This window comes from Hylobates moloch, unplaced genomic scaffold (genome assembly GCF_009828535.3).
Source record: "Hylobates moloch isolate HMO894 unplaced genomic scaffold, HMol_V3 SCAFFOLD_3, whole genome shotgun sequence".
Classification (NCBI taxonomy): Eukaryota; Metazoa; Chordata; class Mammalia; order Primates; family Hylobatidae; genus Hylobates; species Hylobates moloch.
This window is the reverse complement of record NW_026652278.1, coordinates 153,637,952-153,710,040: the sequence shown is the minus strand read 5'-3', so window position 1 is coordinate 153,710,040 and position 72,089 is coordinate 153,637,952. Positions and strand designations below refer to the sequence as shown.

Below are 72,089 nucleotides of genomic sequence, written 5' to 3'. Positions count from 1 at the left end.
ACTGCAACCTCTGCCTCCCAGGTTCAAAGGATTCTCTCACCTCAGCCTCCCAAGTAGCTGGGATTACAGGCACCTGCCACCATGTCCAGCTAGTTCTTGTATTTTTGTAGAGACAGGGTTTCAACATGTTGGCCAGGCTAGTCTCAAACTCCTGACCTCAGGTGATCTGCTCACCTCAGCCTCCCAAACTGCTGGGATTACAGGTGTGAGCCACCGCGCCTGGCCTCTTCCTTCTTAAAACAACAACAAAATTTTACTTCAACCTAATGCCCTGTCTATTACCCTTCACAACCAAACTTCTTAACTGCTTGTGCCACTCCATTGTCTCCAGTTCTCTATCGTATGGTTATTTTCCTCCATCAGTCATATGGCTTTCACTCACACAACTACACTGGATTGCTTTTGTCAATTTCAGTGGCACCTCCTTATTGCTAAATACAATAGATGTGGCTCAGTTCTTCTAATTAAATTTCAGCAGCTGTGCACAGTGTAGACCAATCGTTCCTGAAGCTCTCTTTTACCTGGACTCAACTGACCTTACCTTGATTTCCTTGACAGCACAGTTCTCTGTTGCTGCTTTTGTTCAATGTTCATTTTTTAAATATAATTTTTAATTTTTTGAAATACAGATGGGGGTCTCACTATGTTGCCCAGCCTGGTCTCAAACTCCCGGGCTTATGCAATTCTACTGCCTTGGCCTCCCAAAGTGCTGGAATTACATGTGGGAGCCACCACACCCAGCCTCCATGTCCATTTTTAAAATATTGCCATTCCTAAGGGTTTATCCTCGGCCCTCTTTCGTTTTGGCTCTAAACGTCCTCTTTTGTCATCTCATCCTTTCTTTCTTTTTTTTTGAGACAGAGTTTCACTTGTTGCCCAGGCTGGAATGCAATGGTGCAATCTTGGCTCACTGCAACCTCCGCCTCTTGGGTTCAAGCAATTCTCCTGCCTCAGCCTCCCAAGTAGCTGGGATTACAGGTGCCGGCCAACATGGCCAGATAATTTTTTTGTATATTCAGTAGGATGGTGCTTCACCATGTTGGCCAGGCTGTTCTTGAACTCCTGACCTCAGGTGATCCACCCACCTTGGTCTCCCAAAGTGCTGGGATTACAGGCATGAGCCACCGTGCCCAGCCCATCTGATCGTTTCTAATGGTTTTAGTTGACATCTATAGGCTGATGCCTGCCTAACCTAAATCTCTAGCCCAGATCACTCTTCCTGAGCTCCAGAAGCATATATCCAACTGCCTCCTATTTATCTCTTCTTGATTTTCTCACCAGTAACCAAATTCAACAGGTCCAAAACTGAAGTCATTTCCACCCTTCTCAAAAGTATTCCTCTTCTTTTGATTTTTTTCTTCATGACTGACACCATCAATGGCTCCTGTCAGATACCTGAATATCCTTTTACTTCCCTTTTACCCATCCCTCCTCCATCCAACCAATGGTACTCATCCCAGTAGATCAGCCACCACTTTCTTGCATTTGCACTTTGGCCATAGACTGCTATCTGATTTCCCTGAACACATTGTTGTATTTCCTGCCACACCCCGCCCATAGCCTACTACCCCATGCACACACATGCAAAATCTACTCATCAGAGTAAATCCAGAGAGATCTTTCTATATTAAATGTATTTACTTCAGGCCGGGTGTGGTGGCTCATGCCTGTAATTACAGCACTTTGGGAGGCTGAGGCAGAAGGATTACTTGAGGTCAGGAGTTCGAGACCAGTCTGGCCAACACGGCAAAACCCCGTCTCTACTAAAAATACAAAAATTAGCCAGACATGGTGGTGCATGCCTGTAATCCCAGTTACTTGGGAGGCTGAGGCAGGAGAAGTGCTTGAACCTGGGGGGTGGAGGTTGCAGTGAGCTGAGATCACATCATTGCACTCCAGCCTGGGTGACAGAGAGCCAGACTCCATCTGAAAAAAATAGAAATTAAAAATAAATAAATTCGCTTCAGTGACTACCCATCACTTATAGGATAAAATCTCAGGTTACAACTTGACAAGGCCCTTCCTGACTACATACTTACCTCTCAAAATTCATTTCTAATCTCTCCTCAACCTTCCTTTCAAACCTTCCTCCTTCACTCCTTTTGTCTTGCTGCCTTCCCAATTATACACAATCTCACTCACCCTGGCATGGAAATCAAACATGTATTTGTTGAAGTTAGACTAACTGGCTGTTCTGCCACTCACTTATATGTGAGACCTATGTAACTTCTCTGAGCCTCAGTTTCTTATCTGTAAAATAAGAATAGTAATAGCATCTACTTCATAAAGAATAAACTGAAATAGTCTGGGTGTGGTGGCTCATGCCTGTAATCCCAGCACTTTGGGAGGCTGGGGTGGGTGGATCCCTTGAGGTCAGAAGTTTCAGACCAGCCTGGACAACATGGTGAAACCCCATCTCTACTAAAAATACCAAACAAAGTTAGCCGAGTGTGGTGGTGCGCACCTGTAATCCCAGCTACTTGGGTGGCTGAGGTATGGAAATCACTTGAACCTGGGAAGTGAAGGCTGCAGTGAGCCAAGATCGAGCCACTGCACTCCGGCCTGGGTGATGAAGTAAGAGTAAGACTCTGTCTCAAAAAAAAAAAAAAAGCTAAAATGAGGTCTTTAGGGTGGGTCCTAACCCAATATAACTGGCATCCTTATAAGAAGAGAGTATTTGTGCCCAGACATTTGCACACACAGAAGATCATGTGAAGACAGAAGATGCTATCTGTAAACCAGGAAAAGAACAAGAAGAAATCAACTCTGCCATCCCCTTGATCTCAAACTTCCAGCTTTTAGAACTGTAGAAAAATCCATTTCTGTTGTGTAAGCCACCCAGTCTTTGGTAGTTTCTTACGGCAACCCTAGCAAACGAACATACCAATACACTAGAAGATGTCTAGCATGATGCCTCGCAAACAAGAGCAACTCAAAAACCCTTGATTCATGAAAGTGAATCATCCCATGTTCCTCCAATACCATAAGGAAATGTCCTAATGAATTGGAGCAACACTAACTAACTAAGCCTTCTTTCCCCAACTAAAGATACTGCAGAAATGTGAGATTAAACCAAAATCTAAATATAGACACCATGTTTCAAATGCTTGCAAATCATTTCCCTTTCCTTCCCCTTTTAGAAACAGATGGCAGGAAATCTTAAAAGTTGTTTCATAAATAGCTGAAGCAAAATTAGAACATTTACAATACCTATATTCTACTTTGCTTCTGGTTGATTTCATCACTGTTATTGTGTTCATAGGAGTAGGTACTTGAAAAGGTCATCGGAATTACTAGGGATACCTGTAACCAGGTGTTAGATACCCTCAAGTTTGTCAGGTGCCCAAATTTAGCATGAAAACAGTAGAGGAGAAGGAAATATTCCGATAATCAGACAGATTCTCTTGAGGAAACAAGTTTCACTCCCTCCTTAACCTTCTGTTCATAGGCCGAAGCAAACCTGAAGCAGAGAACCAAATGAAATGATTCCTTCACAATGTAGGTAGGAATTGAGCACAGAATTCTCAGATGTAGCAGTGAAAGGTAGCTCAGAAAATTATTTATTTTTCATATTGGCGAAGCTTAAAATGTTATAGTACTACAAAAACAAAGCAATAACTTTCATTTCAAAAAAAAAAAGAGAAATTATCCTCCTATCTCTATTATGCTGTTATGTAAGCATGTAAAGTTCATTTAATCTCTTTCCTTGGAGCAAAAAACGAAACTCCCTAAAATCTGCAGACTCACTGAATATGATATATGCTGAAAAATTAGAAGAATGAACTGACTCAAACTCTGCAATGAAACAGTTTTATTGTTGCTTCCCATTTATTTTAAAATTTCCAGTGATCTAACATTTCTATAAAGGCAATATTGAAGAAAATTGTTTCAAAAAGTGTGAATGTATAACATCAATTTTTTTGACAACACAGCAATCTTATTCGAGTTTCCCAATCTTGTAATTTTAAAATAATTTCAGAAAACAGAAAAATTATTTCCCACCAGAAACATCTGCTTTCTTGTTGTTGTTGTTGTTTTTGAAACAGAGTCTCACTCTGTCACCCAGGCTGGAGTGCAATGGTGTGATCTCAGCTCATTGCAACCTCCACCTCCCAGGTTCAGGCAATTCTCCTGCGTCAGCCTCCCGAGTAGCTGGGATTACAGGCGCCCACCACCATGCCTGGCTAATTTTTGTATTTTTTGGCAGAGATGGGATTTCGCCATTTGGCCGGGCTGATCTCGAACTCCTGACCTAAAGTGATCCACCATCCTTGGCCTCCCAAACTGCTGGGATTACAGGCGTGAGCCACTGCTTAATGAGATAACCTTTATAAAGCAGCAGCATAATATCTGATATACAGTGGGCATGTAGGTATTTAATAAATATTAATATCCTTTCCCTGCTCTCCTTCTTGAGAAAGAGAAAATAAAGGCACCTAGAATGTCTCTTTTCAAACTCACAGTTAAAGAATTTTGGTTACGCAATGTGGCTTCACTCTCCTATTCCCTGCCCAAAGAGGATTGTATACAGGTATACAGCAAAAGCTTAATGTTGCACTCAAAGATCTGGCATTAGGGAGGAGAAGAAGGAGGAGGAGCACGATGATGATGATGATAGTTGAGGTACATTAGTCCAGGTCTCATATCTTAAATTCAGTTTTTGGATATTTAGATATATCAATCTCCTAGCACAATGCCTGAAACATACTAAGTGCTATTCAAATAATACCTCACTTCGCTTCTTTCGTATTCGCTATAAAGCCTTTTCCAATATGTCACTAAAAGGAAACATGAACATCTATCTCCAAGTGCTTAGCCAGAAACACGAAATATTTGTCCTATTTGATGAGAAAAGATGATACTGAGTCTGCAGTCTCCCTCTGACAAACAGCTGAAGCAAAAAAAGAGAAACAGCGCTACCCAGTGGGAAGTCTGAGAACTGCACCTCTGAATGCAAGCACGGTTTGGGGGACCTCACAATCAAGCTGTTCAGCTAGTATGAGGTAACTCAGCTCCTAAGGCTTCTAGACAGTTTGCAGTCCCCAAAAGCATAGGGACGGGCATTGCATCCTGCCCAAACCTCATTGCTTACTCTAGGGAGCAGCTGCTAGAGTGGTGCAGGGGATGTGGTGTGGAGCAGAGGAGAAGGAAGGGGCAATGAGATGGAGAAAGTCTCAAGCCACAGAATACTTTCTCCTAGGGAGATCTCTGAGCTTGTTTGAAAAAAACATTTTGATAGTCTGCTTGGAGAAAAGGGTATAGGTCGTCCAGGGCCTGCTCAGGTAACAACAGATATAAGCATTAGCCAGACATGGTAGCACATGCCTGTATTCCCAGCTACTTGGGAGACTGAGGCGGGAAGATCACTTGAACCCAGGAGTTTAAGACCACACTAGGCAACACAGTGAGACTCCCTATAAAAAAATGTAAAAATCAGCCATGCATGGTGGTGTATGCCTGTAGTCCAAGCTGCTCAGGAGACTGAGGTAGGAGGATGACTTGAGCCCAAGAAGTCAAGGTTGCAGTGAGCCGAGATCACTCCAGTCTGGGCAACAGAGTGAGACACTCTCTCTCTCTTTAAAAAAAAAAAAAAAGTTAAGCCACCAGGAAAGAAGAAGGCCCAAGTTCTCAGAAAATCCTGCAGAATCTACAAACACCTGGTGTAAACTGTTTCCTGTGGAAATCAGGGAAGGGAGGAGGGCAAGAAGATCACAGCTATCATCTGGGTTCCTTCTGAAAGCCTCACCTCCATAGCTGCCCCTCTCTTCCTGTCCTGTGAGGTGGCAGGTGACAGTAATGAGTGACACACTACTTCTTCAGGCTCTCTGACTAACCCCAGCTTCAACACCTCCCTGTCTCTATGTTCCGTAACTATGTTATTGACCAAAGGCCCTCAAATTCAAGCATCTGACTGTCCAGAGGCACAGAAGCAGAGTTGTAAGACAGGTGTGAGAATTATCCTCCCAAAATTAGAAAAAGAAAAAACTAAAAGAGAGAGAGAGAATTATCCTCCCATCTTGGAGAAAAATGAATTGAAGCATCGTTATATGATTTGCCAAAACAACACCCTGAATTTAGCATTGGTGCCATCTGAGCCTCTGCCAAGGAAAAACATCTAATCAGAGTGATTGAGCAAGGTGCTTTTCGCCTGCTATGATGCCGCTGAACTTAATCAAAAAGCACTTATCAAGTATTTAATTACATGCAGTGCTGTGATGGATACCCACAGAGAGAACTGTGTGTGCCTGATCTCTTCTCTTCTGTAGTTTACAATACAGAAGTGGGAGGGTTGGAGACAGGAAGGAAGGTAAAATTTCATGAGTTCCTAGAGTAAGCGACTTAATCCTTACCATCACCTTTTGAGATAAGTCTCATTTTGTCCATTGTACAGATAAGGAAAGTGAGGCTCATAGGAGTAAGTTACAGGAGCTGGGACTCAAGCTAAGTTTTCTGACTCCACGCTGTTTCCCTGATACCACATCGTCTCTGGGAGAAAGAGAGGCCATTATGGGCAAATGTGCTCAGAATAAAAGGACCCCCTAAAATAATAAGTGATGTCCAAGCATTTAGAGGTGGAAAGTAGGGATAGCTATATCATATAATTTGGGATCAAAGAAAGTATGTTCTGTAGACATTCTGAAAAGGATTTAAATTTTTTTGTTGTTCTTTTTAAGAGATGAGATCTCACTATGTTGCCCACTCTGGTCTCAAACTCCTGGCCTCAAGTGATTGTCCTGCTTCAGACTCTCAAAGTGCTTGGCCTCTCAAAGCGCTGGGATTAACAGGTGTGATCCATTGCATCTAGCTTAAAAAGGACTTTTTTATTCAGACCCTAAAATTTGGGGTGAAAACATTTTGTTTTGCTTATTATCTCAGGCTTGAGGTATACCATCAAGTAGTGGCCTGAGAAGCTGTTTTTCTCTCTTCCTTCTAGACGATTTACGAAATTCAGAGATTGCTATTGGGATTGAATGCTTGTACCCTGGATGGGGAATCATCCACAGACCCAGGGGTGTTGTAGGAGTAAAGTGGCAAGGCTCTGACAAGAACCAGAGCAAACCTGCTCAAATATGAATCCACTGCTATTGGTGGTCTGGTAACATGACAAGAGCCCGTCACCCACGTGGCCACGTGCTCACCTCTTGGAATCAGCGTGCCACTCACTGTCAGCATGGATGTTTGAGGATGTGGCTAGTCCTCCCCTACCTTGCCTTGGGCATGCTGTACTATTCATTTTCCTACCAGCCCTGCTGGTGTTTCACACAGATCCTCCTGTGGACATCTTGATCTAATTCATGAAGACCATGAGTGCTGGCCCTTCACTGCCCCTCAGCCTTCTCCTCACTGTTCCTCCACACCTCTTCTTTCCATCTGTCTCTTTCTGTCTCTCTCTCTCTCCTATTTATGTATTTATTTTAGAGACAAGGTCTTGCTCTGTCGCCTAGGCTGTAGTGTGGTGACACAATCATAACTCATTGCAACTTTAAACTCCTAGGCTCAAGAGATCCTCCCATCTCAGCCTCCCAAGTAGCTAGGACTACATTAACAGCCACCACATCTGACTAATTTTAAAAAATGTTTTGTAGAGACAGAGTCTCACTATGTTGACAAGGCTGGTCTCAAACTCCTGGCCTCAAGCAGTCCCCTTGCCTTGGCCTCCCAAAGCATTGTGATTACAAGTGTGAGTCACTGCATCTGGCCATATCTCTCTTTCTAAACTATCCTTGCTTTGTTTGATTTCACTTCCTACCTTCCATTAGTATCTTATTTTTACACCTTTTCCCTTGTTTTTCTTTGAGTCCAATTCAACACCATTCGTTGTGTGTTCAATGCTGGGCTGTGTGTGTTGGGTTACACCTTAGAGTATCTACAGTTTGGTTGAGGGGAATGAGACAAAATGATGAAAGTCTTGGTGATTGCAGGAAATAATTATTATTAGGGGCCAGACAGAAAAAATGTTGCAAACTAGGATTTAAATAGATGAGAAAAACTCTTAAAGTTTTAAAGGTCTTCTTTTAGACCATGTAAACTCTGAATCTCTAGCTTAAACATTGTTGATTTCTCATTAAAAGATAAACATCAGTTAAAAATGTATAACGTATGAGAAAAAATACTTTCTTATTTTGATACGGAGTTTCACTTGTGTTGCCCAGGCTGGAGTACAATGGCATGATCTCAGCTCACTGCATCCTCTGCCTCCCGGGTTCAAGCAATTCTCCTGCCTCAGCCTCCTGAGTAGCTGGAATTACAGGTGCCCGCCACCACCTCTGGCTAATTTTATAATTTTAGTAGAGACGGGGTTTCACCAGGTTGGTCAGGCTGTTCTCAAACTCCCGACCTCAGGTGATCCGCCCACCTCAGCCTCCCAAAGTGCTGGGATTACAGGTGTGAGCCACCATGCCTGACTGAAAAAATGCTTTCAAAGAATTTATGATTGTTACTTCACTAGTCAGTTTCTCCAGAGGAACAGAACTAATAGGCTACATATATATGAAAGGGAGTTCATTAGGAAGAAGTTGACTCACATGATCACAAGGCAAAGTCCCACATTAGGCCACCTGCGAGCTGGGGAAGAAAGCAGCCAGCAGTGGCTCAGTCTGGGTCTGAAAGCCTCAAAAGTAGAGAAGCCAACAGTGCAGGCTTCAGTCTGTGGCCAGAGGCCTGAGAGTCCCTGGCAAACCACTGGTGTAAATCCAGGAGTCCAAAGGCTAAAAAACTGCAGTCTGATGTCCAAGGGCAGGTAGCAACCAGCACAGAAGACAGATGAAAACCAGAAGACTCAGCAAGCCAGCTTATTCCATCTTGTTCCACCTGCTTTGTTCTAGTCGTGCCAGCAGCGGATTGGATGGAGCCCACCCACACTGAGGGTTGGTCTTCCCCTCCCAGGCCACTGACTCAAATGTTAAGCTCCTCTGGCAACAGCCTCACAGACACACCCAGAAACAATACTTTACCAGCTATCTAGGCATCCTTCAATCCAATCCACTTAACACCTAATATTAACCATCACAAGTCCACCCCTTGTCAACTTGAACCCACACACAGCTCCTGAAATCATACTTAGTCTCCAAATACAGACAATAATAACATTGTAATTATGCCTAACGTAATACAGCTATCCTTTGTACAACTGGAAGCATGCTAATGCTTAACCTAAATGCTATTATATAAAGTTAACAACACTTAAATGCTGATATGAAGTCAATAAGTCTTACGTAACATGATAAAGGAAAAAGAAAGGAAATAAAATGAAGATATTTCCTTTGTACAAGTGTATATATGCACAAACATGTTCTTAACAAAATAAGGAGGAAGCCAGGCATGGTGGCTCACAGCTATAATCCCAGTAATTTGGGAGGCCGGGGCGGGTGGTTCAACTGAGGTCGGGAGTTTGAGACCAGCCTGACGAACATGAGGAAATTCTGTCTCTACTAAAAATATAAAATTAGCCAGGTGTAGTGGCGCATGCCTGTAATCCCAGCTACTCTGGAGACTGAGGCAGGAGAATCTCTTGAACCAGGGAGGCAGAGGTTTCAATGAGCTGAGATCGCACCATTGCACTCCAGCCTGGGCAAAAAGAGCAAAACTTTCTCTCTAAATAAATACATAAATAAGGAGGAAATATGACAATTACAGTCCCTGTTTCTGCAGCTGGTCACGTGGTTGTAGCTGGTATTGATGACTACCTTCTTCTACTGCCCATCATGTATTCCCTTTGTCTTCAGCAAGCACCTGGGCTGGTTGTGTTTTCTTACCTGGTGGAGTGACCCAAACTTTCATTCCTGAAGGGTCTGGGCCATTTGTAGTTCTGCCTTGATTGGGTTGTTGTAGTTTTCCATTGACCTTCATCATGAGAGGTGACAGCGTGCTGGCAGTCCTCACAGCCCTCGCTCGCTCTCCGTGCCTCCTCTGCCTGGGCTTCTACTTTGGTGGCACTTGAGGAGCCCTTCAGCCCACCGCTGCACTGTGGGAGCCCCTTTCTGGGTTGGCCAAGGCCGGAGCCCGCTCCCTCAGCTTGCAGGGAAGTGTGGAGGGAGAGGGGCGAGCGGGGGCGGCACTTGCGGGCCAGCTGGAGTTCCGGGTGGGCGTGGGCTTGGCAGGCCCCGCACTCGGCCCCAGGCAATGAGGGGCTTAACACCCAGGCCAGCAGCTGCAGATGGTGATTGGGTCCCCCAGCAGTGCCAGCCCACCGGCGCTGCGCTCGATTTCTTGCCGGGCCTTAGCTGCCTTCCCGTGGGGCAGGGCTCGGGACCTGCAGCCCACCATGCCTGAGCCTCCCCAACACTGTGGGCTCCTGTGCAGCCTGAGCCTCCCCAATGAGCACCGCCCTCTGCTCCACAGCGCCCAGTCCCATCCACCACCCAAGGGCTGAGGAGTGTGGGCCACCGCACGGGACTGGCAGGCAGCTCCACCTGCAGCCCCGCGGGATCCACTAGGTGAAGCCAGCTGGGCTCCTGAGTCTGGTGGGGACGTGGAGAACCTTTATGTCTAGCTCAGGGATTGTAAATACACCAATCGGCACTCTGTATCTAGCTCAAGGTTTATAAACACACCAATCAGCACCCTGTGTTTAGCTCAGGGTTTGTGAGTGCACGAATCCACACTCTATCTAGCTACTCTGGTGGGGCCTTGGAGAACCTTTGTGTCGACGCTCTGTATCTAGCTAATCTGGTGGGGAAGTGGAGAACCTTTGTGTCTAGCTCAGGGATTGTAAACACACCAATCAGCACCCTGTCAAAACAGACCACTCAGCTCTACCAATCAGCAGGATGTGGGTGGGGCCAGATAAGAGAATAAAAGCAGGCTGCCCGAGCCAGCAGTGGCAGCCCACTCAGGTCCCCTTCCACACCGTGGAAGCTTTGTTCTTTCACTCTTTGCAATAAATCTGCTACTGCTCACTCTTTGGGTCCACACTGCTTTTATGAGCTGTAACACTAACCGCAAAGGTCTGCAGCTTCACTCCTGAAGCCAGCGAGACCACGAGCCCACTGGGAGGAAGGAACAACTCCAGACACGCCGCCTTAAGAGCTGTAACACTCACTGAGAAGGTCTGCAGCTTCACTCCTGAGCCAGCGAGACCACGAACCCATCAGAAGAAAGAAACTCCGAACACATCCGAACATCAGAAGCAACAAACTCCAGACGCGCCACCTTAAGAGCTGTAACACTCACGGCGAGGGTCCGCGGCTTCATTCTTGAAGTCAGTGAGACCAAGAACCCACCAATTCCGGACACAATCACAGAGCATGGTAATACCAAGAGACACTCTAAGGAATCTCCTATATTCCATGCATACTCTTCCTTACCTCCACTGTGGAGTAGTAGACTGATTTCCTTTTGATAGTTGGGGTCGATCACCTGGACAATCAACACTGTAACTCTGTACAACACTGTAACTCTGTAGAACACTGTAACTCCCTTCTTAGTCTGTTGACTTAGAGGCAGGAGGAGCCTGAAGTGGCCAGGTGGCAATCTTGACTTCCTGTATAACAGAATCATTGTTGTGTCTCCTGGTGGCAGTGTTCCTCCCTCTGGACCTAAGACCTCCAGGCCAGCAGAATGTAATGTCACAGGAACAGGAAGCAAAAATTTTGCTAGTGGGTCACTAGTGGTGATAGTTAGTGGTGCCACTTCCCCAGTTACTTTCAAGTGCTTGGAGAAAGGTTACCGTTAGGACAAAAGGGGGAGTCGGCATTTTGCAGCTGCCTGTGAGTGTGTGGACCGGCATGGTTTCTGATGAACAAGTTCGGCCAGTCTCCCTGAGCCACGACCTGCTCAAGGCCGAGGAAACCTTCACTCTCCAACTCCACTTTGTCTGGGGTCCCTGAGGATTCCGCTCCATATTCCTGTTTATGTTCATTTAATTTATTTCTTCTGTTACAAATCCCCAAGTTTGATTATATATATGTAAAATTCAAAAATTGGGTGAACACAGTGGCTCACGCCTGTAATCCCAGCACTTTGGAGGCTGAGGCAGACGGATCACATGAGATGAGGAGTTTGAGACTATTCTGGCCAACATGGTGAAACCTCGTCTCTATTAAAAGTACAAAAATTAGCCAGGTGTGGTGGTGCGTGCCTGTAGTCCCAGCTGCTTGGGAGACTGAGGCAGGAGGATCACCTGAGCCCAGAAGGTGAAGGTTGCAGTGAGCCGAGATCATATCACTGCACTCCAGCCTGGGCAACAGAGCAAGACTCTATCTAAAAAATAAAAAAATTAAAAAATACCAAGTGTCAGGCACATGGTCTATGGGGTGGATTTTTGTCTTTTTATTTTGTTTTATTTTATTTTCTTTGGCTTCTTTCCAATGACATGTAGAGAGGCATCTTAATCTTTTAAATATATGTTCTATTTATATTTTTGGTTACTTATATCTCAAAGAAATTTTTCTACTAACTTCCCAAAGCATTCTTCTTTTTCAAAGTATTTTTAATTGTAAAATAATGTACCTATTCTAGAAAAATACCTCTCCATACGCACCAAGAGGGGTAAGTGTATACAAGGAAGGAAGTAAAAGTGCATTCATTTATAGCATTTATTGTAATATCAAGTGGCTGAGCAGCCTAAATATCCATTATTTGAGGACTGATTTAACAATAGTATTCATAATTTAATCACTATTCAACAGTTTTAAAAAATGAGGTGGCTCTATATACATTAGCAAAAAACCAGCTCTACAATATAGGAAAAAATAAGGTTGGGCATGGTGGCTCATGCCCATAATCCTAGCACTTTGGGAGGTTGAGACAGGAAGATCCCTGGAGCCCAGAAGTTGGAGATCAGCCTGGAAAACTTGGTGAAACCTTGGTGCACTCCTGTAGTCTCAGCGACTCAGGAGGCTGAGGTGGGAGGACTGTTTGAGCCTGGCAGCTTAAGGCTACAGTGAGCCAAGATCATGCCACTGAACTCCAGCCTGGGTGACAGAGCAAGCCCTTGTCTAAAAAAAAAAAAAAAATATATATATACATGTATATATATATATATATGTGTGTGTGTGTGTGTGTGTATAAAAACAGCTATGATATAATTTTATTCATGAAAAAATGTATGTGTAATAGAAAAATCAAATATTTTAACATGAAACTATATGCTATAAAAGTATATAGAAAAAAGTCTGGAGGAATACACACACCAAACTGCTTACTGTGTAATCGTGATTTATGTGTATAATTAAAATTTTTAAAATAAAGTTTGAAAAGTCACACATGGTAACAATCTCAGAGTGCAGAAAAATTTAAACTGGAATGAAAATATTTTTCTACATTTTCAGTCCTACTCAGTAGAGATAACCTTTAATGGTTTTTACATATTCTTGCAGAAAATTTTCACAAGTATACAAAAGCAAATATATATAATCACAAATTAATTTTTTAACTTAGCTATATCTTTTTGCAGCACATATAAATCACCGGATATAAATCTATTCATGTGTTTTCTGTTGTTTTTGTTGTTGTTAAGACAAAGTCTCACTCTGTCGCCCAGCTGGAGTGTAGTGGCACGATCTTGACTCATTACAGCCTCTGCCTCCAGGGTTCAAGTGATTCTCATGCCTCAGCCTCCCAAGTAGCTGGGATTACAGGTGTGTGCCACCATGCCCAGGTAGTTTTTGTATTTTTAGTAGAGATGGGGTTTCACCATATTAGCCAGGCTGGTTTCGAACTCCTGACCTCAGGTGATACACACACCTCGGCCTCCCAAAGTGTTAGGATTACAGGCGTGAGCCACTGTGCCTGGCCTATTCCTGGTTTTTTTTTTTTTTAATTCGTATGCTCTTTAATGACAAGCTTCATTGTTACTATATATATATGTAGGTCTAAAATATACATATGAATTATATATAATATTATGTATAATTATATAATATATATTATATAGTATGTAACTTTTTGAGACAGGATCTTACTCTGTCACTCAGGCTGGAGTGCAGTGGTGTAATCATAGCTTATTAGTTTCCATCTGCTGGACTCAAGCAATCCTCCCACTTCAGCCTCCTGAGTAGCTGGGACTACAGGTGTGTACCACCATGCCTGGCTAATTTAAAAAAATTTTTTGTAGATAAATACCTTTTTATAAATTTTTTATTTTTTGATGAGGGTCTATGTTGACCAGGCTGGTCTTGAACTCCTGGCCTCAAGTAATCCTCCTGCCTCTGAAAATGCTGGGATTACACGTGTGAGGCACTGTGCCTGGCCTTTTAATTTTAATTAAGTCCTATTTACTTATTTTTTTTTTTTTTGGTCTGTTCTTTTGGTGTCATATTTAAAAAACTATTGCCAAATCCAAGGTCATGCAGATTTGTCCTTATATTTTCTGCTAACAGCTTTACAGTTTTAGCTCTTAAATTTAGATATCTAATCCAATTTGACTCCTTTTTGTATAAAGTATAAGGATAGGGTCCACCCCTTGGCGGCTCCAGGTGCGACTGTGGGACCTCGGACCGCGGAGGGCCGGGGCCGGGGCCGGGGCCGGGGCCGGGGCCAGGGCGCCATGGCCGAGTCCCAGCTGAACTGCTTGGACGAGGCGCACGTGAACGAAAAGGTTACCTAGGCGCAGGCCGCCTTCTACTACTGCGAGCGGCGGCGGGCCGCGCTGGAGGCGCCAATGGGCGGCGGCGAGCAGGCCTACCGCGAGCGGCTCAAGGAGGAGCAGCTGCGGGACTTCCTCTCCAGCCCGGAGCGCCAGGCCCTGCGGGCCGCCTGGAGCCCCTACGAGGGCGCCGTCCCCGCCGCCAACGCCCGGAGCAAGAGCAAGGCCAAGGCCAAGGCCCCCGCGCCCGCGCCTGCTGAGTTCGGCGAGTCCCTGGCCTACTGGCCCGACCGGTCCGACACCGAGGTGCCTCCTCTGGGCCTGGGCTGGAGGGACACTGGTTTCTACCGCGGCGTGAGCCGGGTCGCGCTCTTCACTCACCCCCACAAGGACGAGAAGGCGCCGCACCTCAAGCAGGTGGTCAGGCAGATGATCCAACAGGCCCAGAAGGCTGGAGTGAAGCTGCATGGCTCGGCTCGCTGTAGACTCCCTGCCTCGGACTCCCGTGATTCTCCTGCCTCGGCCTGCCGGGTGGCTGGGATTGCGGGCGCGCACCACCACGCCTGGCTGGTTTTGGTATTTTTGGTGGAGGCGAGGTTTCGCCATGTTGGCCAGGCTGGTCTCCAACTCCTGGCCTCGAGTGGTCTACCCGCCTCGGCCTCCCGAGATGCTGGGACTGCAGACGGAGTCTCGCTCACTCCGTGCTCGGTGTTGCCCCGGCTGGAGTGCGGTGGCGTGGTCTCCGCTCGCTGCAGCCTCTGCCTCCCAGCCGCCTGCCTTGTCCTCCCAGTGTGCTAGGATTGCAGCCTCTGCCCGGCCGCCGCCCTATCTGGGAGGTGGGGAGCGTCTCTGCCTGGCCGCCCATGGTCTGGGATATGAGGAGCACCTCTGCCCGGCCGCCCACTCTGGGAGGTGAGGAGCGCCTCTGCCCGGCCGCCACCCCGTCTAGGAAGTGAGGGGCGTCTCTGCCTGGCCACCCCCTCTGGGAAGTGAGGAGCGCCTCTGCCCGGCCACCCCGTCTGGGAAGTAAAGAGCGCCTCTGCCCGGCCGCCCCGTCTGGGATGTGAGGAGCGCCTCTGGCCAGCCGCCCATCATCTGGGAAGTGAGGTGCGCCTCTGCCCGGCCACCCCGTCTGGGATCTAAGGAGCGCCTCTGCCCAGCCGCCCATCATCTGGGATGTGAGGAGCGCCTCTGCCCGGCCGTCACCCCGTCTAGGAAGTGAGAGCGCCTCTGCCCGGCCGCCCCATCTGGGAAGTGAGGAGCGCCTCTGCCCGGCCGCCGCCCCTTCTGGAAAGTGAGGAGCGTCTCTGCCCGGCCGCCCCGTCTGGGATGTGAGGAGCACTTCTGCCTGGCCGCCCAACGTCTGGGATGTGAGGAGCGCCTCTGCCCGGCCGCCACCCCGTCTGGGAAGTGAGGAGCGCCTTTGCCCAGCTGCCCATCGTCTGGGATGTGAGGAGTGCCTCTGCCCAGCTGCCCCATCTAGGAAGTGAGGAGCACCTCTGCCCGGCCGCCCCGTCTGGGAAGTGAGGAGCGTCTCTGCCCAGCCGGCCATCGTCTGGAAAGTGAGGAGCGCCTCTGCCCAGCCACCCCGTCTGTGATGTGGGGAGCGCCTCTGCCCGGCTGCCCCGTCTGGGAGGTCTACCATGGAGGCCAGACACAGTGTGGGGGCTGGACGTGGTGGCTCACGCCTGTAGTCCCAGCACTCTGGGAGGCCGAGGCGGGTTGATCACTTGAGGCTAGGAGTTCGAGACCAGCTTGGCCAACATGGCGAAACATATGAAAAATACAACAAACCAACCAACCCAGCAACAACAAAACAGGTCTACCCTGGAGTCATACTCTAATTTTTTCTATTTTCCTCCCTTTCTGATCCTTTATCCCACTTTCTTTTTCTTCCTCTTCCTTCTTCTCCTTCTTTGTCAAAGACATAGAGCATTGAGTTATTATCATTGATCCATACAAAGTCCCTCTCTCATTTATTTTCTTTCATTCCCACCCCCCCATTTCTATTCCCGGTCTTCCCATGTGCAACCTTCCTAATATGTTTGATATGCATCTTTTTGTTTGTATGTATTTTTAGAAAATGTTTATTGTTTTATGTGCAAAAAAAGAAAAAAATTAATAAAAAAAAAGAAAAAATAAATAAAATGCCCTTTAGTAGAAAAAAAAAAAAAGGATAGGGTCCAACTTCATTCTTTTGCCTGTGAATCTCCAGTTTTATCAGCACCATTTCTTTTTTTTCCTTTTTCTTTTTCCTTTCTTTTCCTTTCCTGTCCTTTCCTTTCCTCTCTTTCTGTCTTTCTCTCTTTCTTTCTGCTTTTCTTTCTTTCTTTTTTTGATGGATTCTAGCTCTGTTGCCCAGGCTGGAGTGCAGTGGTGTGATCTCAGCTAACTGCAGCCTCCGTCTCCTGGGTTCAAGCAATTCTCGTGCCTCAGCCTCCTGAGTAGCTGGGACTACAGGCATGCACCACCATGCCCAGCTAATTTTTGTATATATTTTTTAGTAGAGATGGGGTTTCACTATGTTGGCCAGGCTGGTCTCGAACTCCTGACCTCAGGTGATCCACCTGCCTTGGCTTCTCAAAGTGCTGGGATTACAGTCATGAGCCACCATGCCCAGTCCTACTTTGTGAAGATTATTCTTTCTCCACTGAATGATCTTTGTATCCTTGTTGAAAATCAATTGACCACAGATGAGTGGTTTTATTTCTGTGATTGGTTTTATTGTTCTATATGTCTATCTTTACACCAGTACCATACTGTTTTGCTTACTGTAGCTTTGTAGTATGTTTTGAAATCAGGAAGTAGGAGTCTTCCAAGTTTTCTGTTGATTATATATCCTGAAACTTTTCTGAATTGATTTATTAGCTGTAATAGTTTTTTCATGAATTATTTCAGGTTTTTTATTTTCTTAATTTTTAATTTTTATTTTTTTGAAAAGGAGTCTCTCTCTGTTGTCCAGGTTGGAGTGCAGTGAACAATCTTGGCTTACTGCATCCTCCGCCTCTGCCTCCTGGATTCAAACAATTCTCATGCCTCAGCCTCCTGAGCAGCTGGAATGACAGGCATGTGCCACCATATCTCGCTGATTTTTGTATTTTTAGTAGAGACGGGGTTATGCCATGTTGCCCAGACTGGTTTCAAATTCCTGGCCTCAAGCAATCCACCCTCCTCAGCCTCTCAAAGTGCTGGGATTACAGGTGTGAGCCAATGTGCCCAGCCAGAGTTTTTTAGATTTAACATTATGTCTTCTATGAGCAGAAATAGTTTCACATCTTCCTTTCTATTTTGTTTCCTCTGGTCCTTGATGTAGAACTTTCTTTTTAATTTGAATACCATTTATTTCTTTTTCTTGCTTAATTTGTCTGGCTCTGTAAACTTTCATAGCATATATTTGCCTATGAAAATAGTTGGGTTTTGCATTATATTTGTATTCTTTTTTCATAGATAAAATTATAGCATAGCTATTATTTTGCAACCTGCTTTTGTAACATATTATATTAAAGGCCTATTTATTTTGCCAATGTATGTAGATCTACCTTATTTTTCAAATGGTTGAATAGTCTTCTAAGTTTAGATATAGTTTTTTTATTTATTCCTTAAATAATGGATATTTATGTTGCTTTTAGTTATTTGTCATTTGTATTTTAACTTTATGTTTTCTTTTTTCTTATGCAAAAGTTGCAAACTTTTTATGTAGTAAAATTTCTTGAACCTTTTTCTTTATTGTTTTGTATGGGGGTAATGCATGGAAAGTATTGTAAGACCACATTAAAATATTTTTTCTAGAAATTCTGTTGGTTTGATTTCTTCTTTTTTTTTTTTTTTGAGATGGAGTCTCGCTCTGTCACCCAGGCTGGAGTGCAGTGGCACAATCTCGGCTCACTGCAAGCTCCGCCTCCCGTGTTCATGCCATTCTCCTGCCTCAGCCTCTCCGAGTAGCTGGGACTACAGGCACCCGTCACCACACCCGGCTAATTTTTTGTATTTTTAGTAGAGACGAGGTTTCACTGTGGTCTCGATCTCCTGACCTCGTGATCTGCCCACCTCAGCCTCCCAAAGTGCTGGGATTACAAGCGTGAGCCATTTAGAGACAGGGTCTTGCTCTGTCACCCAGGCTGGAGTGCAGTAGTGCAATCATTGCTCACTGCAGCCTTGAATTCCAGGGCTCCAGTGATCCTCCTGCCTCAGCCTCCCAAGTGTTGGCATTGCAAGCATGAGCCATCACAGCCAACTACTTATTTTTTATGTTTTAGTCTGAATCATTAGTAATTAATTTTGGTTTAAGAAATGAGGAGTAGGCTGGGTGCGATGGCTCATGCCTGTAATCCCAGCATTTTGGGAGGCCAAGGTGGGCGGATCACTTGAGGTTAGGAGTTTGAGACCAGCCTGGCCAACATGGTGAAACCCGTCTCTACTAAAAATACAAAAATTAGCTAGGCGTGATGGTGCGCAGCTGTAACCCCAGCTACTCTGGAGGCTGAGGCAGGAGAATCGGTTGAATCCGGGAGGCGGAGGTTGCAGTGAGCCAAGATTGCACCACTGCACTCCAGCCTGGGTGACAAAGCGAGACTCTGTCTCAAAAAAAAAAGAAAAAGAAAAAAATAAAGAAAAAGAAATGGGGACTGATTCAGCTTTATTTTCTTCCAAGTGGCTGGTGGGTTTTCTCAAAATCATTATTAAATTATCCATCAGGCCGGGCACGGTGGCTCACACCTGTAATCCCAGCCCTTTGGGAGACCGAGGCAGGCAGATCACCTAAGGTCAGGTTTGAGGTCAGCCTGGCCATCGTGGTGAAACTCCATCTCTACTAAAAATACAAAAAAATTAGTTGGGCATGGTGACAGGTGCCCATAGTCCCAGCGACTTGGAAGGATGAGGCAGGAGAATCGCTTGAACCTGGCAGGTGGAGGTTGTAGTGAGACGAGATCCTGCCACTGCACTCCAGCAACAAAGTGAGACTCCATCTCAAAATAAATAAATAAATAATCCATCAACTGGGGATTACTTTTAAAAGAAATATAAAAGTCAAGTTGGAAAGGAACTAGGCCCCTTTGAATCCTAGAAGGGTTATACAAAGACTCAGACTCAGGAGAGTGAGCTTCCTGAAAGAGGGTAAAAGCCTTGTATAGTTTGGAACTGAATCAGAGCCAGATTAGGGAGCTACTGCTCAGCTCAGTGTGGAGAATCAAAATAATTATTTTATAAGTTATTTGGGGATACACAGAATTATGAATTGTATTGTAAAAGAAAAGTTTTACTTCTTAACTATCTAGATCTTAATTAAAAGAGATATCACTACAAAGCACTTAAAGCCCCATCTTCTGATTATTTCTGAAATAAGGAGGTCCTCCCATGAGAATGCTGCCGACTGTTTGGACTGGATGCCTAAGCCTGGTACTTGGCATTAAAGAAGAATCAGGAGTGAGTGGAGATTAGACAAGGTCAGCTCTATAATCACTAAGTAGTACCCTTGAGTTTCATGAAGGTTACAAAATTGATTTTCACCCTTTCAGTGTGTGTTTTCTAAAACCTTTCAGAGAAATTGTGGTTTTGGTCTGAAACTTCACATATTTGGTGTCTATCCAAACATAAATTACTTTTGGGATTTTTAGCAAACTTTTTTTCTGCTCCTGAATGAGTCAGTGAAACAAACAAACAAAACTCTGCCTTCAAAAATAAGTGTGTTTTTAAATGCCAGGATTTGAGATCATAAGAACTTTAGGAGAAAACAAACAATAATGAGAGGGCAAGTACTGGATATCAAGCCTGAAACTTTACAAGCCCTGAGACCTCTAACAGAGTCCATTATCACTCAAATGTGAAATGTTTCGTTACAACTGGACTCTATTTGTGGTACAGGTGCTTTGAAAGATACAAACATTTATGAAACAAATAAATGGAAACTGGAATGCTTCCAATTGCTTACAATATCCTTAAATTTCTTTCTAGAAAAAAAAAATTTTCTAGACAAAAGTACATAAACTAAATATAATTTGATACGCTAAAATAACTATTGACCTGCTTTTTTTGTCTGTTCATTGAAAGGGAATTTTTCAATGGCATCTCTCTAAGTACCTAAGAGAGATTTAGCTACAAAACATTATCCAAAGCAGAATTTTGGATATCTTCATTTCTGACAATGGTATAGGGCAGCCTAAGAGAACTGTAGAGATATTTAGCTACGATCAACTTGTTCTAAAATTTTATTTAAAAGGCAAGTTAAGGAAAAAAAAAAGTATGGGAGGTGGTGAATACATTAATTAGCTTGATTCAATCATTCTGCAATGTATCCATATACCAAAACATTATGCTGAACATCATAAATATATATAACTTCTATTTATTGATTAAAAATAAATTTAGGCTGAGCACAGTGGCTCATGCCTATAATCCCAGCACTTTGGGAGACTGAGGTGGGAGGACTGCTTGAGCCCAGGAGATCAAGACCAGCCTTGGCAACATAGTGAGACCCCATCTTTATTCAATAAATAAATAAATAAATCCATTCAAAAGCAGATTAAAATCAATATTAGTAAAGAGATCCTGCTTTAAAATTAACAAAAAATCAATTAAGTACCTATTGTTTGTATGACATGTTACGTTATGCTAGGCTGAATAATAGAAGTCATAGTGAATAAAGGACAGATTTTGATGTTGAAAAAAATCAATGAGATATTATTAACATTTTAATATTTGCGATCAGGAATGAGCATGGTGCCTAGAACAATGCTGATGGTGAAAACACTTACAGGAAAGATGGGGCTTCAGTCCAGAATCTTCTAATGGTGAACTGTTTGGTAGCATAGAGGTGGAAAGGTGTGATACCTTTCCTCCCCATCACAGGGTCGTGGCTGACACTCCTATAACAAAAGCCAGATTAACAAGAGAAAAGCATAACAGATTTATTTATTTATTTATTTATTTAAGATGGAGGCTCGCTCTGTCGCCCAGGCTGGAGTGCAGTGGCGCGATCTCGGCTCACTGCAACCTCTGCCTCCTGGGTTCAAGAAATTCTGCCTCAGCCTCCTGTGTAGCTGGGATTACAGGTGATCTAATGACAATAGACTGAGTAGGGATAAGAATTTACAAGCATCTACTTTAATGCTTAGTACCAGGGTCAGCAAGGCCTGTTTGTTCAAAAGTCATAGAGAAACTTTGCTTTCGAGGCCTGCCAATGTGTCCTTCACTTCAAGTACTCAGCATAAAAAAGCACTATACTTGTGATATTATCCTCTTCTTTTTGTTGTTGTTGTTGTTGTTGTTGTTGTTATTGAGACAGGGTCTTGCTCTGTCACCCAGGCTGGAGTGCAGTGGCATGATCTCGGCTCACTGCAACCTCTGCCTCCCAGGTTCAAGCAATTCTTGTGCCTCAGCCTCCTGAGTGGCTGAAACTACAGGCACGCACCACCACACCTGGTTAATTTTTGTATTTTTGATAGAGATGGGGTTTCACCGTTTTGGCCAGGCTAGTTGCATTTTTAAACTTTTAAATCTGAAAAGAGTCTTGCTCTGTTGCCCAGGCTGGAGTGCAGTGGTGCAATCTCCGCTCCTGGGTTCAAACCATTCTCCTGCCTCAGCCTCCCAAGTAGCTGGGATTACAGGCGCATGCCACCATGCCTGGCTAATTTTTGTATTTTTAGTAGAAATGGGGTTTCGTCATGTTGGCCAGGCTGGTCTCGAACTCTTGATGTCAGGTGATTCGCCCGCCTTGGCCCCCCAAAGTGCTGGGATTACAGGCGTGAGCCACTGCGCCTAGCCGATATTATCTTCTGAGCCCCAACACTAGGAAAACAGCTTCTCTCCTCCTTTCCTTACTCCTCATAAGTAAATAAATGCAAGAATCTTCACCAAAAGATCTTTAGTCATACAAAAATGAAGTGTCAGATACTTTATAAATATAACTTATTTACACGGCTATGCTTATATAAATTGCCTTAGCAGTCATTAGAGCATTATATGGGCTGAGATTTTAATACTATTTCCCTGTGCGGACTAAGTTTTAATTCCTGTATATTATCTATGCCTGAAGTACTATACAAATACATTGCAGGGGTACATTTTGGACAGAGTTCCACAGAATCCTATTCCTGTACCTAAACCATTGTTTCTGCATATATTGCCTGAGAAAGAATATGGATGACTTTTAGTGGCAATTATATACTTTCCTTTCACTTTTCACCTGGACACACTAAACATGAAATAGCACCTATTCTTGCAAGACAAGGTCTAAACCAAATGGTAAGATAAGATGGATCTTGTTCCCCTTCTTCCTTCTGTAGAGTCACCCATGATTTTTCAGAGAACATCCTTTTCTCCCACTCATCATTTTTCCCGGTAGTCAAGGTCTCCTACTGAATTGCACCTCTCCCTCTGACAACCTCACTCTCCAGCTCCACCAGTCTCCTTCTATTAAACCTTGTAAAGTTCAGAATTCTATTTCCTGATACCATTTCTTTCTTCTGGTTTATACCAGGTAATCACAGATTATTCCTACCCTAAAGTGTAAGCAAGCTCTTTAGCCTATCTTTTCCCTTTTGACTTTATTTAAAAAATTTTTCAAACTGCAGAAGAAAAAAATTGCTGGCCGGGAGTGGTGGCTCATGCCTGTAATCCCAGCACTTTTGAAGGTAGAGGTGGGCAGATCACTTGAGGTCAGGAGTTTGAGACCAGCCTGGCCAACATGGTGGAACCTCGCCTTTACTAAAAATACGAAAATTAGCCAGGTGTGGTGGCGGGTGCCTGCAATCCCAGCTACTCCAGAGGCTGAGGCAGGAGAATTGCTTGAACCTGGGAGGTGGAGGTTGCAGTGAGCTGAGACCATGCCACTGCACTCCAGCCTGGGCCACAAAGCAAGACTCTGTCTCAAAAGAAAAAAAAATGCTGAACTACTTGCATAACGTATTTTTAATACATTATTAAAACAATGGGTCTGGCATGGTGGCTCTTGCCTGTAATCCCAGCACTTTGGGAAGCCAAGGCAGGAGAATCACTTGAGACCAAGAGTTCAAGACCAGCCTATAGTGAGACCCTGTCTTTACAAACAAAAATGATTACGTATGTTAATAATGCCTTAATAAATCTGATTTAGACAAAAAATGACTAACATTTGCTTAGTGCTTTGTAGAGACAACACTGTATAAAGAGCATTACATGCATTATTTTATTTAATGGAAAATCTCTGGCTGGGCACAGTGGCTCATGCCTGTAATCCCAGCACTTTGGGAGGCCAAGGTGGGCAGATCACTTGAGGTCAGGAGTTCAAGACCAGCCTGGCCAACATGGTGAAACCCTGTCTCTACTAAAAATACAAAAATTAGCTAGGCATGGTGGCAGGTGCCTGTAATCCCAGCTACTTGAGAGGCTGAGGCAGGAGAATGACTTGAATCCGGGAGGCAGAGGTTGCAGTGAGCCGAGATCACGTCATTGCACACCAGCCTGAGCGACAAGAGTGAAACTCCATCTCAAAACAAAACAAAACAAAAGGAAAGAAAATTTCTGTAAAAGGGGGACTAAAAGTTCCCCACTTCAGCCTCCCAAGTAGCTGCTACTACAGGTGCACGTCACCACATCTAGCTAATGTTCTAATCTTTTGTAGAGACAGAGACTCACCATGTTGCCCAGGCTAGTCCCGTACTCCAGGCACCAAACAATCCTCCTGCCTTGGCCTCCCAACATGCTAAGGGCCATAGGCATGAGCCACCTTGCCCAGTCAGCTCCTAAGAACTTAAGCAAAGTGCCCAATATCACATGCTTAGTAAGATGCAGAATTCAAACCTCCATGACTAATTCTGGAGCCCTGGTCTTAACCAGTGTGCTTTTCCTGTGAAAGTACATCTTGGCCAGGTGCAGTGGCTCACGCCTGTAGTTCCCATACTTTGGGAGATTGAGGTGGGAGGGTGGCTTGAGACCAGGAGTTTTGAGACCAGCATGGGCAACATAACAAAGTCCGATCTTTACAAAAAGAAAATCTTAAAAATTAGCCTGGCATGGTTGTGTGAACATATAGTCCCAGATGCTTGGGAGGCTGAAGAGGGAGGATTGTTTGAGCCCAGGAGGTTGAGGCTGCAGTAAGCTATGATAGCGCCCCTGTACTCCAGCCTGGGTAACAGAGTGAGATCCTGTCTCAAAAACAACAACAGAGAAGCATGTCTTGACATAATAATGAAATGAAATGTGTGAACCTTGACTGGATTCTAGTTAGTGAAAAAGAAAAGGCAGCAGCTGGGCCAGGCACAGTGGTGCATGCCTGTTATCCAAGCTACTTGGGAGGCTGAGGTGGGAGGATTGCTTGAACTCAGGAGTGGGAATCCAGCCTGGGCAACATAGCAAGACTCCATCTCAAAAACAACAAAACAAAATAAAACAAAAAAAAGCAGCTAAAAAAGACGTTTTGGAACTTAGAAAATTTTTGCCATAGATTGGTTATTAGTAAACATGGAATTACTATTAGTTGTAATATTGATATTGTGGTTATGAAAGAAAATATAAAATATCCTTATTTTAGGCAACAAAGTATCTAGGAATGAAGCTTCATATTGTCTTCAATTTACTTTCAAGTGGTTCAGTTAAAAAATGTGTATGAACACACACACCCACACACAGAGCAACCATGACAAAAAATGAACAACTAATGAATCAAGTATGAGGGGTACATGGATGTTCACGGTATTAATCTTTCAGCATTTCTGTAGACTTGAAAATTTTCAAAATAAAATGCAGAGAAGAAAGTTTGCATGTCTAGAAAAGGCTTGTGATAAATAATTCATAGAATCTCAGGATTACGAGACCAGTCTGGGCAACATAGTGAGACCTTGTCTCTACGAGAAAAAAAAAAGAAAAAGGAAAAAGATCACGTGGAGTCTTACACCATCTCTTCCTTCACTAACATTTGAGTAGTTTTATCTCACACATCCTAAACTGGATCACACTATACTCAGTGTACAAATAAGCATAAAATGTATGAAAGTGGGCAAGACGCGGTGGCTAAACTTGTAATCCAGCACTTTGGGAGGCCGAGGCGGGCGAGTCACCTGACCTCAGGAGTTCCAGACCAGCCTGGCCAACATAGCTAAACCCTCTCTCTCTAAAAATACAAAAATAGCCAGGCGTGGTGGCACGTGCCTGTAATCCTAGCTACTCAGGGGGCTGAGGCAGGAGAATGGCTTGAACCCGGGAGCCGAGATTGCACCACTGCATTCCAGCCTGGGCGACACAGCGAGACTCCGTCTCTGCCGCCCCACCAAAAAAATGTATGAGTGTATACATTCTAATTAATATCAAAGTTCTCTCCGGGAGCTGGTAACAGAAAATTTCTTTCCTTGTTTGCTTACATTTTTACAATCATGAACTTTTTAGAAAATGTCATTGAAGTTTTCTCTTTTTGAAATTCAATTTTTAAAAGAAACAAGGGCCCAGTGGCTCACGCCTGTAATCTCAGTACTTTGAGAGGCTGAGGTGGGAGAACTGGCCAAGAGGCCAAGAGTTCGAGGCTGCAGTGAGCCGCGGTCGTGCTAGGGCACTCCAGCATGGGCGACAGAGCGAGACTCTGTCTTAATAAACAAACGCCGTAAGCATTCCGAACTGCTTTGTTTCCCACTGGAGAAATCTGTAAATATGTCATGGAAATTGGAATCTTTATTCTGCTCCTGTCCCTCTGCTGGTGGAGTAGGATTTTACCGCTGGTTCTACCTAGGCGTAGAGCTGTGTCTGCAAACAACTAGGCAAGACCGAAAAAAGTTAATGTTCTTAAAATATGCAAGTGGAGCCCGAAAATAGTTAAATTCTTGGACTAGGAAGGCATCCTTTAATGCTCAAATCTCTGGGTAAGAGCGCACCGAGCGGCTGCGGCCAGAAGCCTCAGGAACCGAGGTGGTTCAGGCGGTAGCCACCGCCCACAGTCCAGGTCTTCTGGGCCGGCACGCCCCCCCACCATCTCAGCCAATCGGAGCTAAGGGGGCGGGGATCGGGCCAGCCGGAGGCGGGGCGGACGCAGGAGGGGGTGTGTCTGGGGAGGGGCCTGGCAGGTCCCAGAAGGTGGCGAGTTTCGCGGCCAGAGGCTTACCAGGTCCAGGTGGAGAGGTCGGGCTGGCCGGGGCTTCGGCCTCCGGCGTCGGGAAATGGCGGCGGGGGGCAGGATGGAGGACGTGAGTGCATGGAGGCGGCGGGCGGTTGGCCCCGGAATCCCCTTTTTCTTGTGCCGGGGCGCACGGGGCGGAGACTCAGAGAGGGAAGCCGCCCTTGGCGACTGCGGCCGCGGCCGAAGGGGGCGCCGCCTGTGCCGGGGAGGCCTGGGCGCGCGGCTATGGGAGGGCGCCAGGCGGCCGTGGGATCCGCGACACGTTGGCTCCGGGCTAGTTTTCCCAGTGGAGGCTGGGGTGGGCTCTTGGGCGGTGGGCGCACGGCCCCCGGGGGTCCCAGGCTGGCGCCCAGCTCACGTGCGGAATATGTCTTTGATCCCGGAACTGGCAGCTTCACGTGATGCACGCCTGGCCTGACAGCCCTTCCTCCCCGCGAGTCTCCGGGAGCTGGGCCGATGGGTTCCGCTCGGACGTCCCAGGGGCACAGGGGGCGAAATCTCCCTTCCTAGTGAGGTCCCTTGCCTTGGCTCTAGAGGCTGCGGACTTGGAGTGACAGCGACGCTTGGGCCGGGCGCCAGCGTCCCGCAGACCTGTCGCTATCATCGCCTGCAAACCCACACGAGAGAAAAAGTGTCATGTGCTGTTTTGAATCTAGCATGGTAGGAATGCAAAGGTTTTTAAATCTTTGATAGATTCAAACCAGATTACCAAAAAATACCAGTGGTCTAGTTTACAGCGTGTATAGTACAGAATGGTAGCATAATTACAAAAATCTTATTTCTTTGCTTCAGTATCGTAAGGTGTTTTTAGGGGAAACATGCATGTATGCTGAGAATTAACTGGATTTTCCATTGGAAAATAATAAAATTTTTTGCTCTTGAGAAATGCAAAGTTGACAGTTCCATTAAAGCACTAATTTGGGTTAATAAATTAGTGGGAATATTACTGTGATCCTATCACTGAATGAACTGCATCAGGAAAAGGAAGAGAAACATGAAACAGTTCCAGCATTATGGTAGCTTAGATTCTTGTGCAGTGACCATAGTTAAATAATCTTGATGAAATAAAGACCAAACAATTTCTAATGAAACTAAAATGTTCTATTTTTTCCAGTTGAGAAAATGGAAAATTAACTGTAAGACCTGTAAGTAGATTTGAGACTCATATATATTTAAAGCAAAATTCATTGTTTCTGAGTTTTTAAGGCTGAGCTTCATGAGCTGACAATGTATGGAAAAAAACGAATATGTAAGAGGAAAATGAGAGACTCTTAGAAAAACACATGCAGTAAGTGCTTCTTGGTTGATGCTAAGCTGCTCTAGGGTTCTTGGATCTGTAGCTTTTAGCTTTAGGATGCATATAGTACTAGAAATCTGCTTCCTCAAACACTGGAGACTGAGGATGGTCTGAGAGGCTCATGCCTGTAATTCCAGCACTTTGGGAGGCCACGGCAGGCAGATCACCTGAGGTCAGGAGTTTGAGACCAGCCTGGCCAACATGGCAAAACCCCGTCTCCACTAAAAATACAAAAATTAGCCAGGTGGGGTGGTGGGGGCCTGTAATCCCAGATACTGGGGAGGCAGGAGAATCGCTTGAACCCAGAAGGCAGAGGTTGCAGTGAGCCAAGATCGCATCACTGCACTCCAGCCGGGGCAACAGAGCGACAGAGCGAGACTCCGTCTCAAAAATAAAAATAAATAAAAATTAATTAGAGATTAATGTTTTGCTACCAACCACATATTGGAGTCACTTTAGATCTGAGTAAGTTGCCTGCTTTTGGTATTTTGTAGACATGATTTCTAGCCTTCAGGAAAAAGCTAAAAATTTTGGACCATGCCTTAGTTACAGACACTTAAATGAATTGAGTCAAAGACTTTGTGTTAGTAAGGATTCGTTGTTTGCAGGCAGTGAAACCAACTCTGGCTAATTTAAGAAAAGGATTTATTTGAAAGGCTATAGGGTGAGTATATGCCAAGGCCTCTGAAAGGACCCAAACAAGGACATCTCAAGGCATAGAAGTGACAGGAGTCTTTTCAGGGTCTACCCTGGAATGAATCTGCCTAAACCATGATCTTCTTTTTTCTGTGATGGAGTTTCACCCATGTTGCCCAGGTTAGAGAGCAATGGTGCGATCTCAGCTCACTGCAGCCTCCGCCTCCTGGGTTCAAGTGATTCTCCTGCCTCAGCCTCCCAAGTAGCTGAGATTACAGGCATGCACCACCACACGTGGCTAATTTTGTATTTTTAGTAGAGACGGGGTTTCTCCATTTTGGTCAGGCTGGTCTCAGGTGATCTGCCTGCCTTGGCCTCCCAAAGTGCTGGGATTACAGGCGTGAGCCACCGTGCCCGGCCTCATGATCTTTCTTTTACTGCTCATGGAAAAAGTTGGGTTCACCCAACTGTTTTTTTGTTCCATGACCACTCCTAGACCAGAGGAGGAGGAAGGATGTTGAAGGATGTTTCCACTAAGACTTAATGCAGAAGTAAACAGTGTGTCCTCGGCTGGGCGCGGTGGCTCACGCTTGTAATCCCAGCACTTTGGGAGGCCGAGGCGGGCGGATCACGAGGTCAGGAGATCGAGACCACAGTGAAACCCCGTCTCTACTAAAAATATAAAAAAATTAGCCGGGCGTGGTGGTGGGCGCCTGTAATCCCAGCTACTCGGAGAGGCTGAGGCAGGAGAATGGCGTGAACCCGGGAGGCGGAGCTTGCAGTGAGCAGAGATCGCGCCACTGCACTCCAGCCTGGGTGACAGAGCGAGACTCCGTCTCAAAAAAAAAAAAACAAAAAAAAACAAAAAAAAAAACAGCGTGTCCTCAAAGGAAATAGAGTTATTGTCACAGAAGAGGGAAGAGATACCATGTGGGCAAAAACAACAGACATCTTCTACAGGTGGTAATGTAGTTAATAATGGAAATGAAAAAATCATTTGGATTCAGGAGTCCTCTTCCCCTCACCCTTCACTTGCAGACGGTGAGTTAATAGAATGACTGGGTGCTGTTTGTATGGTTATGCTGCATATTTCCTATAGGACTCATTGGAAAGTAAATACTCCTAAGTGACATAGAGAATAACCATATTTTATAGTCCCCAATTCCTTCAGTGTAGTTAGGAAAAACAAAAGATACACCCATGAAAAGGAAAACAATAGAAGGCAGCGTAAGAAATATTCCGAGTGAATATTATGGGCAATAAGTTTTTTTTTTTTTTTTTTTTTTTTTGAGACGGAGTCTTTCTCTGTCCCCCAGGCTGGAGTGCAGTGGCACGATCTCGGCTCACCGCAACCTCCACCTCCTGGGTTCACGCCATTCTCCTGCCTCAGCCTCCCGAGTAGCTGGGAATACAGGCGGCCGCCAACACACCCGGCTAATTTTTTGTGTTTTTAGTAGAGACGGGGTTTCACCGTGTTAGCCAGGATGGTCTCGATCTCCTGACCTCGTGATCCGCCCGCCTCAGCCTCCCAAAGTGCTGGGATTACAGGCTTGAGCCACCGCGCCCGGCTTAGGGCAATAAGTTTTATAGGAGTTTAAAGCAGAAGGAAAACACTTAACAAGGCCAGTTTTATAGAGAACATAAACTTGGTTAGGACCTTGAAAGATGCATAGAATTCTGAAAAAGGTAGGAGAGGATATTTGTAGGGCTCTATAGAAAGCTCATTTAGATGAGAGAAGAAGGTGCATGAAAGTGACATAGTAGGAGATAAAGTAGATTATTGTCTTATAGTGAAGGTTTCAATACTAGCTTTGTTTAAATGTCCCAGGTCTGGCCAGGTGCGGTGGCTCACACCTGTAATCCCAGCACTTTGGGAGGCTGAGGTGGGCGGATCACCTGAGGTCAGGAGTTTGAGACCAGCCTGGCCAACATGGCGAAACCCGGTATCTACTAAAAATACAAAAATTACCCAGGCGTAGTGGCACGTGCCTGTAATCCCAGCCTGTCGGGAGGCTGAGGCAGGAGAATTGCTTGAACCTGGGAGGCAGAGGTAGCAGTGAGCCAAGATCACACCATTGCACTCCAGCCTGGGCAACAAAAGCGAAATTCTGTCTCAAAAGTAAATAAATAAATAAATAAATAAATAAATAAAAATTTCCCAGGTCTGAAGCATACAAGAAGTTGAGCAGTCTTTCATTCTCTCAACACGCATATTGAACACCTTAGCACCTACTATGTATCAAGTGTTAAAAACACAAAGGACATAATATAAAAGAGTCTCTGCCCTTGTAAAGCACATTTTATTCTGACAATTTCAATGCCATGTGCTTAGTATGGTAGGTTATAATACAGATGTGAGAGAGTTCAGTAGGGACTTCCATTCCCAGCCAACATGGAGTAACTGGGAATAGATTTACCATTCTGCCTGAAACAAGCAAGAAACTAGATATAACATATGATACAACACTTTGTGAGATACCGGACATCAGACAACGAAGGGTAGCAATCTCAGATATGGGAAACATGCTGTGAACCCTATCACTGCGCTGGCTTACTGCCTTGAAAGAGTGTGCAGGCTGTGACAAGGAAGGGGAAGCCAGGCAGAGCCCAGTGGACTTCTGAGTTGAGGAGATGGAGTTGAGGGTCTAGGAGATCGAGGTAACTAGAGTTCACAAGACAGAGCACCCAGAGAGGAGAGAGCTACAAAGAGAGAGAACTCTGAAGATCTGCAGGGGGAGCCCCCCGGCCCTGCCCCCACCAGGCATCCAGTAGAGTGCTAATCAGGGCATGAGGAAGCTCTTGGAGGCCTCATAAAGAACCACCTAAAAGGATTGCAAGGAACAGTTTCTCCATACAGGGCCAAGAATACTGCCTATTTCGCCCGCGAGCCAGATATAACCCTCATAATTCACAGAGCGTGTAGGTAGAGTACTCAGAAAGGTCTTGCCTCAGTAGTGGAGTATAATTAGCCTTAGATGAAGCCCACCTAATTTCTTAACAGCAAGACTGTTTCCAAGTAACTTCACTGCACTCCAGAACAAAGTTCACGAATATAGGAATACAGAAAATGGCCGGTTGTGGTGGCTCAACGCCTGCAATCCCAGCACTTTGGGAGGCCGAGGCGAGCGGATCACGAGGTGAGGAGATCGAGATCATCCTGGCTAACACGGTGAAACCCCGTCTCTACTAAAAATACAAAAAAGTAGCCGGGTGTGGTGGCGGGTGCCTGTAGTCCCAGCAACTCGGGAGGCTGAGGCAGGAGAATGGCTTGAACCTGGGAGGCAGAGCTTGCAATGAGCCGAGATCGCACCACTGCACTCCAGCCTGGGCGACAGAGCAAGATGCCGTCTCCAGAAAAAAAAAAAAAGAAAGGAATACAAAAAATGTCCAGCATCCACAGAAGTAAAATTTGCAATATCTGGCATCCAGTAAAAAATGACAAGGCACGCCAAGAGGCAGGAAAGTGTGAGCTGTACTGAGTCCACTGAAACTGATTCAGACATGACATACGCTAGAAATAGCATGCGGACATTAAACATTATTATAAATGTCTTCTATAGCCGGGCGCGGTGGCTCACGCCTGTAATCCTAGCACTTTGGGAGGCCAAGGCAGGCGGATCACGAGGTCAGGAGATCAAGACCATCCTGGCTAACACGATGAAACCCCGTCTCTACTAAAAATACAAAAAATTAGCCTGGCGTGGTGGCCGGCGCCTGTAGTCCCAGCTACGTGGGCGGCTGAGGCAGGAGAATGGCGTGAACCCGGGGGGAGGAGCCTGCAGTGAGCCGAGATGGCGCCACTGCACTCCAGCCTGGGTGAAAGAGCGAGACTCCGTCTCAAAAAAAAAAAAGTCTTCTATATATTTAGAAGTTAAACAGAGACATGGAAGAGACATAGTAGACCCAGCTCAAACTTGTATAGATGAAAACTACAGTGTCAGATTAAGAGTACAGTAGGAACAGTGCTGGGGCTGGGAATGCTAAAAAGCCATCACAGAGAAGGTGGTTTTGCTGGCACAAGCATTTTGACAGGTGGGGAAGAATAAGTAGAGCTGGTGTAGACATGGAAAGTGTTTCATGAAAGATGGGTATCATAAGCAGACAGCACCAAGAGGGAGGGAAATGGTGAGAGGCAAATCCTTGGCCAGGCGAGGTGGCTCATGCCTCTAATCCCAGCACTTTGGGAGGCCAAGGTGGGTGGATTGCTTGAGTTCAGGAGTTCAAGACCAGCCTGGGCAACATGGTGAAATCCCGTCTCTACTAAAAATACAAAAATTAGCCGAGCATAATGGAGTGTGCCTGTGGTCCCAGCTACTCGTGAGGCTGAGGTAGGAGGATCTCTTGAGCCTGGAGAGGGAGGCACAGAGGCTGCAGTGAGCCGAGATCGTGCCACCGTTCTCCAGCCTAGGTGACAGAGTGAGTTAAAAAAAAAAAAAAGGTTGGGCACAGTGGCTAAAACCTGTAATCCCAGCACTTTGGGGGGCCGAGGAGGGTGGATCACTTGAGGTCAGGAGTTTGAGACCAGCATGACCAACATGATGAAACCCCGTCTCTATTAAAAATACAAAAACCATCTGGACAAGGTGTCGGGCTCTTGTAATTCCAGCTACATGGGAGGCTGAGGGAGGAGAATTGTTTGAACCCAGGAGGCGGAGGTTGCAGTGAGCTGAGATCATGCCGTTGCACTCCAGCCTGGGGGGCAGAGCAAGACTCTGTCTCAAAAAAAAAGAAAAAAAAAAGAGAGAGAGAAAAAAAATCCTGAGAAGTAACTTGGGGACAGATTGTAAAGCAATAGACTAAGAATTTGGACTTTGTCCTGAGGATTTGGGGATTGTATTAGGATTATCCAGAGGGACAGAACCAATAGGATATATGTATATATAAAAAGGGAGTTTATTAGGGAGAATTAGCTCACAAGATTACACAGTGAAGTCCCGTGATAGGCCACCTGCAAGCTGGAGAAAGGGAAGGCGGTAGTGGCTCAGTCCAAGTCCAAAAGCCTCAAAACCAGGGCAGCCAACAGCACAGCCTTCAGTCAGTAGCCGAAGGCCTGAGAGCCCCAGGGAAGCTGCTGGTGCAGGTTTCAGAGTCCAAAGGCCGAAGAATCTGGAGTCTGATGTCCAAAGGCAGGAAGAAAGGAAGCAAGCATCTGACGCAGGAAAGAGAGAGCCAGAAAACTCAGCAAGCTGCATATACCCCTATTCTGTGCTTTGTTCTGGCTGCATTGGCAACTGACTGGATGGTGCTCACCCATATTGAGGGTGGGTCTTCCTCTCCCAATCCACTGACTCAAATGTTCTGCTCCTCACAGACAATACTTTACCGTCCATTTGACACCTGATATTGACCATCACAGGGAGCTACCCAAAGTTTTTGAGGAGAGAAACATGAATGTTTGTCTTGGAAGAATTCTGACAGCAGTGAAAGAGATTGCCAAAACCAGGAGACTGGAAGCTTCTAGTAAAAAGCCATAAGAAATGGGAGGGCCTGGACTAAGATAGCGAGAATAGAGAGGAAATAACAGGTTTAGGAGTTAGAATGGTAATGATTTTTTCTCTTTTTATCATGCCCCAGCACTGAGTGGATAGAATGGTAATGATTATAGGGGTAGTGTCTTTGGTTGGGTTGCTATAATAAAATACAAATGGAGTAATTTACAAATAGAAATGTATTGCCCACAGTTCTAGAGGACAGAAGTCCAAGATTAAGGCAGCCACGGATTCAGGAAACCCAAGATCAAGGTACCAAGAGCCCTGGGGAGGGGTTGCTCTCTGCTTCAAAGATGGAGCCTTCTTGCTGCATCCTCATGTGGTGGAAGGTGGAAGGGAGCTCATTCAAGCCTCTTTTATAAGGGCACTGATCTCATTTATGAGGGGGGAACCCTCATGGCTTAATTACTTCCCAAAGGAAAGCAGGGAACTATTGGGGGACACCAACATTTAGACCATAGCAGGGTGCAAGTCAAAAGTAAGAGTTAATAAAAAGGCCAAGCGTGGTGGCTCACACCCGTAATCCTAGCACATTGGAAGTCCACTTGGGAAGATTGCTTGAGGCTAAGAGTTCAAAACCAACCTGGCCAACATAGTGAGACCCTGTTGATTTTTATTTTAAAATTTAAAAAATATTAAAACGAGAAGAGTTAATAAAGAAATAATAGTGGCTAATACTTATTGGCTAATACTTATTGAGTGTTCTCTGTGTGTCAGGCAGTGTTATGAGGACTTGCATGTGTAGTGACTCATTTAGTATTCCTGACAGAGCTACGAAGTAGGTGCTATTATTAGTCTCCTTTTTAGATGTGGAAACTGAGGCATGAGAGGTGAAGTAACTTGCTCTCAGCTAGAAAGCAATAGGACTTGTGCTTGAATCCAGGCAGTTTGCCCTTAGGAGCCTGCCCTTAACCACAGCTCTTACTGCCTTTCGTCACAGTTGATCCCCCGTATGTCCCGATAATCTCTTCTGATTAGCTCAGGTCTTTGATGATGCCCATAATTGAGTTAGAAAATACTGCAGAAACAGGTTTGGGGCACTCATTCATTCATCTAGCAAATGTTTGCTGAGTGACAATCATGAGATAGTGTTGAGTGCTGGGATTACAAAGACAAGAGGTGTAAAGTTAATGGGTCCAATGACGTCTAGTGGGGAAGAGACAAGTAAGAGACCATCACAGGATAGTTTGATAGAAGAGGCAAGCACAAAATGCTTTGAAAAACATGGAGGGTGGCACCATCCAGATTAGGGATATCCAGAAAGGCCATGTGGTGGGAATTGCACCTTCTGAGCATGAAAGAATGCACAGACATTAGCTAAAGGAAGAGCAGATCTCAAGGCTCCAACATCTGCTGACTGAGAATGAGCTAGAGGCAGAGGGGTCTTGAAGAGAACAGGAGTAATCCGAATCGTACCATGAGTTATGGTAAACCAAACAGGAAGCAATCTAGGCATTGAATAAAAGAGTTGGCCAGGCGCAGTGGCTCATGCCTGTAATCCCAGCACTTTGGGAGGCCGAGGCAGGCGGATCACCTGAGGTCGGGAGTTCGAGACCAGTTTGGCTAACGTGGCAAAACCCCATCTCTACTAAAAATACAAAAATTAGCTGGGCATGATGGCGCGTGCCTTTAATCCTAGCTACTCAGGAGGCTGAGACAGGAGCATCGCTTGAACCCAGGAGGCAGAAGTTGCAAAGAGCCGAGATCGAGCCACTGCACTCCAGCCTGGGTGACAGAGCAAGACTCCATCTCAAAAACAAACAAACAAAACAACAACAACAAAAACAGTTGCAGAGCAGTGTTGAATACCTGCTACTGGAAATTGAGGAGCCCACTCCAGAGCTAGGTTACACCCCAGATTACTGTCCTTATCTTTGTAATCTTAGCACTCAACAGCCATCCCTTACATCATTTGTCCTACTCCCTACTTCTTCCAAAATAAAGAGCTCTCATTCTGTGTAGCCATATCCTATTCATGAATCCTTCATTTCCGTCTCATTGTAGTGCAATTAGCTGACCTAAATTTTTTGGCATTGTCTTCTGTGCTTTTCATTTGCTGACTTATTAACCATATTGCTTCCCATGAACCATATTCTTTTTTTCTTTTTTTTAACATGTGATGAGAACACTTAAGATCTACACTCTTAGCAAATTAAAAGTATATACAATGCAATATATATCCATATTTTTGAGACGAAGTCTCGCTCTGTCGCCCAGGCTGGAGTGCAATGGCACGATCTCGGCTCACTGCAACCTCCGCCTCCCGGGTCCAAGCGATTCTCTTCTTCTGCCTCAGCCTCCCAAGTAGCTGGAATTACAGCTTGCGGCCAAGAGTTCAAGACTAGCCTGGGGCCGGGCGCTGTGACTGATGCCTGTAATCCCACCACTTTGGGAGGCCGAGGTGGGTGGATCACCTGAGGTCAGGAGTTTGAGACCAGCATGGCCAACATGGTGAAACCCTGCCTCTACTAAAAATACAAAAATTAGCTGGATGTGTGCCGGGCGTGGTGGCTGATGCCTGTAATCCCAGCACTTGGGGAGGCCAAGGCAGGCAGATCACCTGAGGTCGGGAGTTCGCGACCAGCCTGACCAACATAGAGAAACCCCGTCTCTACTAAAAATTAAAAATTAGCCGGGCGTGGTGGCACATGCCTGTAATCCCAGCTACCCAGGAGGCTGAGGCAGGAGAATCGCTTGAACCCGGGAGGTGGAGGTTTCGGCAAGCCAAAGTTGTGCCACTGCACTCCAGCCTGGGCAACAAGAGCGAAACTATCTCAAAAAAAAAAAAACAAAAACAATTAGCTGGGTGTGGTGGTGCACACCTGTAGTCCCAGCTACTCAGGAGGCTGAGGCAGGAGAATTGCTCGAACCTGGGAGGCAGAGGTTGCAGTGAGCCAAGATTGCGCCACTGCACTCCAGCCTGGGCAACAGAGTGAGACTCTGTCTCAAAAACAAAAAACAAAACACAAACAAACAAGACCAGCCTGGGCAACATAGCGAGACTGTGTCACTACAATTTTAAAAAAATTAATTAAATTTAAAAAATTGGATTCAGGTAGGGAATGTGTTCTCTTGCCTTTAATTTGTATATGGTTAAGAAGCTTTATAGTTTAGTAGATTTGTCTTAGAAACATAATCTAGAAAGTGGTGATTATGGCTTGCTTATTTTTCTGCACCCCAGGGTTCCTTGGATATCACCCAGAGTATTGAAGATGACCCACTTCTGGATGCCCAGCTTCTCCCACATCACTCATTACAAGCTCACTTTAGACCCCGATTCCATCCTCTTCCTACAGTCATCATAGTGAATCTTCTGTGGTTTATTCATGTAAGTTGGCTGCAAGAAGGGGACCTATCCAGAGGTGATGTTTGTAAAAATTATGTAAGTGTTTCAGTGGGCAGTTGTGCTGTATCTATCAACATTTAAAATGTAGGGCACATGTTCTTAGGACATCCTGAGGGCTGTGTCATGGGCAAAAAAAAAAAAAAAAGCACATACACTTTTACTTATATCTTCAAATAATTCATCGTGGATATATTTGCACACATGTAAAGATATTGCTGATAATAGCCATGTTGTCAATCATATCAAGAGACTACAAACTACTTGGCTACTTGGCATCCAGAAGACACTGTGTGTCCCATTCATATAAGGAAATGCTATGCAACTGTTAAGAATGGGGTAGATAGGTATACAGTATATTAACATAGAATAGCCTTCATGATTACATTGTCGAGTGAAAAAAATCAAGTTTTCAACCTTGTGTGCAGAATGTTCCTATCTGCAGTTTTTAAAAGGGAGTTGAGAGGGCTAGTGTGGACCTGTTTTCCTGTATATAATAGAATATTTCTAGAAGCATTCACAGACCTAGTTGCCTCTGAAATGAGGACTGAGGGTCTTGGTGGAAGAGACACTAATACAATTTACTGTTTACTTTTGAACACTACTTGATTTTTTAACCATGTGCTTGTATTACTTTTTCAGTTACAAAAAAGATGCAGAAAAGTCTACATATGTTGACACGGGAATTTATCAATTTACTTATACCTAGGGAATAATGTTTAGCAGACAAACCAAGTTGCAGTGGAATAACATGTACAATTTTTGTATGATGACAAAATTACAAATATCTGGAGTTTATAAAAACACATGTGCGAAAGGTCTTATCGCAGGCCTCACTGGTGGTGACTCTGCTGCCAGTCTGTTTAATCAGTTCCTCCCTTTCGACGATTGCAGTTGGAAGCACTAGGGGTTATGGTTGTTCTCTGTTGCAATGTGAAAAATCAAGAGGGTTCATTCTTACCACTTCTTGAGTATTTATGAGGACTGTGAATGGAGTTGATTGACTTGCTCAGCCTCTGCTCAGCCTCCTACTGATAGGTTTGCCTGTCTGCAGGGACCGTATCCCCCAGCACATTTCCTGGGTTCCCCTGCAGCTGGGATTCCTCTCCAGCGAAGTGCACTGTGGGAGACTTGAGTTAAGAACTGAATCACTGGGTAGAGAGGTGGTATCCCCTTTCCCTGAGAGAACTAGTAGCTGTGGTATGGCTCCACCATGGCTTCCTGATCCCCAGATCCCAGCTGAAGCACTTTCTTCTTGGTACCACCATGTACAGGGGTGGCCTTGTGGTTTCCAGATGGTGACCTCTTTTTCTTCTTTCCTTTTGCTTTTTGTATAACATACTCTGTACCAGCCTGGGTACCACAGCAAGAACCTGTCTCTATAAAAACTTTTTAAAATTGGCCAGGCGTGGTGGCACAGGACTGTAGTTCCAGCTACTCCAGAGACTGAGGTAGGAGGATCGCTTGAGCCCAGGAGGTTGAGGCTGCAGTGAGCAGAGATGGCACTACTGCACTCCAGCCTGGGCAACAGGGCAAGACCGTATCTCACACAGAAAACAAAAATACATTTAAACAAAACAAAACGAAAATACATTTAAAAACTCATTTATAAAAATAGGATAGGGGAAGCTGTATGTATAAGAATGTATGCTGGGAAGCTGGGTGCGGTGGCTCACGCCTGTAATCCCAGAACTTTGGGAGGCTGAGGCGGGTGGATCATGAGGTCAGGAGATCGAGATCATCCTGGCTAACATGGTGAAACCCCGTCTCTACTAAAAATACAAAAAATTAGCTGGGCGTGGTGGTGGGCACCTGTAGTCCCAGCTACTCGGGAGGCTGAGGCAGGAGAATGGCGTGAACCCAGGAGGCGAAGCTTGCAGTGAGCCGAGATTGTGCCACTGCACTCCAGCCTGGGCGACAGAGCGAGACTGTCTCTCAAAAAAAAAAAAAAAAGAGAGAATGTATGCTGGGATGGTAGTTACTGCTTCCTAATTGCAAATATTGAATATTACTCTTTCTGCTCTCCTTTCCCCCAGCTTGTGTTTGTTATTTTAGCATTTTTAACAGGTGTGCTTTGTTCTTACCCTGATCCAAATGAGGACAAGTGCCCAGGAAATTACACAAACCCACTGAAAGTTCAGACGGTTATAATCCTTGGGAAAGTTATTTTGTGGATTCTCCATTTACTCCTTGAATGCTACATCCAGTATCACCACAGCAAAATCAGAAACCGAGGTTATAACTTGATCTACCGATCGACAAGGCATCTCAAGAGACTTGCGTTGATGATACAGTCCTCTGGTATGTCCAGTTTTCTCTCAGCTGCTTGGGTGCTTGAGGGACAAAAATGACAGCAGAAAGAATATATGAAGTTTGATTTTAGAATCAAATATATTCTCTCATTTTTGTAAGGGTGATGTGTGTTCTGACCACTAAAATTTGGATCACCTTAATGTCTTAAAGCTTTTCTTGGCCGGGCGCGGTGGCTCACGCCTGTAATCCCAGCACTTTGGGATGCTGAGGCGGGCAGATCACGAGGTCAGGAGATCGAGACCATCCTGGCCAACATGGTGTAACCCCATCTCTACTAAAAATACAAAAATTAGCTGGGCGTGGTGGCACGTGCCTGTAATCCCAGCTACTCAGGATGCTGAGGCAGGAGAATTGCTTGAACCAGGGAGTCAGAGGTTGCAGTGAGCCGAGATTGTGCCACTGCACTCCAGCCTGGCAACACAGCGAGACTCCATCTCAAAAAAAAAAAAAAAAAAGCTTTTCTTGTGAAATATATAGCCTTAATTTTCATTTGAAATCTGTTATTTGTTATGCACATGGTACCCTCATAGCATGTGTGAAGTGTGGAATTATACCCTCTTTTGTTACCAGGTGGTTTACTCATCTCATAAAGATAGAAATGCTGCTGCTATTTGATATTTCTGAGAACAGGGAGAGGGAACTTTTAAATTTTGTTTTATTTTCTCTGAGGCAGGGCCTTGCTCTGTCACCCAAGAGTGAAAGGCAGTGGCGCCTTCATGGCTCACTGTAGCCTGGAATTCCTGGGCTTAAGCAATCCTCCCACCTCAGCCTCCTGAGTAGCTGAGACTACAGGTGTGTGCCACCACACCCGGCTAATTTTTTTAAAAAATTTATGTAGAAGCAGGTTCTCACTGTGTTGCCCAGGTTGGTCACTGGAACTCCTGGCCTCAAACAACCCTCCTGCCTCAGGCTCCCAAAGCACTAGGATTACAGGTGTGAGCCAGTCCTGGTGGGAACTTTTTAAAAATGAAGCTGAGTACTTTTCTTGCAGTAGGAGACAGTAATGGTTAGTTCCTAGGAAAGAGGACTGTTATGCAATGAGATGCATTATATCAAACAGAAAACTTGAAAAACACACAGGTCCTAATTTATGAAGGCAAGATCAGAAGGTCCACATGGGACTTGGAGTGCATGAGTACTTGCTTTTCTTTATTGTTGCAGACATTTTAAAGATTTAATGAAATTAAATTGAACTTCTTAAGGTAAATTTGGCATTAAGTTATAGTAAATGGCCGGGCACAGTGGCTCATGCCTGTAATCCCAGCACTTTGGGAGGCTGAGGTGGGCAGATCCCTTGAGGTCAGGAGTTTGAGACCAGCCTGGGCAACATGGCGAAACCCCCTCTCTACTAAAAACACAAAAATTAGCCAAGTGTGGTGGTGTGCCCCTGTGGTCCCAGCTGCTCTGGAAGCTGAGGTGGGAGAATTGCTTGAGCCAAGATCATGCCACTGCACTCCAGACTCCAGCCCGGGTGACAGAGTGAGACCCCATCTCAAAAAAAAAAAAAAAAGAAAAAGTTGTAGTAAATAACTTAGTTTCTACCTTTTAAAAAGATGCTGTTTTCGATTTGAGTCCAGAATAAATCTTAAAAATTTTTGAATCCAGGCCAGGCTCGATGGCTCATGCCTGTAATCCCAGCACTTTGGGAGGCCGAAGCGGAAGGATCACCTGACGTCAGGTGTTCAAGACCAGCCTGGCCAACATGGTGAAACCTCGTCTCTACTAAAAATACAAACGAAAATTAGCTGGGTGTGGTGGCACGCGCCCATAGTCCCAGCTAGTCGGGAGGCTGAGGCAGGAGAATCTCTTGAACCCGGGAGGCAGAGGTTACAGTGAGCCGAAGTCATGCCGCTGCGCTCCAGCCTGGGCAACAAGAGCGGAACACTGTCTCAAAAGAAAAAAAATTGAATCCATATGTAGTCTTCCTACTTGGAGGAGGCGGCGAGAACAAGAAAAAGAGGGAAAAAGAAAAAAAAAATTTTTTTGAATCCAGGCTGGGCATAGTGGCTCATGCCTATAATCGCAGAGCTTTGGGAGGCCAAGGTAGGAGGATTGCTTGAGGCCAGGAGTTCAAGACCAGCCTGGGCAACATAGTGAGTTCCCCCATCTCTACCAAAAATGAGAAATTTAGGGCTGTAACAAATGAGCGCCAAGTTAAGTTTAAAAAAAAAAAAATTCCTGGGCGTGGTGGCTCATGCCTATAATCCCAGCACTTTGGGAGGCCGAGGTGGGTGGATTCCCTGAGGTCAGGAGTTCAAGACCAGCCTGGCCAACATGGTGAAACCCTGTCTCTACTAAAAATACAAAAATTGGCTGAACGTGGTGGCGGGCAACTATAATCCCAGCTACTTGGGAGGCTGAGGCAGGAGAATTGCTTGAATCCGGGAGGCAGAGGTTGCAGTGAGCTGCAGTCATACCATTGCACTGCAGCCTGGGTGACGAGCGAAATTCCGTCTAAAAAAAAAATTAAGGCCGGGCACGGTGGCTCATGCCTGTAATGCCAGCACCTCAGCACTTTGGGAGGCTGAGGCGGGAGGATCACTTGAGGTCAGGAGTTTGAGACCAGCCTGGTCAACATGGTGAAACCCCATCTCTATTAAAAATACAAAAATTAGCTGGGTGTGTTGGCAGGTGCCTGTAATTCCAGCTACTCAGGAGGCTGAGAATCGCTTGAACCCGGGAGATGGAGGTTGCAGTAAGCTGAGATCGTGCCACTCCAACCTGGGTGACAGAGTGAGACTCCATCTCTAAATAAATAAATAAATAAATAAATCTCTATCTCAAAATAAATAAATAAATAAGTAAAATAAAATAAAATAAATAAATTAGTCATGTGTGGTGGCCTGTGCCTGTAGTCCTAGCTACTTGGGAGGCTGAGGTGGGAGGATCCACTTGAGCCCAGGAGTTTGAGGCTGCAGTGAGCTATGATTATGCACCGCACTCCAGCCTAGGTGAAAGAGTGACACCCCTCTCTGTAAAAAAAGAAAAAAAAATTGAATCAAATTAGAGATTTTTTTTCTCCAAAACAAAACAAAAAAAAGCTCTACAGAATTTAACTTTTATTTTTCTTCTGTTAGTGCATTTTCTTAAAGGGCATGCTGCAAGTTCATCTACTCAGGGAAATTCTCAGTGGAAGCTGAAGGGCTATGCTGTATCAGCATGAAGCAGTTTACAGAGTTGGGTGATATTGACTGCTCTTGAAGGGGGAGGATTTGTTTCTCCCTGCCTCTTGTGAGAATGAGCTTGAGAACGTTCAACTGTTTATGTGCAGCACTCTCTTTTGGCCAGAAGATGTCAGGGTAACACAAAGATTAAAAAAAAGAAAAAACTTATTTTTAAACTACAAAAGATCTTATATGATCTGTGACCAAAATAATACTCAGTTTCTCAAGTGATGGTCTGGAAATAGTATTTTTGAAGCTCACAAGGAGATTATTTGATCTTTACCTTTCCAAAATCTGCCTTTCAAATTTTTGTTAAACATGTGAGCCGTAATCATAATCTATTTCTAAACACTTGGACCTTTAGAATCACAGGTGATATCACGTTTATGTGGCTCATGTGAAAACCCAGAAAATCAAACGGAATGGAGCAGGTACTTAACCTTATTTCTATTTCTTTTTGCATAGAAAAATATTTTTTCTTATTTGCAAAAAAAAAAAAAAAAAAAAGACAAGATAAATCTATGGAGATGTAGGACTTACAGATAACAGTACTGATAATACTAACTTCTGCCTGATATATTTTGTTATTTTCCAGAGAAGAAAAAAAATTATTTACCTTTGGGTGGAGATGGGAGAAAGGGCTTTGCCTTCCTACCAAGTGAAAATATTTACCTGATTAATCTGTTCTCCTTCCTTAGATCCAAATACATATATATATGTATTTTTTTTGAGAGTCTTGCTCTGTTGTCCAGGCTGGAGTGCAGTGGTATGAACTCAGCTAACTGCAACCTCTGCCTCCCAGGTTCAACTGATTCTCCTGCCTCAGCCTCTCCAGGCTAGACTACAGGCACGCACCACCACGCACGGCTAATTTTTATATTTTTAGTAGAGACGAGGCTTCACCATGTTGGCCAGGCTGGTCTCGAACTCCTGACCTCAGGTGATCTGCTCACCTCGGCCTCCCATAGTGCTGGCATTACAGACATGAGCCACTGCGCCCAGCCTAATAATATTTGAGTTCAAAATGTATTTGGGCCAGGTGCGGTGGCTCACGCCTGTAATACCAGCACTTTGGGAGGTCGAGGCAGGCGGATCACCTGATGTCAGGAGTCCAAGACAGGCCTGGCCAACATGGTAAAACCCCGTCTGTACTAAAAATACAAAAAAAAAAAAAAAAAATTAGCTGGGCATGACTGGGGTGGTGGTGGGTGCCTATAATCCCGGCTGCTCAGGAGGCTGAGGCAGGAGAATTGCTTGAACCTGGGAGGTGGAGGTTGCAGTGAGCGAAGATGGCGCCACTGCACTCCAGCCTGAGCGACAGAGTAAGACTCCATCTTTAAAAAAAAAAATGTTTTTTTAATCAATTATTATTAGTTACATAGCCAAGTTGCATATTTGGGGCTTTTTTCACATTGAAATGAAAACTTGGTCCTTCACTGAAAATAGTAATTTTCAACCCATCATATGGGTCCAGTCAGTCTCTCTGGGGCCTAAAAGTGTAAAGCCAGAGGCTGAGGACATACAAAAGTACAGTTCAAGGGAACTGCTCTTGAAGGTAAATTCTGGAAGGAATTCCTGGCAGGAATTGTAGGACCCGAGGGCATAGTGATTGTGTCCTTCCTGCTCACCTTTAGTTCTCATGGCCCACATTCTTTGGGAGGGCCAGAGACTGTCTTGTTGACTTGTAGAAATGCCTGCTGGAGTCCTCACTGATATCTGTGCCTGGTGCCCTGGGGTGAGCCAGAGCGGCTGGGTGTCTCCTGTAGCATAGCATCTGACTTCAAGTCCCCTGTGAGTTTTGTTTGGAGGAGGGGCTGCATAGCATGTGCCTGGAACTGAAAATCAGAATTCTTGTTTTAATAATAATAATGATATATGGCATTTACTACATGTCTACTTAGGCATTGTTAGTTCATTTCTTCCTAGCAGAACCCTGTGTGATAAGCATTATTTCCCCCGTTATGTGGTGGAGGAGTCCAGGTCTGGGTGAGATCATGGGTTTCGTTTCTAGGAGGCAGCAGAGCCCAGGCATGGTAGCTCTCAGCTTGTGATCATTACAGGACCACCCAGCCCACAGGAACTTATTTCTTCCAAATATTCTTAATGAATAGCAAGCGTTAACCTTAGAATCTTTTTTTTTTTTTTTGAGACTGAGTTTCACTCTTGTTGCCCAGGCTGGAATGCAATGGTGCGATCTTGGCTCACTGCAACCTCCACCTCCTGGGTTCAAACGATACTACTGCCTCAGCCTCTCGAGTAGCTGGGATTACAGGTGTGCATTACCATGCCCAGCTAATTTTGTATTTTTAGTAGAGACGGGGTTTCACCATGTTGGTCAGGCTGGTCTTGAACTCCCAACCTCGAGTGATCCACCTGCCTTGACCTCCCAAAATGTTGGGATTACAGGCGTGAGCCACTGCACCTGGCCTAGAATGTTCTTTTTTCTTTTTTTTTTTTTTGAGACAGAGTTTCGCTCTGTCACCCAGGCTGGAGTGCAATGGCACGATCTCAGCTCCCTGCAGCCACCGCCTCCCGGGTTTAAGAGATTCTTCTGCCTCAGCCTCCCAAGTAGCTGGAATTACAGGCATGTGCCGCCACACCCGTCTAATTTTGTATTTTTAGTAGAGATGGGGTTTCTCCATGTTGGTCAGGCTGGTCTTGAACTTTCGACCTCAGGAGCCACCGCTAGCCTAGAATCTTTAAAATGGTGAGTGATGTAATACAAAAAACATTTAGACTATCTCTATGGTTATCAAATCATTTATAAAACACCAAACTAGGCTGGGCACGGTGGCTCACACCTGTAATCCCAGCACTTTGGGAGGCTAAGGCAGGTGGGTCACTTGAGGCCAGGAGTTCCGGACCAGCTTGGCCAACATGGTGAAAACCTGTCTCTATTAAAAACACAAAAATTAGGCCAGGTGCTGTGGCTCACGCCTGTAATCCCAGCACTTTGGGAGGCCGAGGCGGGCGGATCACCTGAGGTCAGGAGTTCGAGACCAGCCTGGCCAACATGGTGAAACCCCCTCTCTACTAAAAATACAAAAAATTAGCGAGGTGTGGTGGCGGGCATCTGTAATCCCAGCTACTCAGGAGGCTGAGACAGAAGAATCGCTTGAACCTGGGAGGCGGAGGTTACAGTCAGCCGAGATCGCGTCATTGCACTCCCGCCTGGGCAACAAGAGCAAAACTCTGACTCAAAAAAACAAAACAAAACAAAACAAATACAAAAATTAGCTGGGCATGGTGGCGTGGCGGGCACCTGTAATTCCAGCTACTAGGGAGGCCAAGAATTGCTTGAACTTGGGAGGCAGAGGTTGCAGTGAGCTGAGATCTCACCAGCCTGGGCAACAGAGTAAGACTGCTTCAAAAACAAAAAAAAAAGTCATTAGGCTGTTACTGTGTAACTGGAGAGTGTATTTGGTTAGCACAAAACTGATAAGGAGGCTGGTGTGGTAACCCAGAGATGAAGTGACTTTCATCTGAACTAAGATATTGTATGGGGTGGTCTTCTTCAAGGAGGGTACTTGTATAATGTCCACAGCACATACCATTATAAGGAATGCTTTATTTCACTATGGCTTTCCCACCAGACTGCAAACTTGCTGGTACATAGGACTTGCCCAGTACCCTGAAAATCCTTTGAAAACTCTTTCATTTCTCTGCAGTTTTTTTTCCTAGCGTGTATTTCTTTCCTAAATGTTGTAAAACTGTATTGTCTGGGCGCAGTGGCTCACGCCTGTAATCCCAGCACTTTGGGAGGCCGAGGCTCGCGGATCACTTGCGGTCAGGAGTTCAAGATCAGTCTGGCTAACATGGTGAAACCCTGTTTCTACTAAAAATACAAAAATTAGCTGGACATGATGGTGCACACCAGTAATCCCAGCTGCTCAGGAGGCTGAGGCAGGATAATCACTTGAACCCGGGAGGCAGAGGTTGCAGCGAGCTGAGATTGCGCCTTTGCACTCCAGCCTGGGCAGCAGAGCAAGACTCCATCTCAAAAAAAAAAGAAAAAAAGAAAAAGAACAGCATTGTGAGAAAGGTACTGTTATCTCTATTTTTTAGATGGGGACATCGAAGAGCAGAGATATTAGGTAACTTGTCCTGGATTTTCATCGAGGTAGTCCGGATCATGGGCATACTCTTAATCATCCTTTAGTTCTGCTGTTGCTGTGCCAGGTGACCAGAATGGGCTCCTAGGATTCCCACCGTGTGGGTCCTGAAGAACTGGTCTAATGGAAACTTTTTTTTTTCTTTTTTGTGTCTTAAATGCAAACTTCTAAAAATGGCATCACTTTTTACTTGCATTGGGTACCTAAAGGAAGTAATTGTCAATAATTCTATAAAGCAAAAAATCATTCCTAAGTTTTTAAGAAAGTCCAGGTTTTTATATAGTTGTATTATGGGCCATTATTAACTCTTAGATGTGTAGATTTTTTTTTTCCATTTTCCCCTAAATTTAGCAGTATTTTGTTTCTATCTTTTAACTTCCTTTGCTGCTAAGAATAAATAGTTTTGTGTGCAGGTATGCCCTTGTGGGTGTCAGTGCTGAGCTCTAACATGTTGTCTGACAAAACTGCTTTTCTACGTTCCTACACAGAACACTTCTTACTAAACTAGATGTGTGGAGTTTTCCCTACAACAGTTTAATTCAGTTCTTCAGCAGAAACCATCTGGGTGTCCTTCAACTTAATCCAATTATAGCACCATCTATCCTCAGATAGTCTTAGATCCCAAAAATTAAAGGGCTCTAGTCTTAGATCTCACAAATTAAAGGGCTCAATCCCACAAGACTCTCCCCATTTCAGATGTGAGTTGAAAGACCATGCTTCCCGTACTTCTGTACTTTTTTTTTTTTTTTTGAAGTGGAGTCTCGCTCTGTCACCCAGGCTGGAGTACAGTGGCGCTATCTCGGCTCACTGCAAGTTCCGCCTCCCGGGTTCACGCCATTCTCCTGCCTCAGCCTCCCGAGTAGCTGAGACTACAGGCGCCCGCCACCACGCCCGGCTAATTTTTTTCATATGTTTAGTAGAGACGGGGTTTCACCGTGTTAGCCAGGATGGTCTCGTTCTTCTGACCAGGTAGCTGGAACTAGGCTCCTTAGCCTCCCAGGTGGCTGGAACTACAGATGTGTGCCACCATGCCTGGTTAATTTTTTATATTTTTTTGTAGAGATGGGGTCTTGCTATGTTGCCTAAGCTGGTCTCGACCACCTGGGCTCAAGCAATCCTTTTGCCTTGACTTCCCAAAATGCTGAAATTACAGGTGTGAGCCACTGCACCTGGCCTGGGTCTTCATTTCTGAAGGCTGTGATCACTCAGGAAATTACAAGTGTTTTAGGAGCTCTGTGTAAGGAACCGGACAAAGACCAACTATCTATTGGACAAAGACCATATATGTCTTTCTCATCACATGCTGTGTTTTATGTTTCTCCTCCTCAGGCAACACAGTGCTTCTCCTCATACTATGCATGCAGCACTCCTTCCCAGAGCCTGGCAGATTGTATCTTGACCTCATTCTGGCCATCTTGGCACTGGAACTCATCTGTTCCCTGATATGTCTCCTCGTTTACACAGGTGAGAATTACAACGAGCCTGTTCTTATAGGAACCTCGAACTGCTTCCTTTCCTCCCAGTTTAAAGTATAGCCCATTATGTTAGCGACAAGGAAGTTCTCTGTGTATCTGAGTGGTGACCACATGCAGACTTCTTTAATTTCAAACAAACAGGAAGGTACAGCCACCACCAGTGAGACCCCATTCTTTTAAGATTGTGTCATTAATAAATTTTTGTCAACGCAAGTGAAACTTTTCCATTCAAACAAGACACAAACTTTTTGGGCTGGGAACGGTGGCTCAAGCTTGTAATCCCAGCTCTTTGGGAGGCTGAGGCAGGGGGATCACTTGAGCTCTGGAGTTGAAGACCAGCCTGGGCAACATGATGAAACTCCATCTCTCCAAAAATAAAAAAAAAATAGCCAGGTATGGTGGTGCACAACTGTGGTCCCAGCCCCTCGGGAGGCTAACGTGGAAGGATCACTAGAGCCTGGGAGACAGAGGTTGCAGTGAGCCAAGATCACGTGCCTACACTCCAGCCTGGGTGACAGAGTAAGACCCTGTCTCCTAAAACAACAACAAAAACATCCACAAACTTTTGCTTCTCTGAAGGCAGCTGAAATGTCAGCTTGCCATTTAAAATTAAAAATTAAGAAATAGGCCATGCACAGTGGCTCATGTCTGTAATCCTAGCACTTTAGGAAGCTAGCACTTTAATAGAGATGGGGTTTCGTCATGTTGGCCAGGATAGTCTCTAACTCCTGACCTCAGGTGATCCACCCACCTTGGCCTCCCACAGTGCTGGGATTACAGGCATGACCCACCGCACCCGGCCCCAAATTGTATATATTCATCTGCTTAATTAAGTTTTCATCCACATGTCCCACAGGCACCAACAAGATCAGAATTGAACAGAACATAATTTTCTTCAAAATTTCCCTCTATCCTAACTGTCCTCTTCTAGCTCAGTTAACAATACCAGCCTGCATTCACTTGATAAATCAGAATCCTAGAAACGTAGGAGTCATCTACTTTCTTCCTTCTACCTCACTCCCCAAGAACTGGATAGGATTGGTGATCAGTCAGTCATCAGTCTTATTCAGGCTACCTGTCTTTCAGCTCTGTCTCTTTTCTTTGGTCCCTGCCACTGCCTTGGTTAGGTACTCATCATCTCTTGCATGGCTACATCCAGGAGACACATAACAAGTCTCTTTCTCTCTGTCCACTGATTCGTATTTCTTATTCCTACCAACATGATCTTGTTTATACTTAACTCTGATTGTTAACAGCTTCCCTGCCTAGAGTTTTCTAATAGCTGAAGGAAAAAAAATCTAAAGTTTTCATGTGGCATAAAAGGCGTTTTCTTTATTTTTTTTTTGAGTCGGAGTTTCACTCTCTTCACCCAGGCGGGAATGCAATGGCACGATCTCAGTTCACTGCAGCCTCTGCCTCCTGGGTTTAAGTGATTCTCCTGCCTCAGCCTCCTGAGTGGCTGGGATTATAGGCGCCTATCACCACGCCCAGCTAATTTTTGTATTTTTAGTAAAGATGGCATCTGACCGTGTTCGCCAGGCTGGTCTCAAACTCCAAACATCAGGTCATCAACCTGCCACAGCCTCCCAAAGTGCTGGGATTACAGACATGAGCCACCATGCCCAGCCTGAAAGGTTCTCCTTGAATGGCCTCTACCTAGCCTGCTCTTCAGGGATGATGGTGAGATCCTTTCAATGACTGCCAGTTGCTCTGAGGATAAAATCTAAATGTCTTAGGCCGGGCCTGGTGACTCACGCCTATCATCTCAGCACTTTGGGACGCCGCGGCAGGCGGATCACTTGAGGCCAGGAGTTTGAGACCAGCCTGGCCAACATGGTGAAACACCGTCTCTACTGAAAATACAAAAAAAATTAGCTGGGTATGGTGGTGCACGCCTGTAATCCCAGTCGGGAGGCTGAGGTGGGAGAATTGTTTGAACCTAGGAGGCAGAGACGGAGGTTGCAGTGAGCCAAGGTTGTGCCACTGCACTCCAGCCTGGGCGACAGAGCAAGACTCCGTCTCAAAAAAAAAAAGTGTAAATGCCTTGCATGGCACACCAGCCACTCCTGATGCATTCTCTGCCCACCTTCCCAACCTCACCCCTTGTCCATACACCCTCACACATACATACATGTAGCTTCTCAAGACCATAGCATTTGTTCAGACTCCTCCTGCACCTGAAGCGCCCTTCTTTATTCTCCTAGTCTGTGTGATTAATTCCTGTGTTTCTCTGAAGGATAAGCTCAAACTCTATCCTCTTTCCCGTCTCTGATACCTCCTGTTGAGTTAGGCACTGCTTTCCAGGCCAAAAAGCAGCTTGACAACTCCAACTCCTTGTGCAAGCCTCTTGCACAAGCTTCTAATGAAGGTACTTTCCATACTGTCTTAGAATGTAGGCTTATTATCTGTATTTTCCCCTGGACCAGAGGAAGTCATGATTTCTGAATTAGATGGCTGGCTGGTTGCTCAACTTCTCTGGGCTTCACTGTGGGATAATAGGAGCATCCACTTCATGCAGGTGGTTATGAGAACTGAATGAGGGCCTCCATGTAAAACATTTAAACTGTGCCTCATGTGTTCTAAGTGCACAATAAATGTCAGCTGTTATTGCTATTTTCAATACTAATGTAATCCCTATGTTCCCAGGGCTTAGAACAGGCCTGGCACATAGTAGACTTTGAAATACTCGAGGACGTTAATAAGAACAGCAAATTAGCATAATTTGAAAAAATGAAACTAGACTTGTCTTTCAGAATTCGATCTAATAATGACTTATTATTTTAGTGAAAATCCGGAGATTTAATAAAGCTAAACCAGAGCCTGATATACTTGAAGAAGAAAAAATCTATGCTTACCCCAGCAATATTACCTCAGAGACTGGATTCAGGTAAGATTTAGGTGAGAATAAAATAATTGAGTTTTTTCCCCTAGAAAGCTAGAAACCATTCTGATGCTTGGAATTTATGATTGTGTATTTGTACTTTTACATTTGTTTATTTCCTTTCAGCTGTGGTGAAATCAAGTCTAAATCAGGATGTGTAAATGTATTAAATAGGCCATATATTTGATGCAAAAGTAAGATTAACCACTTAGCCAACCTATTTAACCTCTCAAGAGCTTTTGACGTCATTAACTGGTTACTCCCTCCTTGAAGCACCTTTTTTAATAGGTGTCTTTGTTTTTTTCTTTTCTTTTTTTTCCTTTTTCTTTTCGAGAGAGTTTCACGCGATCTCGATCTCCTGACCTCGCCTCCCGCCTCAGCCTCCCAAAGTGTGGTTACAAGGTGAGCCCCGTGCCTTTTTGAGATGGAGTTTTGCTCTTGTTGCCCAGGCTCGAGTGCAATGGCATGATCTTGGCTTACCGCAACCTCCACCTCCCAGTTTCAAGCGGTTCTCCTGCCTCAGCCTCCCAGTAGCTGGGATTACAGGCATGCACCACCATGCCTGGCTAATTTTGTATTTTTAGTAGAGGTGGGGTTTCTCCATGTTGGTCAGGCTGGTCTCGAACTCCTGACCTCAGGTGATCCGCCCACCTCAGCCTCCCAAAGTGCTGGGGTTATAGGCGTGAGCCACCTCGCCTGGCCTGTTTTTTTCTTTTTAAGGCATGGAGTCTCTCTGTATTGCCCAGGCTGGCCTCAAACTCCTGGGCTCAGACAATTCTCCCATTTTAGCCTCCTGAACAGCCAACCTGGTCTGCCTGCCCTTGTTTCTATCCAGTCTCTCCCTAAGTGACTTCCATGGTAATTAAAATATCATTCATATCTGTTGGAGATCTTGGGGCTAAAGTAGATGTAAAAAACTATACAGGCCCGTGTGGTGGCTCATGCCTGTAACCTCAGCACTTTGGGAGGTCGAGGCTGGTGAATCACCGAAGCCCTGGAGTTCAAGACCAGCCTGGGCAACATGCCAAAACCCTGTCTCTGCAAAAAGTACAAAAAATTAGCCAAGTGTGATGGCAGACACCTGTGGTCCCAGCTACTCAAGAGGCTGAGGTGGGAGGATTGATTGAGCCCAGGAGCTTGAGGCTGCAGAGAGCTGAGATTGTGCCACTGCACTGCAGCCTGGGCGACAGAGTGAGACCCTGACTCAAAAAACAAAACTATATAAACAAAAAAATGAGGTGATTATTAATTCTAGGTAAATCAGAAGGCTGATTTACATGGCTTAACTGTAACTAATATTTAGCCAACTGTTACATGTTTAACCGTGGCTAATATCTAGATAGTGATATTGCAGTTTCTGAATATTGATTTAACCCAAAATTGTAATATTGCTTACTGGATTGAGAGGCTACAAGAAAGAAGACATAAATGTATATGTATATGGATTTGGGGAAAGTGAGAGAGCTAAATTCTAATTTCTTATATAGGAAGTCTGCAGATAATAGCAAAAATTGAAAAATCAAGAAATTGTATAATCTCATTATTTAGAAATATAGAGAGAAATACAGAAGAAACAGTTACAAAGAGTTGAAAGTGGCTACCTTTGGGCCTGAAACTCAGAGGTGGTGGGTCGTGAGGAGCGAGGGGGGGGGATTATTTTTCATTGTGATCCCTTTTTTTTAACTCTGTATGAGTATTAAGTAGATATAAACAACAATAAAAAAATAGATCCCATAAATATGCTGCTGACTCCCAAACATGTATCTCCAGCTGTGTATTTCCCCTGTGGTCCAGATTTGTGTATCTGACTTTCTCATTAGCCATCAGCATCTCCAGTTGGATGTCTGCAAACTTAATGTGTCCAACACAGAGCCCTCTCCCAACTCAAATCCAGCCTTCTCCCATCTTGGGAAGTGGCATTGCTATTCAAAAGGTTGCTCAGGCCACAAAGCTGGCATCATCCTTGACTCCTGTTTCCTTCACCCCACCTCCACCCAGATAACCCATCAGCAAGTCCTGTTGGGTCTGTCTCTAAAATAATAATCTGGCCGGGTGCAGTGGCTCACACCTATAATCTCAGCTACTTGGGAGGCTGAGGCAGAAGAATCACCTGAACCCGGGAGGCGGAGGTTGAGGTGAGCCAAGATTGCATCACTGCACTCCAGCCTGGGCAACAGAGTGAGACTCTGTCTCAAAAAATAATAACAATAATAAAATAAAAATAAGATAATAATCCAGCCACTGTTCTCTACCTCCACTGCCACTAACATCTCTCACCTGGATGTGCAAGAGTCTCCTTACTGGTCGCCCCACTCCCATCTTCCCCTGCAGTCCCTCCGATGGCCTCTACTTTGCCCAATCCAGAGTGAACTGACTCTTGGTCCTTGTGTTTGCCCTCTCAATGGCAGTGGGCACAGTTAATCACTGTCTTTTCCTTGAAATGCTTCTTTCCCTGGGCTCTGGGGCATGACACTCTCCTGGTTTCCTTGCCATCAACCTGCTCTTACTTTTTCAGTCTCTTTATCCTGCTCCCCTTCCCCTTCAAGACTCCTAAAGATTGGTGTGCCCAAAGCTCAGGCTTCAGACCTCTTTTCTTCTTTATCTGCATCATTTTGTGATTCTTCTTTCTTTTTTTTTTTTTTTTTTGAGACAGAGTCTGGCTCTATTGCCCAGGCTGGAGTGCAGTGGCACAATCTCAGCGTACTGCAAGCTCCGCCTCCCGGGTTCACGCCATTCTCCTGCCTCAGCCTCCCGAGTAGCTGGGACTACAGGTGCCTGCCACCACGCCCAGCTAATATTTTTCTGTATTTTTATTAGAGACGGGGTTTCACCATGTTAGCCAGAATGGTCTCAATCTCCTGACATCGTGATCTGCCCGTTTCGGCCTCCCAAAGTGCTGGGATTACAGGTGTGAGCCACCACGCCCAGCCTCTTTTTCTTTTTTTTTTTTTTGATAGGAGTCTCACTCTGTCACCCAGGCTGGAGTGCAATGGCATGATCCTGGCTCACTGCAACCTCTGCCTCCCAGATTCAAGTGATTCTCCAGCCTCAGCCTCCTGAGTAATTGGGATTACAGATACCCGCCACCACGTCCAGCTAATTTTTGTATTTTTAATAAAGACAGGGTTTCACCATGTTGGCCAGGCTGGTCTTGAACTCCTGACCTCAAGTGATCCGCCTGCCTGGGCCTCCCAAGGTACTGGAGTTACAGGTGTGAGCCACCACAGCCCGCTCTTTTTTTCTTTTTTTTTTTGAGACAGGACGAGAGCTCTGTCGCCCAGGCTGGAGTGCACTGCTGTGATTTTGGCTCACTGCAGCCTTGACTTCCTGGGTTCAAGCGATTCTCCTGCCTCAGCCTCTAGAGTAGCTGGGACTACACGCATGTGCCACCACACCCAGCTAATTTTTGTATTTTTAATAGCGACAAGGTTTCACCATGTTGGCCACGCTGGTCTCAAACTCCTGACCTCAAGTGATCCACCCACCTTGGCCTCCCAAAGTGCTGGGATTACAGGCATGATTACACCACTTCTGGCCATGTCTGTGGTTCTTCTCATCCCGCTTTTGGATCTATATAATCTGAGACACAAGTTATTCCTTAACATCATCTGAAATGGATAGCAACAGACATAGGAATATAGTCAGTATATATAAAGAAAGTGTGGGCCAGGTGGGGTGGCTCACGCCTGTAATCCCAGCACTTTCGGAGGCCGAGGTGGGTAGATCACCTGAGGTCAGGAGTTCAAGAACAGCCTGGCCAACATGGTGAAACCCTATCTCTACTAAAAATACAAAAATTAGCTGGGCATGGTGGCAGGCGCCTGTAATCTCAGCTACTCAGGAGGCTGAGGCAGGAGAATCGCTTAAACCTGGGAGGTGCAGGTTGCAGTGAGAGGAGATTGTGCCACTGCACTCCAGCCTGGGCGACAGAGCTAGACTCTGTCTCAAAAAATAATAATAATAGTAATGTGGTTACATAGCCCATTCCTGTAACCACATTATTTATAACTTTATTTCTAAGAATAAATCTTTTTTGTTCACGTGGGACCATTCCCATATGATATTTTTCATGCTGAATTTCTCACTTACCATCCCTTGAAATAGTTCCCTTTTAGCATATATAGAATATCTGAGTAAAACACATCCAAAAATATTTTATTTCTTGAATAGGCAATTTTTAGTCAACATTAAAATTCATCTGGCATATTATTGTCATTCTTGTTATCATCATCACTATTCCTAGTACTAATATCTTAAATTAGTGGAAGGAAATTAAAAACACTTTATAGCTATTACTTCTGAGCAGTGAGACCAAAGTGAGTTGGGGCAGTAGTGTAGGAAGGAGTTAGATTTTTGTTTGTTTGTTTTATATACTTATATAGTATTTTTATTTGTGTCAAGTGCAAAAAGATACATTTTTGTGGTATGGGAGAAAAAAGGAGAAATGCAAAAATAAACAAATGCCATACATTTAAAAAATTGTTTCCCATGGTCAAAGTTGTCTATTTTAATTGTCATTTGATTATTGAATGAATTTTGCCTTTATTTGTCTTTAAATGCCATTTAAGTTGATCACTTATACTCAATTATCTTATACTCAATTATCTAACAAATTAGGATCCTTCTTAAATAAAGCAATGATGGCCTTTTTTAAAACATAGAGGTGTGAAAGTTTATAACATTTTAAATTTATTTCGAGAGTCGAAGTTACTAAAACGATTTATGAAAATAATCTTATTTGGCAATATTACCCTGGCTTCTGACATCTAAGAAATGGTGACAAATATAATATGCTTTACTAAAAACTAGTAGGTACTCGTTTGCAAAGACACAAATGAGTATTGGTGAATATGTGTAACCCATTTATATCTTGATTACTTGCAGGACCATTTCAAGCCTAGAAGAAATTGTTGAAAAGCAAGGAGACACCATTGAATACCTGAAGCGACACAATGCGCTGCTGAGTAAGCGATTGTTGGCTCTCACTTCCTCAGACCTGGGCTGTCAGCCAAGTAGAACGTGAGAGGCTCGCGGTCATGACAGCAATTGCAGAGGAACCCAGAGTAATTCAGACTGACTGACCACCTGACAAGCTGCCACGGGGAACTGCAGCTTTTGCTGAATAGCATTTTACAGTGTTTGTTGGAAACCCGAATTTGGTTCTGACTTCTGTGGCTGTTTAAAATATAGAGCTTGTGGGTCACTTGAAAAGTACCTGTAGAAGCCTGGATAACCTGAGGGGAATGTCTGTTTTGTACTTTTGGAAATTATTTAACTGCGTGGTTTATCCTAGGATCAGAGGCTAAACAACTCCGTAGTCAACAGTTTTCTACCTGACGTTAGAACCCTGTAATGATTTCATTATGGATAGGGGAAGTCTAACAAGACAATCGATTTTAAACAGGGTTTTAATCAAATAAGTTCTTCCCACTTTTAAGCTGATGAAAGAAGTAATTATTTCTTGTGAATGTTTTTTCCTGGAGAGCCTTATCATGTATGTTATATGCTTATGTGGTGTTGGATGACATCATGGACCATATAGCTTTTATAGAGAATTTTCTCACCATAAGACTGAGGTCTCACCAGGTGATCTACTATGCAAACTCCTACAGTTTTCTATTCTTAAGAAATAAGGGCCCGGCGCAGCGGATCATGAGGTCAGGAAATCAAGACCATCCTGGCTAACACGGGGAAACCCCGTCTCTACTAAAAATACAAAAAAAATTAGCCAAGCTTGGTGGCGGGCGCCTGTAGTCCCAGCCGCCCGGGAGGCTGAGGCAGGAGAATGGTGTGGACCCGGGAGGTGGAGCTTGCAGTGAGCCGAGATCGCGCCACTGCACTCCAGCCTGGGCAAGAGAGCGAGACTCCGTCTCAAAAAAGAAAAAAGGAAAAGAAAAGAAATAAGATATGATGATTGATTACTTGGACCAGTGTTAGACCAACGTGTGTTAGACAAACCTGTGTTGCCTGTTATATTGGCTGCACCTTCCATTAGCAATAGCTGAAAAATTCAAAGAATTTAGAACTTTCACTTTATTTTTGCCATTCTTCAAGAAGTTGCTGTATATTTCAGTCTGGCTATACCTTCAATTGATCAATAACTTCAATTATAGGAAAGGTATCTTCTGTAATTTTAAATTACTGTAAAAAAAAGATACCTTTTAAAGCCTTGGATTATACTTAAAAATTGTAATGGATAAAATGCATATTAAATTATATGCAGATATTAAACATATCTGATTCTGAAGGTAAAAATGAAGTATTTTTCAAGCAAATGGCATTATTTCTCCATTTTTCCTAGTATGCCCCTTTAATTTGTCAATTTGCTGTTAGCACTGTTATATGCTGCCTTAGAAAGACTTTTGGTTGAAGGCTGAATATGAGGGGAGGGGATATTTGTGATTGTGTTAATCTTTTTTGATCATTAGCTGAATATTCAATTCAGCTATTGATTATATAGGGATGTGTTCGATATAACTATATAGGCAAGGGATATATTGATTTGGCCACATCTATTTGATTTATGGAGGGCAAATACCTGTTTCTTTTAGATACAGCCATTGCTGGGGCATTCTAAAAGTTTTCTACTAAGATAAAGATGATTGTGTATGGCTGGGAGCAGTTGTTCATGCCTGTAATCTTAGTACTTTGGGAGGCTGAGGCAGGAGGATCACTCGAGGCCAGGAGTTTGAGACCAGCCTGGGCAACAGTGAGACACTGTCTCTCAAAAAAAAAAAAAGATTGCGTGTCACCTGCACACAACATTCACAAACTAAAGCCAAATTGTATTTTTAAAATTTCCTTTCTCCCTTCCGTTTTTTTTTTTTTGTTTTGGGGGGTTTTTTTTTTGTTGTTGTTTTTGAGACAGAGTCTCACCCTGTTGCCCAGGCTGGAGTGCAATGGCGCCTTCCTTTCTTTCTTTCTTTTTTTTTAGACGGAGTCTCGCTCTGTTGCCCAGGCTGGAGCGCAGTAGCATGATCTCGGCTCACTGCAACCTCCGCCTCCCGGGATTAAGAAATTCTCTTACCTCAGCCTCCTGAGTATCTGGGATTACAGGCACATGCCACCATGCCTGGCTAATTTTTGTATTTTTAGTACAGACGGGGTTTCACCATGCTGGCCAGGCTGGTCTCAAACTCCTGACCTTGTGATCCGCCCTCCTTGGCCTCCCAAAGTGTTGGGATTACAGGCATGAGCCACTGTGCCCGGCCTTCCTTTCTTTTTAATAAGTGTATCTCAAAGCCATTGCCTTCTCTAGAAATCTGTTTCTCTGTTCTGGAAGAGCCTATAAACTTTGCCTTCAGTTGTTTTTCTTTTCAAAAGGGAACACCAGTGGTAGATGATTAACTCTTATTTATTTTTAAAATTTAATTTGGATCTATAGTCAGTATCTGAGATTTATGGGATGAACTTTGGTTTATAAGGAACAGTGTACTTAAAAAGTTAGGGTGCCCATGTTCTCATGTAATCATCAACATGTTTGTTGTGTAATCATCAACATTTTTCTGAATGCAATAATGAACATTTCAAACAATAAATGAAAATGAAACTAAGTATCAGAAGTAGCAAAACACCCGGTGCAGTGGCTCACGCCTGTAATCCCAGCACTTCGGGAGGCTGAGGCAGGTGGATCACCTGAGGTTAGGAGCTCAAGACCAGCCTGGCCACCATGGTAAAACCCCATCTTTACTACAAATACAAAATAAGCCGGGCATGGTGGCATGCATCTGTAATCCCACCTACTCAGGAGGCCGAGGCAGGAGAATCGCTTGAACACAGGAGGCAGAGGTTGCAGTGAGCTGAAATTGCACCACTGCATTCCAGCCTGGGCGACAGAGCTAGACTCGATCTCAAAAAAAAAAAGAGGTAACAAAACAGAAAAATGAACAAAACAATTTAAATGTTAAACATTCTATTCACCAGGCTGGTAATTGTGCTAGCACTGAGGATACAAAAATTAAAGACTCTGGTTGGCAGCTTATATTCTAAAGAGACTGAGGAATAGATTTCCAGACTCTGTGCTAAGTGCAGTAATGACAGTAGGCCCAACGTGCTGTAGGAGCTCCACGTCGGGGGTACCCTGGGGGCAGGAGGGTAGAGGGTTTTAAGAATGCCAGACAAAACAATGAGTAAAGTAGGAAGGCAAATAGCTACAAAATATCACAAGCACTGTGTATAGCTGGAACCAAAAGTGTGAGGCAGGACCTGGGTGGAGAGGTAGACAAGGTCAGAGCTTGGAGGACCTTGGTACTATGCTGGAAGACCACACTTTATCTTGTTGATAATGGGATCCTCTGAAGCATTTCAAGCAAGGAAGTGACAATGTCAGTTTTAGTTTCGGCAGGATCAGATCGTAGTTCACTATGGAGGAAATATGTGTGGCAGAAAGATATGGCCCTGAACTAGGGCAGGTATAGTAAACCTTTTATTATAAGTATATATGTGTGTAGGTATATAGATAGATATAGGTATATATGTATGTATATGTATTCCAAATGACAATAGTATCATGACTTATTATAAAGTTAAAAGCTCATTTTTTAAAAAATGGCAATATGGAAAAATATAAAGCAAAACAGTTATTTGAAATCTCACTACCAAGGGATTATACCAATGTACACCTTTTTTTGTTTTGTTTTTTGTTTTTAGTCTCACTCTGTCTCCCAGGCTGGAGTGCAGTGGTGTGATCTGGGCTCACTGCAACCTCCTCCTACCGGGTTCAAGTGATTCTCCTGCCTCAGCCTCCCAAGTAGCTAGGACTACAGACACGTGTCACTATTTTTTAGTACAAAAATATTAAAAATTTGGGCTGGAGCCGGGCGCGGTGGCTCACGCTTGTAATCCCAGCACTTTGGGAGGCCGAGGCGGGCGGATCACAAGGTCAGGAGATCGAGACCACGGTGAAACCCCGTCTCTACTAAAAATACAAAAAAATTAGCCGGGCGTGGTGGCGGGCGCCTGTAGTCCCAGCTACTCGGAGAGGCTGCGGCAGGAGAATGGCGTGAACCCAGGAGGCGGAGCTTGCAGTGAGCCGAGACTGCGCCACTGCACTCCAGCCTGGGCGACAGAGCGAGACTCCGTCTCAAAAAAAAAAAAAAAAATTGGGCTGGGTGTGGTGGCTTACGCCTGTTAATCCCAGCACTTTGGGAGCCAAAGTGGGTGGATCATGAGGTCAGGAGTTGGAGACCAGCCTGGCCAAGATGGTGAAACCCCATCTCTACTAAAAATACAAATATCAGGCCAGGCGCGGTGGCTCACGCTTGTAATCCCAGCACTTTGGGAGGCTGAGGCGGGCGGATCACGAGGTCAGGAGATCGAGACCACGGTGAAACCCTGTCTCTACTAAAAATACAAAAAAACTAGCTGGGCGTGGTGGCGGGCGCCTGTAGTCCCAGCTACTCGGAGAGGCTGAGGCAGGAGAATGGCGTGAACCCGGGAGGCGGAGCTTGCAGTGAGCCGAGATTGCGCCACTGCACTCCAGCCTGGGCGACAGAGCGAGACTCTGTCTCAAAAAAAAAAAAAAAAAAAAAAAAACACAAATATCAGCCGGGTGCAGTGCAGGGTGCCTGTAATCCCAGCTACTCTGAAGGCTGAGGCAGGAGAATTGCTTGAACCCAGCAGGTGGAGGTTGCAGTGAGGCGAGATCGCGCCACTGTACTCTAGCCTGGGCCACAGAGCAAGACTCCATCTCAAAAAAAAAAAAAAAAACACTAAAAATTTTGTATTTCGGCCAGGCGTGGTGGCTCATGCCTGTAATCTTAGCGCTTTGGCAGGCCAAGGCGGGCAGATCACGAGGTCAGTAGATCGAGGCCATCCTGGCCAGCATGGTGAAACCCCATCTTTACAAAAAAATACAAAAATATTAGCAACATTAGCTGGGTGTGGTGGTGCGTGCCTGTAGTCCCAGCTACTCAGGAGGCTGAGGCAGGAGAATTGCTTGAGCGTGGGAGGCAGATACTGCAGTGAGCCGAGATGGTGCCACTGCACTCCAGCCTGGCAACAGAGCACAGGGAGACTCCATCTCAAAAAAAAAAAAAAAATTGTATTTCTAGTACAGACGGGGATTCACTTTGTTGGCCAGGGTGATCTCGAACTCCTCACCTGAGGTGATCCACCTGCTTTGGCCTCCCAAAATGCTGGGATTATAGGTGTGAGCCAGCTCACCTGGTCTCCATACCCTTACCAATAGTGGGTGTTACCTTATTGAAGTCTTGACCCATCTGATGAGTATGTCATTGTTTCAAATTGTATTTCTTTGGATACCAATGAAGTGTTAAACATTTTTTCCAAATTATTTGGTCTTTTATAAATCATTTATGACATGTATATTCAAGTCCTTTGCTTATTATTGTCCTAGGATATTCTTTTTCTTAACAAATAGAATCTTCTGGCTGGGCGTGGTGGCTCACGCCTGTAATCCCAGCACTTTGGGAGGTGGAGGCAGGCAGATCACTTGAGGTCAGGAGTTCGAGACCAGCCTGACCAACATGGAGAAACCCCGTTTCTACTAAAAATACAAAATTAAGGCTGGGCCTGGTGGCTCACACCTGTAATCCCAGCACTTTGGGAGGCCAAGGCGGGCAGATCACGAGGTCAGGAGTTCGAGACCAGCCTGACCAACATGGAGAAACCCTGTCTCTACTAAAAATACAAAAATTAGCCAGGTACGGTGACGTGCACCTGTAATCCCAGCTACTCGGGAGGCTGAGGCAGGAGAATAACTTGAACCTGGGAGGCGGAGGCCTGTAACCTGGTGATAGATGAGCTCAATCAAAAAAAAAATTACTGGGATGGTGGCAGGACATGCACTATTGGAGGTGAATCAGAGAATCATTCAAACCTAGGAGGGAGTTGAATGAGCCAAGTCCGCCGTGATTTCGCCTGGATGACAGGAGGTATGTCTCAAAATAATAATAAGATATATATATATATTTATATATATATATTTATATATTTATATATATTATATATATATTTATATATATATATATATATTTATATATATATATTATATATATTTATATATATATTATATATATTTATATATATTATATATATTTATATATATTATATATATGTAGCTTATATATATAGTTTATATATATAGTTACATATATAGTTATATATATATAAAATCTTCCTTTATATATTAAGATAGTCCCCACGTTTGTTAGAAATACATCCTAGTTTGTTGTTTTGGGTTCTTTTGTCATTTACTGTTTAAACACTGCAGCCTGGATTCTTCCTTCCCCAGCACTGGTGAAAATTTTACACTAATGAATAACCAGAGCCACGCTGGATATCTTCTTCTTCTTCTTTTTTTTTTTTCTTTTTTTGGAGACAGAGTCTTGTTCTATCCCCCAGGCTGTGCAATGGCACGCTCTAGGCTCACTACAACCTCTGCCTGCCAGGTTCAAGCGATTCTCATGCCTCAGCCTCCCAAGTAGCTGGGATTACAGGTGCCTGCCACCACACCTGGCTAATTTTTGTATTTTTAGTAGAGACAGCGTTTCACTGTGTTGGCCAGGCTGGTCTCAAACTCCTGACCTCGTGATCTGCCTGCCTCTGCCTCCCAAAGTGCTGCGATTGCAGGCATGAGCCACTGCACCTGGCCTGGGTTGAATATCTTCTTGTCATGGGAGGGCTGCCAGTGGCTTGAGTGAATTTTAGTATATCCAGGCTTCTGCCATAGGCCCTCTTCTTTTCTTTCTTCAGGGATTCAAACAAAAGTCTTATTTGAGTCAAGTTAATCCTTTCTCTTTTTTTATTTTTCCCCAAATTTCTCTAAGACAAGGTTTTTCAACCCCAGTCCTACTGACATTTTGGGTTGAACAATTCTTTGTTGGGGGAGGGGTGTCTCTCCTGTGCACTGTAGGTGTTTAACAGCATCCTGGTTACTAGGATGCTCTTAGCATCTCGTGACAACCAAAAGTGTCTCCATACACATGCATTTAGTTTAATTTTATTTAACACTTAACATTTGAGAGCTGACTGTGTGCCAAAAAGTATTCTAGGTGCTGTGAATTCAGGGATCAATAGGACAGAAAGGATGCCTGTTTTCATGGTATCTACATTTTAATGGTGGTTGGTGGTGGGGAGTGGAAGGAGGAGTTAACACCATAGACAAATAAACCAACTATTGGGTTTGATAAATTCAGTTGTTCTTCTCTAAATTAGACCTTGTGTTCATATGGCTGAGATTTATGGTATAAGGCTCATGGAAAAAAATTTAACTTTTATGCTGTAACCATTCAGAAAGTCAACAGCAAATGAAATGAATTTTATATTCTCCTTTTTGTGTTTTTTTGCAGAAAAGGCTAGAAAGGCATGCCCTTTAACAAGTCTGTCCGTTTCAGATATTTTAGTGATCTCAGTCTGAACTGAGATGCTTTTATAAATCTTGAATACAGCCGGGCGCGGTGGCTCATGCCTGTAATCCCAGCACTTTGGGAGGCTGAGGTGGGTGCATCACAAGGTCAGGGGTTCGAGACCAGCCTGACATGGTGAAACCCCATCTCTATTAAAAATACAAAAAAAAAATCAGCTGGGCGTGGCGGCAGGCGCCCGTAAGCTACTCAGGAGGCTGAGGCAGGAGAATTGCTTGAACCCGGGAGGCCGAGGTTGCAGTGAGCCGAGATGGTGCTGCTACACTCCAGCCTAGGCGACAGAGCGAGACCCTGTCTCAATAAATAAATAAATAAATAAATCTTGAATACAAAACTCACATCTGGTAAGCTCTTGAGTTCTGGAAGAAGCAAACTTTGAATATGTGACAATCACAAATTTAAGATTTCAATACATTCCCTAGGTTTCCTAAGAAAAATTGTTTCATTCATAAACCAGAGAAGCCTATCTCTAATTCTTCTCCCCTCCTCTCTATCCAGTCTCACTTTTCACTCTACTACTCTACTGAAACTGTTCTTGGCAAGGTCACCAATAACTTCCTTCCACATTGCTTAAATTGGAGATGAATGCATAGGTCTCCTCTTTTAACTTATCAGCAACACGTGGCTCAGTTGATTGAAGGGGGCCTGTCCCTCCACACCTGTGGGTATTTCTCATCAGGTGGGACGAGAGACTGAGAAAAGAAATAAGACACAGAGATAAAGTATAAAGAAAGAACAGTGGGCCCAGGGGACCCGCACACCCAGCATGCGAGGACCTGCACCGGCGCCGGTCTCTGAGTTCCCTCAGTATTTATTGATCATTATTGTTACTATCTTGACGAGGGGAGTGTAGCAGGGCAACAGGTGTGGAGAAGGTCAGCAGGGAAGCATGTGAGCAAAGGAATCTGTATCATGAATAAGTTCAAGGAAAGGTACTGTGTCTGGATGTGCACATAGGCTAGATTTATGTTTCTCTTTACACAAACATTTCAGTGTAGCAAACAGTAACAGAGCAGTATTGCTGCCAGCATATCTCGCCTCCAGCCACAGGGTGGTTTTCTCCTATCTCAGAATAGAACGAATGGGAATGGTCGGCTTTAAACCTAGACATTCCATTCCCAGGGAGGAGCAGGAGACAGAATCCTTCCTCTTATCTCAACTGCAAAGAGGCCTCCCTCTTTCACTACTCCTCCTCAGCACAGACCCTTTATGGGTGTCAGGCTGGGGGACGGTAAGGCCTTTCCTTTCCCATGAGGCCATATCTCAGGCTGTCTCAGTGGGGGGAAGCCTTGGACAATACCCAGGCTTTCTTGGGCAGAGGTCCCTTTGGCTTTCCGCAGTGCATTGTGTCCCTGGTTAATCGAGAATGGAGAATGGCGATGACTTTTACCAAGCATACCACCTGCAAACATATTGTTAACAAGGCACATCCTGCACAGCCCTAAATCCATTAAACTTTGATTCAATACAGCACATGTTTCTGTGAGCACAGGGTTGGGGCTAAAGTTACAGGTTAACAGCATCTCAAAGCAGAAACAATTTTTCTTAGTACAGATCAAAATGGAGTTTCTTATGTCTTCTTTTTCTACATAGACACAGTAATAATCTGAGCTCTTTCTTTTCCCCACAGTTGATCACTTCCTCCTTGACTCTATTTCAGCTTGGCTTCCAGGACACTACATTCTTCTGGTTTTCTTCTACTTCACTAGCTTCTTGTATCTGCTTTGCAAGTTCCTTTTTCTTGGTATTCTCCAGGGCTCAACCCCTGGGCCTCTTGGCTTCTCCATCAGCGTTCACTTTCTTGGTAGTCTCACATAATCTCATTACTTTGATAGAATTTATGAGCTGATGATTTCCAAATGTGAATCTTCAGCCAGGCCTTCCTCCCTGAACTACAGACTCATGTATCCAACTGCCTCTTCAAGATCACTACTTCGGTATATAAAAGAACACCTCAAACAGAACATGTCCCCAGCTGAGCCATCTGCCACAGTCCCTTCCACCTCTGTAATGGCAGCTCCTCTTTCAAACCCTACAGACAATTCATCAGCAAATCCTGCTGGCTTTTCCTTTAAAACATACCCAGAGTCCAACCAATACTTGGCACCCCCAATGCTACTTCCCCAGCCACTATAATCTTCACCTGGACTATTATAATAGTCTTTCGGTTTTTTGGTTTTTTTTTTTTTTTTTTTGAGATGGAGTCTCGCTCTGTTGCCCAGGTTGGAGTGCAGTGGCGTGATCTGGGCTCACTGCAACCTCCGCCTCCCAGGTTCAAGTGATTCTCCTGCCTCAGCCTCCTGAGTAGCTGGGATTACAGGCACATACCACCACCCCCAGTTAATGTTTTTATATTTTTAGTAGGAAGGGGGTTTCACCATGTTAGCCAGGCTGGTCTTGAACTCCGGACCTCAGGTGATCCGCCCGCCTTGGCCTCCCAAAGTGCTGCAATTACAGGCATGAGTCACTGTGCCCGGCCCTATTATAATAGTGTTTTTCTTTTTCTTTTTCTTCCTCTTTTTTTTTTTTTTTCTTGAGATGGAGTCTCACTCCTGTCACACAGGCTGGAGTGCAGTGGTGCAATCTCGGCTCACTACAACCTCCACTGCCCAGGTTCAAGCAATTCTCCTTCCTCAGCCTCCTGAGTAGCTGGGATTACAGGCGTGCTTTTTTTATTTTCAGTAGAGACGAGGTTTCACCATGCTGACTAGGCTGGTCTGGAACTCCTGACCTCATGATCCACCCTCCTTGGCCTCCCAAAGTGCTGGGATTACAGGCATGACCCACCGCACCTGGCCTATAAGAGTCTTTTAAGTGATCTTTCTGCTTCTCACCACCTCTCCACCCTGATCCCCCAGCGCCATGCACACACACACAAAAAATGTATGTTTAACACAGCAGCCAACAATATCCTCCTAAAACACTACTCTGATGGTTCCCTTTTTCATTCAGTAAAAGCCAAAGCCCAGACAGTGGCCTTCAGGGACAAAGAAAATCTCCACTTCCCACCCCACCTCCTCTCTCCTACTGTTCCTTTGTATACCCTGTGTCAGTCACACTGTGGCTTTTGGATTGCCAAGCACATTCTTACTGAGGACCTTTGTGATTGCTGTTCCCTCTGCCTGGAATGATCAACTCCCATGTATCTTTTTCAAGTCTTTGTTCAAATGTCACTTTTGGCCAGGTGTGGTGGCTCACGCCGGTAATCCCAGCACTTTGGGAGGCCGAGGTGGGTGGATCACTTGAGGTCACGAGTTGGGAGACCAGCCTGGCCAACACGATGAAACCCTGTCTCTACTAAAAATACAAAAATTAGCCAGGCGTGGTGGCATGTGTCTGTAATCCCAGTTATTCAGGAGGCTGAGGCAGGAGAATCACTTGAACCTGGGAGGTGGAGATTGCAGTGAGCCAAGATCACACAACTGTACTCCAGCCTGGGTGACAGAGTGAGAATCCGTCCCAAAAAAAAAAATCCTCCCACTTTAGTCAGCCTCCTGGGTAGCTGGGATTATAGATGTGCACCACAACACCACACATAACTTTTGTTATAGTATATTGTTATAATTGTTCTATTTTGTTATTAATGTTGTTACTCTCTGTGCCTAATTTATAAATTTAACTTTATTGTAGTTATGTGTGGATAGGAAAAAATATAGTGTTTGTAGGGTTTAGTACTATCTGTGGCTCCAGGCATCACCTGAGGTCTTGTAATGTTTCCCCTGCAGATAAGGGGAAAATACTGCATGTAACTTACTTGTTTACTTTGTCTCTGTCTCCTGATAGAATGTAAGCTCTATCTTTTGCTTACTACTGTGTCCCTCATACATAGAACAGTATCTGGCACAAAGTAGGCACTCAATATCTGTTGATGAATTAATGTCACTAACTTCAGTGACTTCACTACTGGAATTGTAGTAGAAAAACTATGCTCACACACGCTCAAAGCCTGTTCCTGTAATCCAGCTGTAACCTGGGCTCTGTTTTCACTTTATGTTTATGATGTCCTGAACTGAGAGATTATTTTTTAAGGTCTTGTTTGAAAGTTTATCTCTAGGATACACTAAAAAATAACAAAATATCAGAAATAAAAGAGATAAAACTGCTAGTTTTTATAATCACTGCTATTTACTATTGTCCAAAAGTGCCCATCAATACAGTTGGATAAAGGAGCAGGATTAATTTGTGCATGGGATGGTTATATATTAATATCTAGAAAATTTAAGAATTAACCATTAGATATCTAGAGAATTTAAGAAAAACCATTAGAAAGCAAGGATGGCAAACTATAAAACATAAAGATCGACGATTTTCTTACATACCAAAAAGAACCAGTTTAAAATACAATTGGAAAGGTACCATTGATGATTGCATATAAAAATATATTCAGGAATATTTGTTAACCTTTTAGAGCTCTGCTCCTATTAATCCAGTCCCATATTAATAAATATTTAAGACATTTCTATTATTATAGAGGAACTAGATGTTCAGATAGAAATTTCAAATTGGGGCGGGGCATGGTGGCTTACGTCTGTAATCCCAGCACTTTGGGAGGCCACCACTGGAGAATCGCTTGAGCCTAGGAGTTGGAGACCAGCCTGGGAAACATACGAAGACCCTCTCTCTATTGAAAAAAAAAAAATTTTTTTTTTGAGACGGAGTCTCACTCTGTCGCCCAGGCTGGAGTACAGTGGCGCAAACTCTGCTTACTGTAATCTCTGCCTCCCAGGTTCAAGCGATTCTCCTGCCTTAGCCTCCCTAGTGGCTGGGATTACAGGTGCCTACCACCACGCCCAGCTAATTTTTGTATTTTTAGTAGAGACGGGGGTTTCACCAGGTTGGCCAGGCTGGTCTCAAACTCCTGTTTGAGTGCTGAGATTACAGGCGTGAGCCACCGCGCCCAGCCCACATTTGTAATTTAAATGAATAAGATAAAAATAACCTATTAGAAAACAGATGGCTCACCCCTGTAATCCCAGCACTTTGGGAGGCCGAGGCGGGCAGATCATGAGGTCAGAAGATCGAGACCATCCTGGCTAACATGGTGAAACAAAAAAAAAAAAAAGAAAGAAAACATATGGCCAGTCATGGTGGCTCATGCCTATAATCCCAGCACTTTGGGAGGACGAGGTATGAGGATTGCTTGAGCCCAGGAATTTGAGACCAGCCTGGGCACCTTAGTGAGGCCCCATCTCTTTATCTTTTAAAAAATAATGTTAAAATAAAATAAATGGATAAAGTTAGTAGGAAACACCAGACATGTTCATAAAAATATTCACTCATATTATTGCTGTTTCTTATTGTTCTGGAAGATCCAACAAAACATTTAGATAAGAAAAAGTATATGGAGTTATATAAATTGCATTTTCTTATCAAATAAATATTGACTACCAGCTAACTCCAAAGAACCTAAGTAGAAAAACTATCACAGGCCAGGTGGTGTCTCACACCTATAATCCCAGCATTTTAGGAGACCGAGGGGGGTCCATCATTGAGGTCACCATTTCAAGACAAGCCTGGCCAACATGGTGAAACCCCATCTCTATGAGAAATACAAAAATTAGCTGGGTGTGTTGGCAGGCACCTGTAGTCTCAGCTACTTGGGAGGCTGAGGCAGGAGAATTGCCTGAACCTGGGAGACAGAGGTTGCAGTGAACCGAGATTGCACCACTGCACTCCAGCCTGGGCAACAGAGTGCGACTCTGTGTCAAAAAAAAAAAAAAAAAAAAAAAGAAAGGAAAAGAAAAACTATCACAAAAATATATAAATAAGAGTATTCAGTAAGGTTCTAGGTGCGAATTAATAGGTAAAAATCAGTTGCATTGGCTGGGCACGGTGGCTCACACCTGTAATCCCAGCACTTTGGGAGGCCGAAGCGGGTGGATCATGAGGTCAGGAGATCCAGACCATCCTGGCTAACACGGTGAAACCCCGTCTGTACTAAAAAACAAAAAATTAGCTGGGCGTGGTGGCGGGTGCCTGTAGTCCCAGCTACTCAGGAGGCTGAGGCAGGAGAATGGTGTGAACCTGGGAGGTGGAGCTTGCAGTGAGCCAAGATCGCGCCACTGCACTCCAGCCTGGCGACAGAGCGAGATTCTGTTTCAAAAAAAAAAAAAACCAGTTGCATTAAACAAGCAACTACCAGTTAGAAGACACAATTGAAGAAAAGACCCCATTTACAATAATAACAAAAAAGATGAAGTACCCAGATCTTTTTGAAGAAAACTTTAAAACACCACTGAAGAATAAAAAGAAGACTCGAAATGGTAGGCTGTGTCCTTGGATAGAAAGTCTTGATGTCATAAACATGGCAATTCTCTCTCAATCTATGTATGAGAGGATTAATTCTACAAGGTATTAAGTGTATTATAATAATAATTAAAACAGTGTGCTACTGCCGATGAATAATTACATCAATGAAACAAAACAGTAAATTTAGAAATAGACCAAAGTGTATATGAGAATCTAATACATAAAAGATGTTGTTTCAGGCTGGGCACGGTGGCTCACACCTGTAATCTCAGCACTGGGAGGCCGAGGTGGGTGGATCACAAGGTCAGGACTTTGAGACCAGCCTGGCCAATATGGTGAAACCCTGTCTCTACTAAAAATACAAAAATGAGCCGGGCGTGGTGGCGCGTGCCTGTAGTCCCAGCTAGTCAGGAGGCTGAGGCAGGAGAATCGCTTGAACCCGGGAGGCAGAGGTTACTGTGAGCCAAGATTGCGCCACTACACTCCAGCCTGGGCGACAGAATGAGACTCTCAAAAAAAAAAAAAAAAAAAAAGAAAAAAGTGTATATGTATATGTGTGTATATATATATACACACACACATATATAGCCAATACAGATCCCATTTGATAACAAATATTTAAAGGCGATCCAGTTTGCAGTGGGTCCAATTCTAAGGAAATGGACAGTTATTAATATTTATAGCCTATTTTCTAGTTTCTCAAATCTTAAGAAATTTAAAACTAGTCAAAATACACAATTTCACTGAGTTTTAGACAGAAGAGTGGGGATAAATATGTTCATTCAACTGTAAGGGTGCCCAATCAAACTTCAGGTAGAAATGGCAGAGTCATACAGAAACCTTAACTCAGAACATATGGATAAAGGGAAACATTTTTGCTTGTTCTTTTTATTTAAAGTACAAAGAATAGTACATAAAGTAAAACGTCCATCACCTAGACTTGACAATTCTCGACATTTTGTCACATTTGCTTCGTTTATTCCTATCTTTTTTTTTGGCTGGAGCTCTTTAATAAAAATCATAGAAATACAATTTCACCCCTAAATACTTTACTGCGGATAAGAGCATTTCCTCAGTCACAATGCTGTCACACCTAGCAGAATTAACATCTCCCTGTTATCACCTAACACCCTGCCATACTCACATTTCCCTTGCTGAGTCAGAAATATCTTTTTCGGGCTGGGCGTAGTGGCTTATGCCTATATTCCTAGCACTCTGTTTGGGAGGCCAAGGCAGGAGGGTCGCTTGAGGCCAGGAGTTCAAAATAAGCTTGGTCAATGTAGTGAGACCCAGTCTCTACTAAAAAATAAAATAAAATAATAAATAAAAATTGCCTGGATGGGTTGGGCGTGGTGGCTCATGCTGTAATCTCAGCGCTTTGGGAGGTGGAGGAGGGAGGTTCACTTGAGCCTAGGAGTCTGAGCCCAGGCTGAGCAACAAAGTGAGACCCTGTCTCTACAAAAAATTAAGAAATTTAAAGTTAACTGGGTGGCAGGTGCCTGTAATCTCAGCTACTTGGTAGGCTGAGGCAGGAGAATCGCTTGAACCCGGGAGGCAGATGTTGCAGTGAGCTGAGATTGCGTCACTGCACTCCAGCCTGGGTAACAGGAGCAAAACTCCGTCTCAAAAAAAAAAAAAAGTTAACCGGGCATGGTGGCACGCATGCCTTGGGGCCCCAGCTACTCTGGAGGCTGAGGTGGTAGGATTGCTTGAGCCTGGGAGGTTCAGGCTGCGGTGAACATGATCCTGTCACTGCGCTCCAGCCTGAGTAACAGAGCGAGACCCTATCTCAAAAAAAAAAAAAAATTGGCTAAGTGCGACGGCGTGAGCCCACAATCTGAGCTATTTAGAGCCTGAGGTGAGAAGATCCCTGGAGCCCAGGAGTTCAAGGTTATGGTAATCTATGATTGTGCCACTGCACTCTAGCCTGGGCAACAGGGTGAGACCTCATCTCCGAAAAAATTGAAAAATAAATAAAATAAAGTAGATAAGGGCTGGGCGCAGTGGCTTACATCTGTAATCCCATCATTTTGGGAAGCTGAGGCTGGTGGAACCACTTGAGCTCAGGAGTTCAAGAACAACCTGGGCAATATAGTGAGTCCCTGTCTCTATTTAAAAAAAAAAAAAAAATATATATA

At 44.5% G+C, this 72,089-nt stretch overlaps 1 protein-coding gene across 1 annotated transcript; it reads left to right on the top strand.

Annotated features, from left to right (window-relative positions):
* Positions 1-14,602: 14,602 nt before the first annotated feature.
* On the top strand, positions 14,603-60,124 carry TMEM192 (transmembrane protein 192). Its single transcript, XM_032148811.2, has 7 exons — positions 14,603-15,032; positions 26,483-26,673; positions 37,210-37,356; positions 39,408-39,672; positions 48,290-48,424; positions 51,220-51,322; positions 56,201-60,124. Exons 1-7 carry the CDS (start codon positions 14,603-14,605, stop codon positions 56,337-56,339), a joined length of 1,410 nt encoding a protein of 469 aa, XP_032004702.2. The 3' UTR covers positions 56,340-60,124.
* Positions 60,125-72,089: the final 11,965 nt, after the last annotated feature.

Bases quoted from the DNA above. Each gene is read 5' to 3' on its own strand.
- TMEM192 (XM_032148811.2), top strand. From the start codon at position 14,603: ATGGGCGGCGGCGAGCAGGCCTACCGCGAGCGGCTCAAGGAGGAGCAG. The intron at 39,673-48,289 runs GTATGTCCAGTT...TCTCCTCCTCAG, and splicing joins GTTGATGATACAGTCCTCTG to GCAACACAGTGCTTCTCCTC. The intron at 48,425-51,219 runs GTGAGAATTACA...TTATTATTTTAG, and splicing joins ATGTCTCCTCGTTTACACAG to TGAAAATCCGGAGATTTAAT.